Genomic DNA, 67,096 nt, shown 5'->3' with positions numbered 1-67,096 from the left:
TCTCTGGTGAATCCTCTCACCACCCCTGCACCTCTGGCCTGTACCCCAGTTCTGTATGCATAAAATAAATCTTTAAAAAAAAATTACTGTACTGAACATCTATGAAAATGTTTATGTAAATCTGTGATTCTCTTTAGTGATAGATTTGAGAAGTGGAATTATTGGGTAACAGAATATAACTGATCTAAATTTCTGATTCATAATGCCAGTTTGCTTTCTGGAGACATGATACAAATTTATGCTCACTACAGGATGAGATGAGATAAGCTTTCTTATTTCGGTGTAACCTTGCCATATTAGCCATTATTATTTCAAAATTACTATTTTTAATTTAATAGGTAATATAATATTATCTTTTGAATTAATTTATTTACTGGTAGGACTAAATTCTAATGTTTGTTGAGTATTCCTAATTCTTATTAAAATTCTGTATCTATTGCTTTTCCTTTTCTTTGTTCTTTTTCCCCATCTTAATCCTTTATTCATGCAGCAGAAATTTATTGAATGCTTACTCTGTGTTAGTGTTGGTTAGGCATTGTGTTAGTATTGGTATTTGTTTTTTTCCTTTATTCTTAGGGGTGGTAGTCTGGGTGTGAACAGAATTGACAAAAATATTTTCCTTGAAGGACTTTTCTTTCTTTTTAAAAAATATTTATTTATTTATACATACAGAATTAGGGTATGGGCCAAAGGCACAGGGTGGTGAGAAACAGAGTGGGGAGAAGAACAGACAGATAGACGAAGTACACTGTTGAGCAGAGCAGTGGGCGAGACAGGAGAGGTCTGCTGCGCCATGTGGATCACCTCTGGGGATAGGGATCGAACCCGCACGGGCCACGGCCACCTTGCAGTACTGTGCTTTAACCCGTTGTGCCAGCAAGGAGGGCCAAAGGAATTTTCTTTCTAATGTCAGCGTATACATTATATAAAGTGAGCATCTAAATTGTAATGTGATAATTATTTTAGAGAAAAATAAAGAGGGGGAGATGGAGAGAACATGTATGTATGTGTAGTTTAAATAGTTTGGTTAGGGAAAATCTGACAACAAATGTGCCCAGATTTTTCCCTGGGGAATACCTTTTCTCAAAAAAATGTTATCAGATGTGAGTCAGGTAGATCTGTGGGAAGTGAATTTCAGGCTAAGAACAAAGTGTAAAGGCAGTGATGTAGAATAATACTATGGTCGTTTGAGGCAAACAAGAGGGTGCGTAGCAGATAATAGCTAGTGAGTTATTAGGTAATCAGACTCATTAAGATCTTAACTAGGCCATTTTAAGATGCAGACCTATAGGAGGTTTTAAAGTATAGGAGTAATCTGATTTGATTCATGATCAATGGATTAAACATAATCCTTGTCAACATTTCTTCTCACATCTTTGCAGAGAATAACAAGCCAATTTAAATATTCACATGGACATGCAAGAGGCCTAGAATAGTCAAAATAATCTTGGAAAAAAATAGCAAAGTAGGAAGACTCATATTTCCTGATTTTAAAACATACTACAAAGCAATAGTAGTTGAGACAATATGCTACTGTGTAAAACTGAGAATCTAGCAATAAATTCTTAACACCTATGATGTTGATTTTTAAAAATGATTTATTTATTTGTGCATACAGAAATGGGGTACAGGCCAGAGGCTTAGGGGCGGTGAGAGGCTTCACCAGAGACAGAGTGGGGTGCAGAACAGGCAGATCCACGAAGTACACTGCTGAGGGGAGCAGCGAGCGGGTCAGGAGAGGTCTGCCACGCCATGTGGTCACCTCTGGGGCAGGCGGGGATTGAACTCACATGGAAGTGGCTTTAGCTTCTCAGTGCTGTACTTTAACCTGCTGCGCCACCAGGGAGGGCCGATGTTGATTTTTTTGACAAGGATGTCAAAACCATTTTAACAAATTGTACTGAGATAACTGGATATCCATGTGAAAAAGAATTAATTTAGACCATTATCTTATACTGTGTGAAAAAATTAACTCAAATTGATCAAAGACCTACTTAATGTAAGAGTTCAACATTTATACTTTCAGAAGAAAACATAGGCATAAATCTCTGTGATTTCTGTTTCTTAAATAGGATACTAAAAGAAAAAAATAAAATCATAAACATAAAAAAGTGCTTCATAGACACCAATAAGAAAGTGAAAGACTAATCTACAGAATAGGAGACAGTATTTGATAGGGACTCTCAGATTGTAAAAAGAACATTTATAGCTTGCTAATATAGATAAGTAACCCTTAAATTCAAAAATGGGTACAGGATCTGAATAAATATTCAGAGAGATAATACAACTGCCAATAAACACATGGAAGGAAGGTCAGCAACATTTGTTACTAGAGAAATGAAAGTCAAAACTGCAGTGAGGAACCTCTCTCTGGTAGCCTAGAGGTTAAGTATCAGTGCTGTCACTGTGGTCTGAGTTCGATTCCCAGTTAGGGAGCTGACCCACATATTGTGCAACAGACCTCTTCTGTCTCACCCGCTTCTCCCCTTAGCAGTGTGTTTCAGTAAACCCACCTGTTCTGTTCCCCATTCTGTTTCTAGTGAATCCTCTCACCCCCACTTTCTCCCACATCTCTGGCCTACACCCTTGTTCTGTGCATACATTTTAAAAAATGCAGTGAGACGCCACTAGTATGGTGGTAAAAAACCAGCTGGACTGTAATTGGTATTGGAGAGGATATAGAGAAGTTGGAGCTCTAATATGTTGCTGGTAAAAATCGAAAATGGTACAGCCACTTTGGAAAACAATGGGAATTCTTCAGAAAGTTAAACATAGTTATTATAAGAATTGATATATTTTGAATTTAGAACTGGTAAGATTTGCTGAGTGATCAGACATGAAGTGTGAGGAAAAGAGGAAGCAACAATGATTCTTACTTTTTTGATCTTAACAGCTGGAAATTTCTTTCAGCTAAGTATGTTGTGCCAAATCTGATTATTTTAGACTTGCCTTTGGGATGTCTTGTCAAATATACAAAATAGAGATATTCAGTAGTAGTTGATGGGTGTGGGTCAGGGAAGAGTTACAGGTTGGGCATGTCGGTTTGTGAGTGTTTTGATAGTATTTAAAGCTATGAGATTGTGTGAGATTAATAATACCAGAAGAATAGTAAATTAGGGAAAAGAAAAGATACTTGGGCTAGGCCCTCAATCACACCATTATCTCCAGGATCAGAGAAGAGAAAATTCTGAGTGTCACTGTTCTTAGGAGAAAAATGTGTGTCATTTGGAGGAGAGCGCAATTATGTAAATGCTGTTGTTAGGTTAAGGAGATAGATTTAATTTTGTATTTTGATTGTGCTGGTATAGAAAAAAATTATCCAGCAACTTTGCTAACTTATCTGGGTGATCTAATCAATGTATAGATTACTTTAGATTTTATATGTACTCAATCTATTGTCTGTGAATAAAACTATTTATTTCTTTTTTCCAATCCTTATAACTTTTCAAGTCTTAATGTGCTGGCTATCACCTGCGGTGGTGAAGGAATGTGGAACAGAAATAGTAGTGATAGTAATCACCCTTTACGCATTCTAATTTCTTTCTTTCTTTTTTTTTTTTTTTAAGCTTCTTAATGTGCCTATTGAACCAGCATGACCACTTGATTATGGTGTATAGTTCTTTTTTTAAAAAAATGTATTGCTGAATTCCACTTGTCAGTGTTTGTTAAATAAAATTAATTGAAAAGCGTTCTATTTTTGCAGGAGAGATTGTTCAGAGTAAGTGTTATTTTTTTTAAAAATATTTGGTAGAATTCTCCACTGAAACCATTTAATCCTGAAATTTTTAATTTAAAAATTGTGAATTAAATTTTATTAAAAATGATGATTTATCTATTTCCTGAGGGGAATTATGGTAATTTCTGAGAAATTGGTTCATTTCATGTAAGTTGTCAAACTTAAGTGTGTACCTAATTAGCTTTTTGAAATATATAGAGTTTGTAGTAACATGCCATATGTCATTATAGATATTGGTAATTATTATCTTCTTTTTTTTTTGTCCTTCTTGCTAAATCTGTCTCCTTAATCTAACAACAGCATTTACACAATTGCGCTGTCCTCCAAATGACACACATTTTTCTTCTAAGAACAGTGACACTTAGGATTTCACTCTTGCTAGAGGTTTGTCAGTTTTATTGCTCTTTTTAAAAGATCCATCAGTTTGTTTCATTGATAAAAATTGTCTTTTCAATTTTATTGATTTCTGCTCTTTATTATTCCCTTCCTTCTGCCAGAGTTTTCTTTTACTCACTATTTTCTAGATTCTTGTGTAGGAGCTTCGATCATTGATGTAAGACTTTTTTTTTTTTTAAGATTTATTTATTTATTTATGCATACAGAACTGAGGTATAAGCCTGAGGTGCAGGGGTGGTGAGAGGACCAGAGACCGAGTGGGGAGCAGAACAGGCAGATAGACGAAGTACAGTGGTGCGGGGAGCAGCGGGCGGGTCAGGAGAGGTATGCCACACCATATGGGTCACCTCTGGGGCTGGGATCGAACTTGCACTGAAGTGGCTGCACCATCTTGCAGTGTTGCTGTCCTAACCCATTGCACCACCAGGGAGGTCCCCATATAAGATTTTAAAATCTTATTTAGTGCTATAAATTTCCATTGCTGCTCTAGCAGTGTCCTACACATTTTGATATATTTTCACTCTTTTAAAATTTTTCAATTCTTCTAAATTTTATAGTCTATTATATGAGCTGTGAATGGTATAGCGGCTGGCTGCTTGAAAAGAATGTGTATTGTGCTGTTGTTGTGTGGACTGTTCTATAAATGTTCATTAGTTTCTTAATTGATAATTATGCTGAGTTTTGTGTTCTTGCTGACTATATAGTTATGTCACTTGTTGCGAGAAGAGTATTGATGTTTTTAACTAGAATTGCTGATGTGTCCTTGTGTCTTTTCAATTCTTACTTATTTAGAAGCTTCACTTATTTAGTAACTCCATTGTTTGGTGCATACACATTTAGGGTTGCTCTCTGTTGTTGGTGTTCTTTTTAAATTCTATAATGTCTTTTTCTGTCTCTGGTTATTTGCTTTGAGCTCTACTTTAGCTGGTATTGATAATGTTTTATTTAATTTAAAATTTTGTTTAATTTTATTTAATTTAAATTTAAATAGGCATATTTGTCTGGTGGCTGCCATATTGAGAATTTCTGGAAGATGGAGAGAACTATGACACAATAAGTTTAATTAAAAGGTAAATTTTATAGTATGCTAGAAACTGTTAAGGGCAATGGGTGGTTAGCAGGAAAGGGTAACTGGGAAAGAAGAAGAGGGGCATAGGACTTCAACTTGGGTAATGAAGGAAGAATTTGATTGTGATACTTGAACAAATATTTGAAAGAATAAAAATTTAGCAGTGTTACAAGTATCTTGGGAAAGAGTATATCAAGAGCTAAGCATGAACATGGACGATAGCAAGAACTTTAGCTTTTATTGTCAATGACATGGAGAGCTATTTGAGCATTGAGAGCAGATTCTGATTCATTCTTATGTAATGATTATTCTTGTTGGTGTATTGGAAATAGACTGTAGGGACAAAGGTTGGAAGTGGGGAGACCATTCAGGAGATAGGAATATAAACAAAAGATGGTAATTGGCTACCATCTAACCAAATGGTTAGAGTAAATTTTGGAAAAAATATCAGACATTTACTTTTTGATATGTATGTTTGAAATAATTTTTAGATACATTATCTCATTTACCCAGGTGTTTGAGTCCCTGCCCTTGTGGAGCTTACACTTGCCTAGAATATGAGTAGTAACAATAAGTAAGTGAAATAAATACGATGTTAAAAAATGATAAATTTTATGGAAACAATTCAAGTAAGGGAAGAGTGATAAGTGGGGTTGACTTCCTGACAAGTTAGAGTTTGAATAATGATAGGAAGTTGGTGAAGGAATAAATCCTACAGTTACCTGGGAGAATGGTAACTCAGGGACACAAGGTGTACAGGTTCTTAGGTGGAAGCATAGCTGATGTGTTTGAAGAAGAGGAAAAAGTGAAGTGTAACTGGAGTTGTGTGAGACAAGAGAAAGGATTAGGGATGATAGTACTGAGTAATAAGTGTCTGGATTATAGCCCATTTTTAAAAAAAGATTTATTTATTTATGCACACAGAACTGGTGCATAGGCCAGAGGTGCAGGGGTGGTGTTCGTTAAGAGGATTCACCAAAGACCGTATGCTGCAGTGGCTGGCGGTAGCTTACTAATAAAGCTGTGTCTTTAACCCCAGCACCATCAGGGAGGCCCCCAGTTAGAGTCCATTCTAAGGGCTCTGGCTTTTATTTTGAGTGAGATGGGAAGCTAGTGATAGTTTGGCAGACGAGAGGGATGACCCAACCTATGGTTTCACTGAGTCACTTGCTTGCTGTGCTAAATGGGCTAAAAGGGTGAGAGTAGAAGCTGAGAGGTTAAGACTGTTAGAATAATCCAGACAAGAGGCTGTAACAGAGGTGGAGCTGGTAGGGAATGATTATTATGTTCTGGACACATTTTGAAGGTTGTGTTGTCAAAATTTGCTTTCTGATTGATGTAGGATTGAAAGGAACCAAGAGTTAACTCTGATATTTTTGACTTGAGCAGCTGGCATTAATTGAGATGGAGAAGACTGGGGAAGAGCAGGTTTGAAGAAAGTGATCAGGAGCTCTGTTTGGACATGTTAAGTTTATGATGCCTGCCTACTAGACAACCAAATGTAGGTGTTCAGTAGGCAGTCTGATTATAAATATGTTTTTTTTTCTTTTAAATAAACAGTGTACTCACTGTTCTGAAAAATATAGTGCATTTGTTAATATCTTAATTTTTAACATGTTCAATCCTGGCAAAACTTGCATACTTTAGAGAAAGGAATTCTTTGACTACTTTTTGGTTTTGCTGACAGAGTTGATGGTACTTTCTTAGAGTTAAATAAAGATTTCATTCCGGTTTTAGAAATAGAAATGTAACTATGTAGTCTCAGTGTTTCTACTTGCTTTCTATTTTAGGTCCTATTACTGCTGGATTGTGCAAGATAATTAACCCTGTTTTCTTTGAGGTATGACTTAAATATCAAACATCCTAAATAAAAACAGGGAAACATTTTAGTTTTGAAAGTCAGAATGCCAAGGAAAAGGAAAAATCTTGGGGGAAATCCTTTTCGGAAGACTTCAAACTCTAAGCAAGTTGTATCCAGTGTTGCTAGTCGCGAGGAGGCAACCACCACTCTCCCTTCCGTGTCTGAGACAGAAATTAAGCAGGAAGAACTCTTCACCAGTATGTCAGAGATGTTTTCTGATCTGGATCCTGATGTAGTGTATTTGATGCTTTCTGAATGTGATTTCAAAGGTGAGAAAAAGTTTAGTTTGAACTCTTTACATTTTATAAGAAGACGTAATATACTAAGCCACGTCCAGTAGTGATACAGAAAAATGACTCATTTCTGCTTTCATTATTTATTGGGTATCTGCTGTGGTCAAGGGACTGAGTTTGGTGTTAAGAGAGATATGGAGAGGAAATATAGTTTCTTCCTTTAAGAAGTTTATAGTTCGAGATGTAAGGTGTATGTATAGATGTCATGTTTTGTTTTGTTTCTTTTTCTTCCCTCTAGAAACAGGTTGGCACTGTTAACATTGGGACCGGATGATTCTTTGTTGTGAGTGGCTCAGCGCCATGGTAGGATTTTTAGCAGCATCTCTACCTGTTCTCATTAGATGGTAATGGCACTCCTCTGTCCCTGTTGTGACAATTAAAAGTGCTTCCATCTATTGTCACGTGTCCCCTGGGAGACAAAATCTTCCCGAGTTGAAAACCACTGTCTTAAGAATGTAAGCTCCATAAAGACAGAGATTTTGAAAACTTGGTTTATTTTACACAGTATTCCCAGCTCTTAATATAGCAAATGACTCATAGTAGGGTCTCAGTAAATACTTATTGAGTGAAAAGGTAATTATAAATTGTGGGAATGGGAACTTATTAAGAGTTGAGGTTAGTAGAATAGTGTCATTTCAGAATATTGCCTTGAGGTCAAGAAACTGGTCGGACTTCTAATTCTGCTACCTGACCTCACTAGGGCTCTTTTTCTTAATTAAGTAGGTATTTAATAGTACATTTTAAGTAGGGATTGAGGGTTTTTTTTTTTTTTTTTGGTGAAATCTTCATTAAGTTACTTATAATACTACATAGTTTATAAGAATGATCACAGATAGTGGGGGAACTCTCAAAGTTGGTTCTTAGTATTACTCTTATTGTGGATTTGGGAAGTTTTATTAGTGGTTGATAAACTTCCATTTTTACTCATTTCATGGTCTGTGATATGAGCATTTCTTAACCTGTTAGGATATGCAGTCCACATGGTACTTAGAAATAAAAGTGTGATTTCAATATTTATTTACTAATTTTGATGTTTTGAAAGTTGGTTGCATATACAGTAACATAGCAATGGGAAATTACAAGAGGAATATATTATCCTCACATCTTTACAAACAACATATTGTTCTTTTATAGGTTCTTTGTTATACCTTACTCATAAATACTAATATTGTGGGTAGTTTGAGTAATGGCATTGATGAAATGTATTCTGCAGTTGAAACTTGAACATTCTTTCAATGTTGCCGTAATCCTATTTTTAATAATAATTTGATATTCCGCTGAGTGAATTGTAATATAGGTCTATCTCAGTTTTTCACAAGTAATTGGCATTACTGAGAATGTCTTGGTACAAACAGCCTTTTCCTTCTTTTGAGGTTTTTTTCTTAGTCTCAAGTTTAATTTTGGTGTCACAGAATAAGAGCAGTTTGTGACGCTTTAGAAACATGTTGCTAAAATATCTCCTGAAGCAGTATGCTGATTTATACACTGTATAAGTGTGGTATTTTCATCTTCGCTGCAGTTTTCTCACCATTACGTAGTAGTATTTTAATGGGGATACAGTTGCACCTTAATTTATGTTGTTCTTTGAAATAAAGAGGAACGTTCAGCTTTTTTGGTATATGATTGTTCATTAATTCTTATATTCTTGTTTGAATTGTTTATATATTTTTTGTTTTATACTATTTGTTTTTTTTTGAACACTGTAAGGACTTGTGGAGTATAGTTACATCTAAATCTTTTACTTTCACTCACTACTGGTTTTATTCTACACACTTAAAGTTTTCTGGTTGATGCTTTCTTTTACAGGTTTTCTGTTATGTAGATTTTTTTTCATAGAAATATTTCATATTTGCCTTCTTTTCTTTTTCCTTCTTCTAGCCTTTCTATTATTGCTGTAATCTCCTAACTGGTCTCTTTACCAGGTTTACTCCCTCCAATCCCTCTTTGTTTTTCTTCTTAAGGGAACATTAATTGGGTGCTTACTAGGTGCCAGTCCTGTGCACAGCACTTTTTCATGGATAATCTCATTTAATCCTCACAACAACCCTATGAGGTAGGTACTTTCATTACCCCCATACTGTAAATGAGAAAATCAAGATGTAGAAAAGTTAAGTAACTTGCTTAGAGCGTCAGAACCAACAGTAGGGATTTTACTGCCAGTGTTCTGACTGCAGGCCACAGTTGTTAACTACGGTACTGTACTGTTTCATATTTACTTTCCTTAAAAGAACACACAAATTAAACAAAAAAGCTCCGAATTCCAAATGCTTAACAGTTCTTGTAGCCAAGTATTTAAAACAGAAGGAGTTCAGCACTGGAGTCAGACATACTAGACCTGGCACTATCACTTGTTTGTGTGACTTGAGCCAAATTAATGTACTCTTTGAACTTCTTTTTCTTCATCAATTTTTGGGCATGTTATACCTCATAGTATTATTTGAGGATTCAGTGAGGTGATGTTTATAAAGCTTCTAACCAAATGCTATGACAGGAGATTTCATGTCAAGTTCCCTTAGAAAACAAAATTATATTTCTTACATGACAGACAGAACCCTTACTAATGTCACTTCCCGTTCTTGTTTTAACTCGTTTAATCCATTGTACTATTCTGTATCTGCACTCTAACGAGCTTAACACTTTAAAGATGCTTTATGTGTTCAAGACTGGCTTGCATTTCCTTTTGTATCTGATACTTTTCTTTTTAATCTTCAAATCCCAGCTCACAGGGGATCTTGGCCCTGAAATGCCTGATCTCCCCAATTTGTATCTCATTTCACTGTTTCCTTAACCCCTAACAAATAAAGTTGGTGTAGTAAATGAAAAAAAGTTGAAAGCTTTCTTTTCTTTTCTGTAAGACTGCTTATAAATATTTGTATATTATTAAATGTGTTGATTACTTAATCTCTTATATTATAATGTAGTTACTTTTAATTATTTCCATTAGACTGCAAAAATCCTTTAAGTGTAGTAAAACTGTCTTTGAACAAAGTATGTCTACTATGGCATATATGCTCACACATAATCTTTATATTATGTGAAATTCATAGCATGGACCATACAGAAAAATAAGGTTTATTAAAAGAAAATTAAGTTTAATACTTAAAAGGGTGTGCATAGGTAAGTATTTCTTTATAAAACAACTTGTTTTAAGCTCTTTATAAATTAATTGAAATAATTACAGATATTTTACATTTACTCAAAAATTTGTCAGGTAATATCTACTTGATGGTGGTTTTAACCTAATTTATCATTCTTGTCTGAGAGTACCAACAGTTATTTTTCATCATTCATCACTCAGCTCTTTAATTGTAAAATGTTACTGAAAACAACTGCAATTTTTTCTGTGCTCCATTCAGTACAGAATCCTGTAAAATTTTAATTAAATTACATTTTACTCTCTTTAATACATACATTTATTAATACATATATGTATATATATTTGTTGTTGTTATTGTTGTTCTGTTGTTGCATAGTTGAAAATGCCATGGATTGTCTGTTAGAACTATCTGCTGCTGATCCCAAGATAGAAGATTCTCCTTTGAACAGCTGCGTTGCTTCTGGGAACCAAGCAAGTGCAGTCAGAAGTGAAATAATGGAAAAGTGTCCTCCAGAAGAGATTGATTCAAAAATGGATTCATTTCTGGACATGCAGTTAACTGAAGATTTGGATTCCTTAATACAGAATGCTTTTGAGAAGTTGAACACTTCTGATGACCAGGCATACTCATTTTTGCCTTTGCAAGATGTTAATAGTTTTAGTAGTACGAATGCATTTATCAATTTGGATTCAAATAGTATGACTTCCACTCTTTGTACGCAAAATACGGATTTAAACAATGAAAATTTAGAGAATTCTGCATCTGTATTGAATTCAGCTCCCTTAACTACACATTCAGCTTCTAATGAGTCTGAAAGTTTTGCAAAGGAAAACATACTGGCATTGGAAGATTCTCTTCTTAGTAATTCTCTAGATGTAGTAAGTGAGACCACAGTGGACTGCAGTAATTTTATTCATTCACAGCACGACCTATTAGAATCTGAGGGTTTTGAGACTCAGTTTTCTCAAGATCCTGTAGATTTGGATGCCAACAAACCTCAGGCTCCCTTAAATCTTACTTTGCAAAATCCAGGGCTTGGTTTACCAGGTATAGGTGGGGATCAGAAATCTACTTCTGTTCCTGATGTGTTTGTACAGTCTGAAGAATTCAGCTTCAAGCCACACAAACACACCGACTTGGTACCGACGGGGAAGGATGTGAAGTACTGCCCAGTACTTACCCCTCTCCCTCTTCTGCTGCCTCCTCCTCCGCCACCTCCGCCAATGTGGAATCCGATGATTCCTACCTTTGACCTCTTCCAAGGAAACCATGGCTTTGTAGCTCCTGTGGTAACCTCAGCCGCACACTGGAGACCTGTCAACTACACATTTCCATCACCAGTTATTTCCCCAACAAAGATTTGGAGGAATAAAGAGGGAACAAGTGCTTATCAAATACAAGAACCTCCAGTTTCTCAGGTTGTAAGAAAGAAGTCATCTTATGTTGGACTAGTTCTTGTTCTTCTCAGAGGGCTTCCAGGATCAGGAAAATCTTTTTTGGCAAGGTATGAAGTTTGATTGAATTTGAAAAAAGTAATGCATAAATCTTATCTCAGAAATTTATAACAGGGTACATGACTATGTGAAATTACTTTCTAGAGATGCTTAGTGACCCCTAAACTTTTCTAATTACTCTTCCCCACCCCCCAACTTTGTAGCTTATAATACCACTTTCTTCCAGAGGTTTTTATTGAATTCTTTCAAGATGTCATTTTGAGAGTCAGAATAGATGAAGAAATTATACATGATTCTGAGGTTGTGACTTTGTAAAATCAACCGAAATAACCCTATGTCAAGAAAAAAATAGCTTGAGTGGAAAGATGAGTTCAATTCTGATTATAAAGAGCCATAATTGCTATTGAATTCAAGGAAGTCTTAACTACAAAATTTTCTACTGGTAGTTGGGAATTTGGATTGTAGCATGTTGTTAAATAGTGCTTTCAGAAATATGTGATTTGAAAGAAGATAGCATAGGATGTATCACTGGCTGTCAGAGAACTTTACATTTTCAAAGATTTTTGTTTTGTTGTTGTTAAACATGATACCTTTAATTATTTTAACTTTCATATACATCTATGTCATTTTAGCGGTTCAAGTTGGCTATGGGTCCCAGGGTATAGGAGACTTGAGTCAAGGGTTAGAGACAGCTTTATTGTGTTTACATTGGTGTTTGTTAAAGAAGTACTGTTCTTAAAAGTCTTTCTCACCTTCCCTTACCCTTTAAAGTCCAGAAGATTTATATCTAATATATTTACTTATCTTTGCATATAAGAACTGGGGTGGAGGCCAGAAGTATGGGAGGGGTGGGGGTGAGAATATTTCCTGGAGACAGAGTGGGGAGCAGAATAAGCGTATTTACTGAAATACATTGCTGACGGGAAGAGTAAGTAGACAGGAGAGGTCGCTGTGCCATGCAGGTCAGCTCCCTGGTTGGGGATTGAACTCATGCCACAGTGGCTGGTGATAGCATCACAAAGCTGAGACTTTAGCCCCTGTGCCACTAGTTTTTGATGGCCCTCCACTTGTTTTTGATAAGCTTTTTTGCTCCAGATTTATCTTCCAGTAAATATTCACATTGTGCTCACACACTTATAAGCATATTCTTTTGTAGACATAGCATAGGTTTTCTTACTATTATTGATTTAGCAATAGAACAATAATAAATTATTTGAATTTAACGTTAGGTTACTATAGTTAGTCGTGATACTACGTGAAAGAGATTGGAATGAAAGTAATCCGTAAAAGGTAATAGAGCTGTAACACAGGTTTGAAACACTAGGTTTCAAAGCCTTTGGAACTGGGAAGAACTAAAGTTAGAAGAGAAGAAAGAAGTGTTTGTCACAGAACAGACACTTAATGCTTTTTGAATGAGTAGAAATAACTGGTATATGCAGAGGTCTGGAAACTTGGTTTTCTGAGCCTGGTCGATAGTATTAAGCTTGTATGCATGTTCCAGGAAAAATGAGAGGTAAAAAGGCTCCTGGGTTTATTAGAGAAAAGATCATGAATGCATATCTTAATTAAACCTGACTTTCTCGTGTTGTGAAGGAAGAAGACATAGGGGTAAGGAATGTTGGCAATGTTGAAGTTAAGGGAAGGAGAAAAGGTGGGTAGTAGCTGAAGGGGACCCTTGAATGGTTACTGTTTTTTAGTCAAGATAGGTGTATGTTAAAGTGTAAAGAGGAAGTGTCAGAGTTGGGAAGACTTAACAGAAAGGAGAGGATTGAAGTAGGAGCTTTACAAAGAAAGCCCGGAGAATGATAAATACTGGACTGTGTCACTTCTTTGTGGAATATAGAGAAACCAAACAAAGGGTCAGACAAAGACAAACTACAAAACCAACACCTGAAGCTGACCAGCAATGTGAGACACCCAGCAGCGGGGTGCGGTTGGGGAGCACAGTGCATGCTCATGCAGGACTTGGGGGGCTTCTGTGGTGGGAGTGCAGTGTTGTACACCGGAGGGAGGAAGCCCGAGGGTCTTAAGTCATTAGCAAGGATACAAAATAATGGTACTTCAAAGAAAAAGGCAGAGCTTTAAAAATAGTGACTAAAAGTAGGAATCTTAGAAAGATGAGGTGAGGTGTAAACTCCGCAAGTGTAAGACTTTCTGTGTTTTTGTTCATTGATGTCTCCTCAAAGCTTTTAACAGTTCCTGGCACCTAGTAGATACTAATGAAAATTAAATTCACAAGGATTATATCTCTAGATATAATGTACACATTTTAGCAAGAGAGGATAGCGGTATTTTACAAGTGATCAAGAATGATAGCATTTGTAATGTCTCCATGTATTCTGTCTGCCTAATTTTTGCATGTGTCTCAATTATATGAAAGATAAAAGTCCAAAATCAGGAAAGGGAGATATGTATATATTAAAAAAACCAAGCCCACAAAGTTATTTTAATTTTGTATAATTTAACAGATTAAATTACTAGATTGTAAACATTTTTATTTGTTTTTAATTTACTGGATTTATAGCAATAGACTGTTTTATCATCAACTTTTGAGTATGTTGAATATCAAGATGCTTACCTACCTTGAAGTGATCTTGTACTTACTGTGGGTGAAATAAATTAGTGTCTATTAATTGACTAAATGAGGGGGATATCAAGATCAACATGAGTTCTGAAGCATTTTCAGTTACTACTTTTCCTCCATAATTAACCATTTTTCAATCTTGAAATTTTTATAGTTAAGGGTAGGATACTTAGTTTCTAAAATGAAAATTTACATAAAGTAAAACAGACTTGCTTTACATAAGTTTTCTTGGGAGTCAAACTTTAAAGGTGTTTCTAATAGGACTAGCTTAAATATTGCAGTATTCTCATGCTCATACTTGAATATTTTATCTGGGTTATGACCTTTTAAAAATTGGGAGAGAGAATTTACAAAAAAGTAATAAAAATTATTTCATTTATCATTCATAGGACTTTGCAAGAGGATAATCCAAGTGGCATCATTCTTAGTACTGATGATTATTTTTACATAAATGGACAATATCAGTTTGATGTAAAGTACTTAGGAGAAGCGCATGAGTGGAATCAGAATCGTGGTAAGGATAGATATAAGATTCTGGGTAATAAAATTGAATTTGCATTGTTAACCATTAGTCTCCTTAGGTTGGTTTCATTTTTTTATAGATGACAGTATGAGAGTAGTTGACTTTTTCTCAAAGTGAATCTGTAGGGAGATCATAGGTAAAAACTTACTTTCTTTATTAGTATAGCTATTTATTCACCGAAGATGTTTTTATCATGAAATGTTTAGTTATCTGAATAGTTTGAATTTTATATGGGAAATTCTTAAGATATGTAGACAGTGTTTTACTTAACCTCTATGATAAATGCATTTAGAAGGTGATTCTTCAGACACTTCTATTTTTCTCTCTATATATTTTGTATTAATTACTAGTGAGAACTCAAGAATATAAAAATACCAATACAACTAAAATCAAAGGAAGTGTAAAATGTGAAGAGCAATCTTGGATTTGCCAGTTTCTAGTTTTATTACCTTGTGCCAGTTTTTTATACTCTCAGGTGTCTTTATAATAATGTTAACCCCCAGGAATATTATAAAGGTTGCATGAGAATAGAAACTGCTTAGCAATATCTTAACATACCCTTAGCATGGTGACAACCAAAGTAATAATATTAAATGAATAGGCAAAACTTTTAAAAATAGATCCTGAGATATAACTCACATGCTTGTTAGTGTATTCAGAGTCATACAACCATTTCCACAACCAATTTTGGAAGTTTGTTTTATCACCCCCCCAGAAAGTTCATACACCCATTAGAATTGACTCCTCATTTCTTCCCACGCTCTCGCACCTGTAGGCTACCATTTTAGTATTGTTCAACATTTCCTTACATTTTTAATTTTTCATACGCTAAATGTGTTATTTAGGACTAGACTCATTACAACAACATGGAAACAAATATCCATTAATGGATGAGTAGCTAAATGAAGTGTAATAGGCACACACACAGTGAAATATTCAGCTTTAAAAAGAATGAAATCTTGCCATTTGTAACTACATTGAGGGTATTGTGCTAAGAGAAAATCAAACAGAAAGACAAATAACTATATAATCTGACTTATATGTAGTATCTTAAAAACAAAAAACAAAAAACACAGCCAAACTCATAGATAGTTTTCTACGAGGTTTTAGTGGGTCCCAGAGGTCGGGGTCGGAGGAGATGGAGGAAGGGATCAAGAGATACAACCTTTCAGTGATGTGATAAATCATGGTGACATATTGTACAGCTTGTTGACTACAGTTAATAATACTGTATTGTATAGTTGAAAGTTGCTAAAAAGGCAGTTATTAAAAGTTTTAGCACAAGAAAAGACATTCTGTAATTATGCATGATAATAGATGTTAACTGAACTTATTGTGGTGATTATTTTGTCATATATAGAAGTATTGAATCATGTTATACACCTGAAAGTAATGCTCTAGATTAATTATATCTAAATTTAAAAAAATTCAAAAAGTAGAATAGTAAAATCAGTGTATAGCTGTGATTTTAAAATTATGAAAACAAGATCAGGTAATTTTATATCAAGGTAATACTTAGAATTGTTGCTTAAAATACTTTTGCCATGTCCTGTTTGTGTTTTCCAGCCAAAGAGGCATTTGAGAAGAAAATATCTCCTATAATAATAGATAATACAAACCTACAAGCATGGGAAATGAAGCCATATGTTGCATTGGTTTGTACCATAAGTTGTCATAGTTTGTAATAGTGGGTTTGAAGTTATTGGGAGGTGTTAATTCCAGAAGTGAACCTCAAGCACTGTCCTTGGATTATTTGTAACTGAACTGTCTCTGGACTTGCAAAATGAATTTTTCTATAACATTAAATTTATTTAATTTTCAAATTTTGGGATTCAGTACTTAAATTCTGATATTTTATTTTTGATGTCTTCTGATTTTTGATACCTTTGGATGAAAAGCTAACAATGGCATTTTGTGTTTACTTGTGTGTCTATGTGCATGTATATGTAATTGTTTTTACTTAATGCTCTTGGCAGAATAAAAACTTAGTGGTCCCTTGTTATCCCTAAATTTCTTTTAAAATTTTGCTGTTTTAAAAATCTAGAATTCAGTAAACTCAGCTATTTTCATTTCTCCAAATTTGCTAACTTCTTTTTTCCAGATTTGAAATCACTTGTTTTCAGGAAATTAGCACTCAAGTTACTAAAAAGCTGAATTGGGTCTTTTCTGCTTTTATGGCATTCTGGCTTACTACTACTATATAGCATTATGTACACTGCTTTTAGTCAGCAGCTGTGGGAGCCCCCCTGGTGGCACTAGGGGTTAAGTCTCAGCACTATGAAGCTACCAGCAGCCACTGCAGCTCAAGTTGGATCCCCGGCCAGGGAGCTGACCCACATGGCACAGCAGACCTCTCCTGTCTCACTCACTGTTCTTCTCAGCATTGTACTTCAGTCACTGTCTCTGATGGATCCTCTCACCCCCCTGTACCTCTGGCCTGTACCCCAGCTCTTAATATGCCTTAATAAATAAATTAAAAAACAATCAGTAGGTCATGGATTTGCCAACTTTTTTTTTAATAAGACTTCAGAATGTATTTTAGGCTTCACAGACCACATGTAGTCTCTGTTACACACACACACATATGTATTTTTTCCTTCTTTTTCAAACAACTCTTGAAAAATAAACATCATCCGTAGTCCGTGCTACACAGATGCTGCTGGTGGGGCCGAATTTGACTCTAAGCTATCAATAGGTTCACGTGAATAGAGCTATATGATCCGACTAATAATAGAAGTGAGGTTTTGAGAATTGACAATGGTGGGAGTGTGGAAAGACCAGGAAGACTAGTTAGAGGGCTACAGCAGTAATTAAAGTAAGACTGTGACTCAGACTAACATTATAGTAGTGAAGTTGATGGTAACTATGATACGATTCTGCACGTGTAGTGAGAATACAGCTAACTGGATTTCTTGTTGAGTTGATGCAGATGTGAAAGAAAGGAATCAAGTATGATGCAGGGCTGGCTTTGGCTTAGGTAATTGAAGGTTATTATGAGTTGAAATAGAGAAGGATTCAGATAGAATAATTTTAGAGCAAGTGGGGCATGGATTTCAGAATTTAGGTTTGAATATGTTTGTTGAGTAAATAGTTGGAACTTTGTGTTTGGAGTTCAGGAGTGAATTCTGGCCTAAGATATATTTGAATCTACCATATGTGTAATATTTTAAGTCAAGAAATGGAGTTTTTTTTGTTTTTTTTTTTTTTTTTCCTTTCTTTTCAGCCACAGAAGTGAGTATAGCTCAAGATTGCACAACCAAGGACTAACTCAGGGCATTCACTTGTGAGAAGAGGTTTGGGTTTAAAGGAAGGACTAGCAAAAAAAGACTGAGCATATCCACCTGGTAGAGAGGAGGAAAAGCATGAATATATAAGAGAGTGATGAACTGTGACAGATGTTGCTAAGGGTCAAGTAAGAGAGGACTTGAGATTTTCTTTTAAGATTTATTTTTTTATGCATATGGAACTGGGGTATAGGTTAGAGGTGGAGGATCCACCAGAGACAGAGTGGGGAGCAGAAAAGGCAGATCGACAGAGTACATTGCTGAGGGGAGCTCAGGACAGGCGAGGCAGGAGAGGTCTGCTGTGCCATGTGGGTCACCTCTGGTCCGGATAGCTAACTAGCTGAAGCAGCTGCGGTTAGCTTGCAGTGCTGCGCTTTAACCCGTTGCACCACTAGGAATGGCCTGTACTTGAGATTTAACCTCAGCATTTTTCAATGTAAAAGAATTTGTGGTTTCTGTTTATGGTATTCTAGTGGACTAGCTTATGAGAGTAGGTTTGAAAAAGGTAAGAAGAGAAATTGGAGGTAGACTATATTAATTATTTTGAGACCTTTTCTTGCAAATGGGTGCAGGGAAATGGTAAAATAGTTGATAGGGTAAGTAGGGTTAAGAATAAAATAGAAATAGCTGAATATGATGGAAATCAGTTTAGAAGAGAGGGAAAACTAATGATATTTCAGAGACTTGGGAGATTTGCCGAACTCAACTATTCTAGAGATGGAGAGAGGAGGTAGATATAATGTACAAGTATAGGACTGGCTTTTAGATTATAGCCTTATTAGAGTTTAGAAAAATAGAAAAGCAGTTATTTAAAATCTTAAAATTTATAAAACTATAAAAATGCTTACTTTTATTTAAAAAAAATTATTTATACATACAGGAACTGGGATGGAGGCCAGAGGCCAGAGGTGTGGGAGGTGAGCAGATTCATCAGAGACAAAGTGGGACTCAGAACAGGTGGTTCCATTGAAATTCACTGCTTATGGGAACACGGTGGGGAGACAGAAGAGGTCATTTGAGTCATGTGGGCCAGCTCCCTGATGGGGGAATAGAACTCTAGAACTCATGCTGCAGTGGCTGGTGATAGCTTCATAGTGTTGAGACTTTAACCCCTGTGCTGCCAGAGTGGCCCTATAAAAAATTTTAAATTAGAAGATAATTTTGAAACTATGCATATGATGAATATTAAGATCATAAAAAATGTCTAAAGTCATACTCTCTAGAGACAGATAAGTGCTTTTAATAGTATTATTGAGAATATAGCAGCTTCTATATATGTACAAATATATGACCAATCTTTTTTTGCCCATGTGAAAATTCTGTATGTTACTTTCTTAACAATTTATGTTAAGGACTTTCTTTCATTAACACACACAGAATTTAAAAATGATTGGTATTTTCATTACATGGTTGCACCTTCATTTATTTAGCCAGTTTCATATTAATAACTAATTATGTTGTTTGTATTCTTTTGTTATTACATATACTGGCAAACTGGATATCCTGGCTGTATATGTATATCTATATGTGTGTGTGTGTGTATACCTTTTTACTCGTACACAAATGTCAGCATACATTTATGGAAGTTAATTGCTGAGTCAAAGAGATTGTGCATTTATCAGTTAAATGCATTCACGATTATCAGAAAATCTTTCATTTTTAATATGCCATGAGTTTGGAAACAATGACTTTAATTTCATAGAAGTAATTATCTTTAAATGCTTTTGTCTTTTTCTGTATGTAGTCTCAAAAACATAAATATAAAGTCCTTTTTCGGGAACCAGACACATGGTGGAGGTTCAAACCAAAGGAACTTGCAAGGTAAAAGTTGAAGGCTGTGGAGCACGTTTTTTATTTCATGAGTCATAGAAAGAACATCTAGATGTTTCACTTTATAAATAATGAATGAAACAAAATGGATTATATGCACCTTTGCCACCTAAAAATTGGTGGCAATTCTGTATTGCCTGTAGGGTTCCCCCATTTTATAAAGCTGTTATATCTTTTTATCCCTAAAGTTGAGTTAATTAAGAGAAAAATTCCAGTTGTCTATTTTAGTGCTTTTTATTGCTTGTTTAAAATAATAATGTCAGTATCTGAAACTAGAACAGGCCCTGCAATTGGCGTAGCTTGACCATGTGCTTTTGAGAGGAATAAATTATTGTACCTGCCAAGTCACTTTAGAATGCTGGAAGGATGAGGAGGTATAGCTAGCTATAAGAGGTTGCAAATAGCCGGTTGTTCAGGTATTTCACCTCCTCCTTCCAGCCCCCCACACATCCCCATAGTACATTTTAAAAATTTGATTGTTTGAATAAAAAATGCTTCAGGGCATAGACAATAGACATACAGTGTTTTTGCTTTGTGCTAATTATTCCCTTGGAGTTTGCCCTAACTTAATTTTGCTCAGGCTATTTTCTTCTTCATTATTTTAACTAATTTCAGTATTAGTTAAAGGACAATCTAATTTTAGTGTATTGTTGTGCAACCATTATCACTATCTAGTTAGAGAACCTTTCATCACCTCAGAAAAAATTCCATACCTGATGTCAGCCACTTCTACTTCCCCCTGCCTTGGCAGCCAGTGACACGCTTTCCTCTCTTATGGATTTGCTTATGCTGCATGTCACATATAGATGGGGTAGTGCAACGTGGCCTTTGTGTATGACATCGTTCACTTAGCATAATGCTTAAAGCACATATGTGTACATCATTCCATTTTGTTATCTTTTTGATATATTACTAGACTTGATTTTCTAATATTTTGTTAATGGTTTTAGCATCTGTATAAATGATTGAGATGGAAATTTTCCTCCCTTGTTCTGTGTGACTTTGGTATCATTGTTTTAGGTTCATAAAATTAGTTAAGAAGTATTTTTTCTCTCTTCTGAGTTTACATAACAATGTTTGACAGATTTACTTATGAAACTGTCTTATTAAGACTTTATTGAAATGATCATAATATTTTCTTACTATTTATATTTTTGCTGCATCTGTATAAGTTTCCCATCTCAATCCCAGCTAATTTATGTGTATCTTCCTTTTTTCTTTGATTATTCTAAAGAGATCAGACTTTTTTATTAGCGTTTTCAAATAAACAGTTCCTTACTTGTTTGATATTTCTAGTAAAAGTTTGTTTTATGTTTAATTCAATTTTCCTTCTCTTTTATTCTACTCTGTGCTTTTTAAAAAGTTTGTTTTTCTTATTTATTCTATTACTTGAAAAATCATTACCTGAAAGTTTCAGGTCATTTTTTTAATATGAGCATTTGATACTGTAAATTTCTTTGTGGAGTACATAAACTGTTCCCATGCCTTAAGTATGCAAAACTGTCCTTTTGTTAGCTTTTATCTTTTTTAATAAAATAAAATTATAAAAATAAATAATTAATTTTATTTCTTAAGTCTTTGGATTCTTTGGTACTGTGTTTATAAATTACTAAACAGAGGTTTTTAAATTTATCCTTAAAAAATTTTCATTTTAACTGCAATAGGTAAGATTTTGCATTTTGATATTAATTGTCTGATATTTTTAAAGATGATTTTACGTCCAAATTCATTGTCAGTTTTTTAAAATAACAATTTCATTCTGGTTTTCATGTATTGGCATATCATTAAATCATTAAATCGTGTTTATTTTGTTGTTGCTCACATCACCTATAACTTGGCTCAAAATATTTTTGCTTCATGGATTAATGATTAAGAAAGGGAAAAGCAAATCTGTGAGAGAGGGGTGTTGAAATCTTACTCTATATGTTGAAATATATCTGTTTCTCCTTTTAATTCTTCCTATTTTTACTTGATATATTCTCAAGATATGTTTTTGAAGAACATAATAAGTTTACTATTTTTTATCTCACAATGATTTTCTTTTATCATTATATTAATTTTTGTTATATAGTCTAATTTATCTACTATTAATAGGGCTAAACCAATTTCCTTTTAGTATTTGAGTATAACATCTTTTTCCATACTTTTACTTTCAACCTTTTCTATCTTTATGTTTAGGTACATCTCTTGAAACCACTGTGGCTGGGTTTTAGAAACATCTACTCTGTTATCTTTGGCTTTTAACTGATAAACTTGTTCTTTTATGGTTATTTTATTCAAATAATTAGTCTTATTCCTTTTTTGTCTTATTGTGTGCTTTCTGTTTAGCTCACCCTTTCTGCGATTGATTTTTCTTCGATCACAGAAAATTATATATTAGAACTTTTCCTCTTCTATTATGCCTTCCTGTAGATTTTTTGATTGAATGCAACTTACCTTTTTTTCTTCTCTAGTAACTTGGAAATCATATACACCATTTATATTCTGTTAGTGGTTATATTAAAAAATTTTATCGTGTGAGCTTTATAAATTTCAGCCATTTTTTTGACCTTCTCACAAACACATGAGCTTTCAAACATTTAAACTTTTACACATCTTACACACTATAATATCCAGAATATGTTAAACTTTTTTTCCCCTACTCATGTTGTTAATTGCTTTGTGCCTAATTTTTGATTCATACAGTCCTTTCATCTGGGAACTTAACTTCTGCCTGATGTTCAGATCTTAGGATTTCCTTAGCTGTGTAGGCCTGCTGCATATCTTTTTTTTTAAATTTGAAAATCCCTTCATTGCCCCCATTCATATAAAATATTTTTGTTGAGTGTATATATTCTAGATTGATACTTTCTGTATTGAAGATAGCATTTAATTTTTTTCTGACTTCCATTATTGTTAAGTATACTGTGATTGTAGAAAACTTTCTTTTAAAATTCTGGGTTTTTTAAATGTCATCTCTTTATCTTTGATAAATGGCAACTTCAGTATTATGTTTCTGGTTGTGAATTTCTTATTTATTTTGTTTGAGATTTGGTTGGTTTTTGAGATCAGGGGATTGATGTCTTTCATTGGTTCTGAAGAATTCTCAGACATTTTTCTTTAAATTTGTTCTGTCCCATGTACTCTTTTCTCTTTCTGGGACATGCAGTAGGTGTATAGTAGACCACTTTGCTCTGTCTTCTGTGTCTATGTTCTTAACCTCGCTTTCATATTTTCTATCTCTTTGCTTCTCTGTGATCCGAAACCAGACAAGATTGAGGTAGATAAATATGAAAGCCAGATTTGCCCACACAGCAAATGCTAATATTAGCTCGTGGATCCAACTTCATACAGGAAAATTGCAACAGATGTTTTGGTTAAGACAGGACGCTTTAGAAATTAAAGCATACTGTCTGGCCTCTGGCAAGTGCGAATCCAGATGCTCTATGACTAAAAGGACTCCTCGTTTGGGACCTAAGGGCCCCATAGATTCAGCTTAAATATTAGCTCATAAACAGAAACACAAAGAAACAAGCCTCTATGAGTGAGAGCACTAATATAACACACTTCATTTTTGACTATCCAGAATTTCAAGTACTGGGATTTTTTTTTTCTTTGCTTGAATTTAAAAGGAATTAAAATGTTTGCTTTAATTCACTTAAGATCTAGTTTTATTATGCTAAGAGGGCTATTCCGTGCATCTAGTCTGTCATACTGGCATAGGTAGAAGCCTCTGTAGTTATTTTTTTTCACTCAGTAGTTTTTAATTAAAATCTTGACGTAATCATATTCATAGGAGGTTTTTTTTTTTTTTTTCTTACAGAGTTTGAGAATGACCTCTTTTAAAATTATTAGGATCATTTAGCTTTTTTTTTTTTTTTTAAAGATTTATTTATTCATTCAGAACTGGGGCACAGGCCAGAGATGTGGAGGGTGAGAGGATTTACCAGAGACAGAGTGGGGAGCAGAACAGGCAGATCGACGAAGTACACTGCTGAGGGGAGCAGCAGGCGGGTCAGGAGAGGTCTGCCACGCCATGTGGTCACCTCCAGGGCAGGCGGGGATCGAACTCATGTGGAATTGGTTCAAGCTTCTCAGTGCAGTGCTTCAACCTGCTGCGCCACCAGGGAGGGCCAGGATCAGATAGCTTTTTCCAAGTTGATAAAAAGATGTTTGGACTTTTAGTCTTTTTGTATAGAATGATAAAGAAAATGTTAATTCAAAACATTCTGAATAAAGTGACAATTAGAATTAAATACTATGTATCATGTCATAATAAATCACCTTTGATATTTTTGCTGATTAGAAATGTATCATTTTTTGGACTATATTTTTATTTAACTTAATTACCAATTTTCCTTTCTTTGTAATTTTCAGGCGGAATATTCATGGGGTAAGCAAAGAAAAAATAACAAGAATGTTGGAGCACTATCAACGTTTTGTTTCAGTGCCAATAATCATGAGTTCTTCAGTTCCAGAGAAAACTGAGCGTATTGAGTTGTGTGCATATTCTTCTGAGGACAGAAGTATGAGGTATGTTGACATTTCTGTGTATGAAACTTCAGTTTGAAACATAATTTTAAAAGATAGGAAATTTTGAGCTTTTGAAATCATTGACAAACAATCTTAAAAATAAGGTAGATGTTTATATGTAGGGTTTAGATGTAGTGTTCCCTGGAGCAGGATGTAAATGGTTAGCAAGAAAAGTAAATCTTTTTATTTTATTTTTTATATATTCTACAGCACTCTTCCTTTTTGTACAATGCATGCTTTCTCCTCTCAGATGTAGTTCCCTCAAAATACCCACCAACAGTTTACCATGCGCCATCACCATAGTCCCTTGTGTGCTTTCACACTTACCTGTTTTGATTTTGATTCACGCCCTCCCAACCTCCTCTCAGTGTCCCTGATTAGTAGTTGCCTGTTAATTTTGCTTTTAAATTTATTACAATTTTTTCCCCTGGCTCCTTATTTGGTTCCCCTATATTTCTCCTGTAAAAGTAAATGTTTATATGGGCGATGACAAGTGAGTTTTTTCATGTCCTCAAGGTTTTTGTGAGTCCTTGAATAGCCTAGGACCATTCCTTCCTGCCTTCTTTCTTTAGCTTCTTACCATTTTAGTACCTAATCTGCTACTTTTCTTCTCTTTGTTATTATTTTGTATATAGTCACACTACTTAATTTTCTTAGTAAGAATACATTTTTAACTATCATAAAATTTGACTTTAAAAAAAATAGATTTATTTATCTATGCATATAGAACTGGGGTACAGGCCAGAGGTGCAGGGGTGGTGAGAGGATTCACCAGAGACAGAGTGGGGAGCAGAACAGGCAGAGTGACTGAAATACACTGCTGAGGGGAATAGCCGGGGGGTCAGGAGAGATCTGCCATACTATGTGGGTTGCCTACCTGGCTGGGGATCGAACTCATGCTGTAGTGGCTTTGGATAGCTTCATAGTGCTGTGCTTTAACCCATTGCACAACCAGGGAGGGCCCATAAAATTTAACTATTAATGACATATTCTTACTAGGTACTGTAAGAATAACCTTTTGAAAGTTTGCAATATGGGATAGTACTGATTCTTTTATACTTAGGACATTACAAACAATTGAATAAATGAATAAAGAACTTAAGTATACACAGAGGAGTGTGAATCACACACATATGCACACACACACATATTGATAGTATGGAATGGAGTGGTTCTATTAAGATGGATTTAGGAGCCTGGAAAAGAAAACTAATAAATGCTCTTTTATTGAGGTACAGTGCTGTAAAGTAGTTAAGAGTAAGGGCTTTTGAGCTGTATTTCCTGTCTCTCAAGTCTCAAAGCTCTGCAACCTTTGATAAGTTCTAAAATCTCTTTATACTTTAGCTCCTCATTCCTAAAATGTCTGTATTAACAGTTTGTTCATAAGGACCTGAGAAGAATTATGAGTGAGTACTTGGTAGAGGATTTAGGATAGCATCTGCAACATAGAAAATTCAATTTTAGATCTGACTTTACTTAGGAGGCTTCATGGGAAAGTTGGGACTTTGAGAGCTCCTGGAATAAAGAAGAAACGATGACCTGAAAAACTGAATTTGAAAAAACACTGAAATTGAAGTGTAATGGTTAGGTTAGGGTCCAGTGTACAAAGGTAGAAGATTAGTAGGGCTCTGATGATGGGCATGGTGTGGTAATATATAACTGAAGAGGTATGAATCCATATCCCTAGTTATAATACAGTTTTGTAAATCAGTGTTACCTCATTAAAATGTGATAATATAAAAACTTGCTATTTAGCATAAATACTAGGAATATGTCAAAACTAAGAGATTGAAGGAAGAGAGAATGTTTTTTAATATTTAAATTAGAAATGATGTTCTAATATTGGGAACTCACAGAAATATGGATAAACCATTTATTTTTTAAAAAGATACTAGTAATTGAGTGGATATCTGGGTTTAAAAGGAATAGGATTAGACTTCTAGTGATGAGCTTAATGCAGTCTATATATGTTGGTTTTCAGTGATGCACACATCAGAATTATGTAATGTTAAAATGCAGTGTTATTTAAAATAAAAATAAAAATAAAAAACAATTTTAATGATTAGGTAAAGTGTTCTGAATATGAAATAAACCACTGAGGATGGTTTTAAAGCAAATGACTTCTCAAAATGACAGCTTTCCTACCTTTCTCTCATTTCTCTAATTGTCTAAATCCTATCAGTTGACTTAAGTGAGGTTTTAGCATTTTCTTTGGTAATAAATAGGTAATATAGAGGCAGACCTAGATATTGACTAATAATCTCATGTTTATTATTGAAGTAAAAAAAATTTGAGTGCTTCCTATGTGCCAAACATTGTGCTGGTGGTTGGGACACAGTAAAAGGATGTTTTAGTGTATTAAAGGAAGATCGGGATTCACTTTTATAATATTTATGTAGCTTATTTATAGTATTTTTGGAAGGAATAAGAGTTAAATGCTTTCTCTTTCAGTTGAAATTTCATTAGTTTAAATCATAATATTAATGACAACATTAAGAAAGTTGATTGTAATATTTGTAAAAACTCTTACAGCCCAAGGGACAGTGAAGATATTTCCTCTGAGAAAGAAAATGTTTTGTCCTCGCCTTTGAAGCACCTAGAGTTAATTGATGAGAAGAAGCCTGAAGTGACTGAAGAAGTTCTGCTATCTGAGAATGTTATATATATTTCAAATGCAGATTTAAACAAAGGCAGTAAAGAAATCAGTGATATGAATCCTAACATTCAGGAAGTTTCAGACATACGTTTTTCTGAGTTTCATTGTAAAGTACAAGTAACAGACAAAAGTGAAAAAGAGGAGCAAGTAGAAATGACTGCTGAAAAAGATTATAGTAAAACCAATGCAGATGGTTTTGTTGAGAATGTATCACCAAGTATCTGCTATGGTGAAAATAATCTAGAAGACTGTGACCTTTCAAATATTGTACCACATGAGAATGAAAAATCATCTAGTGAAATATTGGAAGACAGAGTAATGGTAAAGAAAAAAGCCTTTGGAAAACAAAAAAGCAAATCAACTTTGGAAAAACTCCCAAGACATGAGCTGTCAAGTTTTGTTGGTGACTGGCCAGTTGATAAGAGCATTGGTCAGAGGATAAAAAGGAACCGAAAAACTGAAAAAGGTTCACCTGTGCAAAGTGACAAAAAGTATAATCGACCTCAGTCACACAAAGTATTAGATAACAGTCTGTCTGTGAATTTAGATCATGTTCAGCAACAAGTATCGCCACATGATACTGTAGAGAATGACAGGACATCCCAGTGTGATGATGCTTCAGATTCTTTCAGTAGTAAATGTGATACTTATAAGAACACTGAAAAAACCTCATTTGGCATTGTGGGTGATTGGCCTTTACCCGATTCTTTAGCCCAGAGAGAGCGTAGATTAAGAATGCCAAAAGCTGGTGCAAGTGAACCTGACTTAAAATTTGGAAATAATGACGATACAAATGAAATATCTTTATATACAGCACATGAGGCCTATTGGGGCACAAGCACTGAAGAAATAAAAATACTGGGTGATTCCACTCTAGGAAGTTCTGAAAGACTTTCCAATGAAATGACCCAGGGCTGTCAAACTCATCTAAGTGAAAAGATTCATGGGCAGTGCTCTTTGTCTCTTACTTTAACCAGTAATGGGCCAACTATTACTGGAGTAGTAGGATCACAAAATTTAGGTGATTTTCCAGAAGGGAATCCTAAAGATTCTGGAGTGGAAGTACATATGTGTACACAGACTGAACCACAGGATTTTGCTCTTTTATGGAAAATAGAAAAGAATAAAATTAGTGCTTCAGATTCTGTTAGAGTATTAACAGGAAGATTAGATGGATTTAAACCAAAAGCTTTCAATATTAACACAAAGTTACATGCTCAAGAAACAATCCCATATAGGGTGATGTATGATAAAAGCACTTATGTTGAAGAAAGTGAGCTTACCAGTGCTGATGAATCTGAAAATCTTAACATTCTTTGTAAACTATTTGGGTCCTTTTCATTAGAAGCCTTAAAAGACTTATATGAGAGGTGTAACAAAGATATTATTTGGGCCACAAGCCTTTTATTAGATTCGGAAACTAAATTATGTGAAGATATAGAAGTTGAGAATAACCAAAAATCATATGATGAAGCACAAATTGGACCATTTTCTCTGGGATTGAATTTGAAGGAAATTATTAGCCAAAGAGAAAGTGGGGAGGATTCTAATTCTTCTATGCTAGAATTTAGCTATGGAGTTGGTATCAGTAATACTAATGTACAGTCTATCAGTGATTCAGAAAAGGGAAACTCAGGACAGGCAGAAACAAGAGTTATAACCACTGAAAATCCTGGATTAATAGCAAATATATTTCCTAATGTCACTGTAGATTTAAAGAATACAAATGACACACTTCCTAATAGTCAGGTAGAACTTTCAGGTTTATATAATGCTGAGCAGCCTTTTCCAGGTACTCTTAAAGCTACCACTTCTAAAGATATAAGTGAAATGGAAAAGAATCTACAAGTCACAGAGATTGGCGATAACATACATTCTTTGGGTTTGGCAGATATTTTAAATTCTGTATCGAGCACTTTAGATCTTGAATTAAACAAAAATAGTTTTACTGACTCTTTTGAAATAAAGAAAAGTGCAAATCTTCCAAAGGACTATGTGAAATTTTCAAACACAGAAGAATTTATGAATGAAGAGGAACAGGATGTAGAAAAAATTCTTACTGGGAGTACTTTGTTAGCTGGAGTTAGTGAAGACGATAAAACTGAAATGTCGAATCCCACACCTGTGATGGCCAAGTCTCTAACCATAGACTGTCTGGAACTGGCATTGCCTCCTGAGCTGGCTTTTCAGCTTAATGAATTATTTGGCCCCGTTGGTATTGATTCAGGTAAGGAACAGTAACTACTTCTATGTGTGTCTTTGAGGGTCCTGTTTCAGCTTAAAGATAATTTTATGTTAACTGAAATGTAAAGGTAATTTTGAGTTGTTTACCTTATTTTTGATGTAGTGTATTTGTAAATTTTTTTTTAAAAAAGTGATTTGAAAAAATAGAGTGTTTGTGTGGAGTTTGTATTCATCCCTTACATATTTTGAAGGTTTTTGCTGATATTTACCTCCTATTTATTTGTACAGATGAACCTTTTTGAATTCAGATACATTTAAAGCAAGATTGACTTTTTAGAATAGAATTATTAAAAAAGTCTTGACTAATGGAAAAAAATAAGTAGATTAATAGACATAAATAAATAGATGAAACTTTGTATGTAATTGCGTCAGGTAAGAACTCTAAAAACAGTAACATATAAATAAAACTTTCCAAAGATTTAATTACTAGAAATATAATTTAGTAATTAATAATAATATGGATTATTATTCTGATGCATAAGGTGCCTGAGTACATTTTCAGCGAATGCATAATAAATAGTAATTATATATCTATTCTTTTCTTCTTCCAAGGTTCTCTAACAGTTGAAGATTGTGTTGTACATATAGATCTGAATCTGGCGAAAGTAATTCATGAGAAATGGAAAGAGTCTGTAATGGTTGGTAGGCTTCTGTTTCTATAAACTGTTCCTTTTGTGTCCATTTTGTCACCTTTGCTTTTGAATAAAATCTATATTATGTGACGACAATCTGTTGAATTTTGACTTGGAGAAAGAACAAACTTTTACCAGTTAACAGATTGCTGATATTTTTTCTTTCCATTATTTTAAATTATTTATAGACTGGCCAAATTATATGATTAATGATGGAGATCAGTGTGATTACAGATTTTAAAAAAAGTACATTAAAAATTTTAAAAAAGATTAAAAAAATAATTTATGCATATAAGAACCAGGGTACAGGCCAGAGATGTGGGGTACGCCAGAGACAGAGTTGGGAGCAGAACAGGCAGATTGATGAAGATTGGGGGAGCAGTGGTAGGTCAGGAGAGGTCTGCCACACCATGTGGATCACCTTCCTGGTAGGGAATTGAACTTGTGTTAAAGGGACTTTAGCTTCGTAGTGCTGTGCTTTAACCTGCTGCACTACCAGAGAGGGCCCGCAGATTTTTTTAAGGGAAAACCATAAGCAGTGACTTTTTTTACTCTCCAAAATTAAAAACTTGCAATGCTGATTGATTAAATTTCAAAAGTTTTTTTTTGAATTTTAATGCATCGTAAGAGTTCTATCAGTGGAAAAACTATTTAGATGTACTTATATTTTATAACTTTATTGTTTTACTTAGATTTAACAATAGTGACTGGTAGCTATACAAGGAGAAATGATTTCTAGAGACAAATAATATAACCGTTTCCTACTGACCAAGTTTCCTCCTTTGCTAACCCCCTGCTCTGTCCGCATTTAGGAGCGACAAAGACAAGAAGAGGTATCCTCTGGCAAGTTTGTACAAGGTAAAGCATATATTTTTACTTCAGATGTTCTCTCTTGATATTCAAACAGGTATATATGTATGAGTTTTAAATAGACTTCCATAAAGTAGGTCATTTAAGACTCTTGACTTGCAAACAAAAGTTTAAAAAATATTTTGATATAAAATAAAACCTAAACAGTAAAAAAGTCTAATGTAATTTAACTTTCATGAATGCTGTGGAACACCTAAGGTGGGCTGTAATCTGTATAACCAGAGGTTTTGGTTAAGGGCTTGTTCTCAGTGACAGAAAGCAGTTCTCAGTTGGGAGCAATAAGGTATTAACTTGTTTGATTCAAAGCATCATTGAAATAATGCTTGGTTATTCAATATTTTTATTGATGTTAATATTATTGGAATGCAAAAGGCAGTCTGCTTTTGAGTCCATCTGCTAAGTTGAAAATAATTGATCCCAGAAGATTTCTTAGTGGCATAGACTGCAGTGATTCATACAGGGTAAAAGATATGTTACAGAATCCTTTTGTGCATGAGTCCCTCCAGATGTCTCTTTTGTCCATTCCACACTTATTCCAAATTGAAGATTTTTAAGGACCTGTTTTAGTTTAGACCTGTATTTGTGGCATAACTTCAAAGATGTTTGAAAGCTAGAGGTGCCCAAGGGGTATCAGATTGAACAAATGGCAGTACATCTACTATTTCTTCTGCTCTCCAGGAAAACAAAGGAATATATTGGAATATGTTGCTGTCTCTTAGATATGCTGAGAGATGTTGCACATCAAATCCTGTTATTGTGAACTTAGAATGTTCATTTCCTTACTTTTGTTGAATATTATTCCCTTGGCATTTATTTTGTGTCTGTTACCCATTACATTGATCATTTCATCCCTTGGTGTGACTGGGGTCAGTAGGTCACTTCCAGATGACTGCATCCTGCAGTGCTTGCTAGTGCACATACTGGTCACTATTTTCTGTGTGTTGATATGATATGAAAAAGACTAGGAAGTCGTTTGTTAGTCTGTTTGAGTGACACTTTGATCATTGTTCATTTGAAATAGTCTCATGTTTACACATACCATTTCTTGTTTGCAATAATGGGAAGATGTATTTTGAACCTTCACAGTTGCATTATATTTATAAACTAAAAGTGGAAGACATTTGCTGGGTCTTCATGAAATAGATATAATGAAGAATGCTAGGTTTGTACATTTATTATTGGGGTCTGATACTATTTACACTGCTTTTGTAGATTCTCTCCAGATTGGGCATATTGGATTTGATAATCCTGAACAAAGGTCATCTCAGAAAACAGGCAAAAAATTACTGAAGACTTTAGCAGCACCTGAAATGCTATCTTTATCGGATCATTGGAATACTCAAACTAAGAAAGTATCACTCAGAGAAATAATGTCAGAAGAAATTGCCTTACAGGAAAAGCATGATTTGGTATGAATTATTCTAAATATTAAACCTGAGCTAATTGTGCATTACTTTGTAATTTTCATTTAATCTATACTTTCTAGCCTGAACTCTGTATTTGACCTGATTGAAGTTAATGATAGAATTGAAAAAGGTTTAAAATATAGTTTAAAAGGAAGAATTTCTTTTGGGAAGCAAGTTCAGATTTTCCAACAATAAGGTAACCTACGGTAAATCTCTGTTGTTTTAGATTTGATTTTATAACTGATTGAGCTGCATATTTCTAAACATTTAACATTTACCTCTAATTTTTAAAAAAGATTTATTTATTTATGCATACAGAACTGGGGTACAGTCCAGAGGTGCAGGGGGTGAGAGGATTCACCAAAGATGGAGTGGGGAGCAGAACAGACAGATCAAAGAAGTACAATGAAGGGAACAGCAGGAGGGTTGGGAGAGGTCTGGAGCACCATGTGGTTTACCTCTGGGGCTGGGGATCAACTGGGCTGCAGTGGCTACAATAGCTTCATAGTGCTGTGCTTTAACCCCTTGCACCACCAGGGAGGGCCCTAATTTTTTCAACTATATGATAGAAATCTATCATATAAAGGTATTTCCATATTCATTATTCAAAGATAGAAATGCCTATCTTTGAAACAAAGTATATTAAAAAAAGCTTTAGATAACTTAAGAATTTAAATATTCTGCCTTTTCTCTTTAACTCATGTCCCTTTTATGAGGACCCGTGGGAGAAATTTCCCTCAGGTCTCACTATAAGAAAAGCTGTACTTCTGAGCAAGTGGCTTGTTTTATTTTATGGACACTGAGAATCTTTGTTTTTAGCTTTGGCCACTGAGAAGCTTAGAGCTGAGTCTGTGGCCCACCTTCAGCACTTGTGCAGGATTTTGTGACATGAATTTATATACTAATTTTACTTGCTAGCTTTCTTCTATATTCCTGCCTTTATTTTCTCTACCCTCTTAACTTCACTTATTTATATTCTCTTTATTCACATTATATATATACTTATATATAATAAGATTGTTTATATACATATATATATAATATACACATATGTATCTATTTTTTTAATATGTGATTGTGTTGGGATTGTTTATATGAGAGTATGTGTGTATATATTTAAATGTATATGTATGCATGTGTATGTGTGTGCATATTTATGAGCAGCTTCAAGTTCTTTTCCAAAAATGAGAAATAAATAGTGAAATAAATAAAGAATAAATAAATAAATAAAGAACACTACTTTACTAATTTCAACCTTTAATCAGTGAAGAAAGTCTGATTGCTTTTAAATGATAAATTTTTTGCAACTAAATAACTGTGCTTTGGATCACCATAATTTGTATTATAAATTTCATCTTAAGGATGATTTTGTTTTGTCTTGTTTTAGAAAAGGGAACCACTTACGTTCGAAAAAGATTGTGCCACTAAGCTAAAAGAGAAGGAGCTCTTTAAGATATTTCCGGCCATTAACCAAAATTTTCTAGCGGACATTTTCAAGGACCACAAGTAAGTGGTGGAATGATTGTAATTTCTACTCTTTTGTTACTGAAATCACATATTGTATGTTTTAAGTTCCTAATTTTATTTTTTGATGTCAGAAATAATATATGTCTAAACCATCCCAATTTAATATATACATAGAGAGAATGTCGAGAGCGAGCAATATTCTGATAGTTGATTCCTAGTCACCTTCAGGTTTTGCTCATATTTATGCTAATGTGTGTATGCATATGTGTATGCTATTTGTTTTGGTGAAATACGTCACCAAAAAATTGTGTTTTATGTACTACTTTATAGTATAGTATAGTATCTGCTCATTTCTTTTTTAAAGTCTATAGTGTTCAATAGTATTCTTAAAGTGGTTGTTAAAGTACTGTTATTTACTTGTTCATTTATTTTAAATACTCAATTTTATTTTCTATCGTAGGCCAGTACAAAACAAATTATAATTTGTTTTGAAATGGACCATCTCTTTAGCCAAACAAAACTATATAATACATCTTATTTGTCACAGATATGGCCATTTTCTGTTTGCTAAGAAAAAGCTGCTTAATACTGTAAGTTTCTTTGCCACAGAGGAAAGCTGCAACTGCTACCGTAAGAATGTTGCACGCCAGTAGCTGTGGAATGAACACACTGTAATTTATTTAAACATGCTCTTACTGACTTTTTGACTGCAAGAAACATATCCAACCATGTTGTTTCAAGCGTCCGTGAGCTTGAATCTTTGTGTGCATTAGTGAATGCTACTGTAGGTTGGTGTCTAAAGTGAAGTTGCTGGCTCAGTGTGTTCATTTAAAGATTTTATAGCCACTGCTAAATTTCTTTTGCTACTGGTGTTCCGAAGTATGGAAAGTGTAACTCACCCTTGGTTTAAAAAAAGCTTAAAAAATTTTGACATTCTGACAGGAAAAATATTTTTTAAACTATTTAAAAAATCAAAAATTAAAATGTTTTTATCTTCCTGATTCATAGTAAGGTTGAACTTTTTCTTTCTTTATTATTTTTTTCCTGTTGTTTATTTTTTCCTCTCTTTCCCCTTTGGTTGTTTTTATTTCTGAATTTGTGACAACTCTTTATATATTATGCTTGGTAATCCTTATTAATATATACTACATTTGTTTTTCCTGTTTCTTTGGTGATGTGCATGGCTCTAGTACCAGGGTAATACTGGCATTAAAAAGTGTTTGAGGAAGCATTCCCTCTTGGAGTTTTAGAAAGAATTTGAATGAGATGGGTGTAAGGTCTATAAAGCTTTGTACCATTTACTTATAAAGCCATCTGACACTGGGCTTTTGCTTGGGGGAGATATTTGATTACCGTTTCAATTTCTATGATTGTGATTGCTTATTCAACTTTTTTTTTCTAGTTCAGTCTTAGTAAACTATATTGTAGAAATTTGGCCATTTCTTAAATGTTATTGTATTTTTTGAATAATAATATCTTACAATCTTTGTATTTTTCTTCCACTTCTAATTCCATTTGTTCATGAGTTCACCTTTGTTAGCCCACTTAGATAGAGGCTTATTGATTTTATCTTTTTAAATTAAGAACAGATTCTGAGTTTTACTGATGTTTTGTATAGTCTTTTTGATTTGGTTCATTAATTTCTGTTCTTTTAATTTCCTCCTTCTAATCTTGGGTCAAATTGTTCTCCTTTTCAAATTGTTTTTGGTAATATTAAGTTGTTTATTAGAGATTTTTCATATATATGGGCCTGCATTGCACTTACCTTCCCTCGTAAGACCGTTTTGTGGAGTCCATAAGTTCTGATAGCTTATATTTTTATTTTCAGTAGTCTTGAGGTATTTTATGATTTCTGCTATTAAGCAGCCTATTATTTAGACTCCACATATTTAAGATTTTTTCCAGCTTTTTCAGTAGTTGATTTCTATTGTAACATTATGATCTCCAAGTACTTAGTATATCAATCTTCATAGTTCTATTGATGATTGACTTGTGTTCCAACATATGGCATGGAGCACAGATGGGTTATATGTAGACTGAGTAGTATAGAGAATCCTCTGTCTTTCCAAATCAACCTAGTCACACCTAGAATTAATTAATCTGACATTGGATAACAGTTTCACAAAGGAAGAACCCCTTCCCATAGAAAGATCATATCAGAATAAACCTGCCCAGCCCAGGCAACTTTCTGTCGGCTTGTGTCTGCATAATCATCATCTCCCTCCCTTTGCTCTAACAAACTTGTCTTTCTGGGCTATAACCGAGTATTTTCCTCTGGGTAAACTTGTGTGCTATTGAAAGGGGAACTTTGCTGAAGAGGTAAAGAGGTAACCAAAGGAGCCCTACTTCTGGAACCCAGCACCTCATCATTACTATCAGGAAAGCATGCCTGAATAATGTAATGGTGAGAAGTAGGGTGGTGTTTTCCTTCCTGTTTCCCGCCTTAGAATTTCTTTTATAATAGCTCTGTGGTATTGGTAAAAAGTGGTATTTGACACAATAAAGTGTCAGTTTAAAGATCTATTATATGCTGTTTGAAGGAAACTGAAACCATTTGTGAATCTATCAAGGGACTTAAGTATAGGTGATAAGATGAAAGAAAGAGAATCTTTACTGGAATAAAAGATCAGCAGATGAATTATCAGTGTTATCTTTTGGTATTTATTGTTGAGAATGAGTTTCTGAGAGCCTGTTTCTTGAAGTTTCCTTCTGGTCATTCTAAAATCTTTGGGATACACAATGAACATTTGGTTTTCTGTCTATACTTAAAAGTGAGGTAATTTTTTATATTATAAAATGTTTCAAGGAATGTATATGTTAAGGTTTCCACATCGCTTATTACATTTGTACTTAAATCCTCTACAGCTATTCATTAGAACAAACAGTGCAGTTTCTAAACTGTGTTCTTGAAGGAGATCCTGTAAAAACAGTTGTAGCACAAGAGTTTGTTCATCAAAATGAGAATACTACTTCTCATATGGCACAGAAATCTAAGGAGAGAAAGGTATGGAGTTACCTATTTTTATTATAATGATTAATAATTGCATATGAAAATAAAATTGGTTTGTTGAGTAATTTAATGATTTTTTTTCTCACCAGTTTAACTAGTATGGAAATTTAACCACCAATAATGTATTTGATTTAGAGTATTTGTTTAGTCAAAATAATGTATTTTCCCTACAGTGTCATTCATTGTGTAGTGGTGGGTTGTTAATATGATAGATCTTAGGATATAAATCTGTAGGAAGAAATATGTAACCATTTGAAAAACTGCCTTTCTTTCTTTAAAAAGATTTATTTATGTATCAAGACCTGGGGTTATAGGCCGGTGATGTGGGAGGTGAGAGAATTCATCAGAGACAATGTAGGGAACAGAACAGGGAGCAGTGGGCGAGGCAGGAGAGGTCTGCTGCTCCATGTGGGTCACCTCCCTGACCAGGGATCAAAGTGGAGCTGCAGTGGCTTTGTATGGCTTCATAGTGCTGCATTTTAACCCCTTGTGCCACCAGGAAGGTCCCTGCCTACCTTTCCCCCCAATGTATGAGAGTTGTTTGTTCACATCCTCTCTCTCTTTCAATTATTTGATTTTTGATTGTAGCAATTCTGGTGGGTATAAAGTTGTTTTAAGGGTATTTGGGACTTGTTTTAATCAGGTATAGTATTAAGATCTACAGACCTGGGGATGTTAAAAGAAAGTTTAACAGTAACCTAGAAACTAGAAGTATCACCTACCACCTTACCACATCAGGCAGCACCAGTGTTGATCAGGAAGCAAGAGTAAAGCACAAACATGGGCAAGAGCTTTTAACATGATAGCTATGAGAGGATCGTGCAATACAGGGAAGCTGGTTTAGCATTGACTTGTTTGAATAATATCAACATGCTCGGGGTGCATCAGGACTAGTTTTCTGGTACCGGTCCTGGGTGATGAGGGTATTTAGATGTTGGTCTGAAAACTTCATAAAAGTTTAATTGTATACCGGCTTAATTGTATAGTGGTGGGTTGTTAATATGATGGATCTTAGAATATAAATCTGTAGGAAGAAATATTTAACCATTTGAAAAACTGCCTAATTTCTTCCTTTAAAAAGATTTATTTACTTATTTATGTATCAAGAACTGGTATACAGGTTGGGGGTATGGACTCTAGATTGGCTGGTTTGCATATGTAAGTTATATTAGCAGATGGATTGTCTACTTTCTTTAGTAATTAGTTAACCCATAGGGTGGAGGGATGGGGGAAGAATGGGGCTGATGGAACTCTATAGGGGCCAACAAGCCCCAGATGCCAAAGAAAGCCTCAGAACACAGGATATAAAAGACATGATTAATGTAGAAGTGTTATCTCACTGTGATTTGATTAGCAGTTCCCTGATGACTGATGATGTTAAGGAGCTTTTTATATGCTGGTTGACTTTTTGTATATTTTTTTGAAAAATATGTATTTATAACTTTTGCTTATTAAATTTTTTTCATCCTTATATTTTTCCAAGTATTTTATAGATGGAAGACACCCCTAAGTGCCTTATCAGATATGATACATTGCAAATGTTCTAAAGATTTTCTTTTCCTATTTTTGATGGTGTCCTTAGGAACACAAAGTTTTGAAGTTTGATGGTTTGCAGTTTCTCCTAGCTAAGAAATGTTTGCCTTCTTCAAGGTCATAAAGATTTGTACCTATGTTTTCTTCTAAGAGTTTTGCAGTTTTAGTGCTTATGTTTAGATCTTTGACCCATTTTGAATTAGTTTTGTGTGTGGTGTGTGATGGGGTAAGAAGGGGTCCAGGTTCGGAACCTGCACAGCACTTGGCGCAGTACCACTGTCTGCAAAGACTGTTCCTTCATGGTATTTTCTTAGCTTCCTTGTTGAAAATGAAGTGATTGTAAGTTTACTGTCAGACTAGTATGTCTGTCATTGTACAGATACACATTGTCTTAATTACTGTAACTTGCAGTTTAGTTTTGAAATCAAGAAGTGTGTTTTCAGTTATGTTCTTTTTCAAGATCGTTGCCCCTTGCATTTCCTTGTGAGTTTCTGGATTGGTTTGTCAATTCTGCAAAGATAGCAACTGGAATTTTCATGGGGATTGTGTTGAATTTGTAGATAATTTGAGGATTGTTATTATCTTAAAAATATAAATCTGTGAACGGGGTATTTTTCAATTTATTTAGGTCTTTGTAATTCAAGAGTGCAGTGTAATGTTATTACACTTTTATACCTTTGATTTCTAAATATTTGTTCTTTCTGATGCTATTATAAATGGACTTATTTTCTTTATTTTTGGACTGTACATTGCAAATACATAGAAATATAATTGGTTTGTATGTTAATTGTACATTAGCTGTAGGCTTTTTAAACAGACCCTTATCATCTTACTATTCTTATTAATAAAAACACTCATGAATAACTGTGTCTTTCTTTTTTTCTTTATTTTACTATCACTTAGTGGATAGATAGAACTTAGGTAATTCTGGTATTCATGTGACTTCTGTACTCTACATGGGGCAGGGCTCAAGCGATGCCACTGGTATCTGTGTTCTTCATGGATGGTAGGTACAGTATATTTTAAGATGCAAAGAGTGTACAAGATGATGATGAAATCTTCAAGATGAAACCGGAAGTGAAGACTACTTCTCTGTCCTGGTGACAGCAGAGCATTGTGGGTCATTATGGTGACAGAGGAAGTGATGAGGGAAAAGTGTGCTTGCTCACAGTTGGAGATGATTGGAAAATGTTGCAGTCAGAAAAGGAAATTTTGAGGCATTGTCCAAAATAATAACTTCAAGTTATACTGGAGATTTTTCTTGGGCTTTCACACAAATGTGTCAGAGCACTAACAAAAGTCTTTTTAAAATCGGTGAGCAGAATATTGTCTGTCTTTGATATTCTGAAACCGTAAGGTCCCATAGATATTAAAGGGATGTATCTTGGTACTAGAAACACTCATTTGTTTTCAAGGAGTAAACACTTCAGACTATGTTTTATTGCTACTACCAGGAAACTCCTTGACATTTAATAAATTTAAAAGTCTATTTTGACATTTAATAAATTTAAAAGTCTTTTTGCCATAGGGAAATTTTTGGTATTATAGAGAATAAGTGGCACTAATTAGGTGAATTCTTAGGAAGTCACTGTTTCACTTTGCCCTTGTAAATGAAGTTGTAATAAACCCCATCACTGTGAGATGGATATAAAAATGATCTTACTTTAAAAGAGAATGGACAATTGAGAAAGCATCTCTCATTATATACTCTCACCTACCCTCCTTCTTAAAGGAAAGAAATGGAGGGTTTCTCTTCATACAACCGGACTTAATTTGCATGTCTTAGTATGAATACAAACAGAAAGTTTAATGCTATAGAATATTTATATTCCAGTGTTAGGCACTATGGGTTTTTCAGAAGTCGTAGAAAGTAACTTTATTCTCCCTTTCACCCAAAGTCTTGATTTTATCAGGAATATAATTCATACACTCATAGACTATTTAAACACTAGTATGAAACAAGCTTGTGATTACATAACAAAGAAAATGACACAGGATATAAGTTCTATGAATATTCTTAAATGTAAGGTTGACTGCCTTGTGTTCATTCATAAAACAAGCTAGGTGTTTGCTGCAAAAATAAATCAACTATTCTCTCATTTACAGATTTTTTACTTTGCTGATAAGTTAGTAGTATAGTGATACCTTGATTCTTTCATTTTAAAATTCTAGAGTTTTAGGCAAGAAATTTTACCCCCAACTACTGTTAGTCTAGTTTTTTCCAACCTGTATTGGCTTGTGAATTCCATTCATAAGTAGGAAATTTTTAAAAACGTACTTTTATTCAATTGTAATATATAGTATATAACGCATACATGTAATTGTAGTGTAATTTATACAAATGCTTTTACATAAAAAATTAAATCAGTATTAAAGGTTGTATCATGGAATGCATTATAATTATAGTCTTTGACAATTTTTTTTTAAAAAGATTTATTTATTTATTCGTACAGAACTGGGGTACAGGCCAGAGATGTGGAGGGTGAAGAGGATTCACCAGAGACAGAGTGGGGAGCAGAATAGGCAGATCGACAAAGTACACTGCTGAGGGGAGCAGTGGGCGGGTCAGGAGAGTTCTGCTGAGCCATGTGGGTCACTTCCAGGGCAGGGAATCAAACTCATGGTGAAGTGGCTTTAGCTTCTTAGTGCTGTGCTTTAACCTGCTGCAGGGTTAAAGTAGAGAGGGCCTACTTTTACTTCTTGAAGGTTTATTTTGGATAGCAGTTACCTGATGGATGATTTTTCATAATGTTCATTGAAATTGTTTAATACTCTACACTACCCTCTGGCTAGTTGGTAGTTGGCCGATTGAAAAACACTTCTATGAATATTTATGATGTTTACTAACTACCAGATGTAGTCATTCCACATGCCTTTTCTGTTTTAAAAACAATATAGATTGCCTTTTTAAATGGAAATATTATTTCCTTCAATAACTGGGCCCACCCAATAGGTTTACAAACTAAAACTTGGAAAATGTTGCATAAATGAGTTTTGTATTTTCTCTTTTGGCATGATTTTGTGACTGGAATATATTTTGAGAATTTTAGATAACTTTTTAACATTTAAGATAAGACTAGTTAAAGAAGGGAAATCGTTTATGCCATAAAGAAGTTACTGACTGTTACTAAGTGCCTGGCTTACTAGGTAGACATTGGGGAGCATCTGTTTTGTGAGAAGGAAAATGAAAAATAGTATAACTTAGTTTTCATCTGTATTTTTGGAAGGTAAACCTGTGATTTTGACTTTCTTCGTATGTTATCTATTGTGTAATTAATATCTTACAGACAAAGAAATCCAAAGAGACTGAGGATATACTAAATGAGCCATCTTTCCAGGATTTTGAGTACCCAGAGTATGATGACTATAGGGCAGAGGCTTTCCTGCACCAGCAGAAGAGGATGGAATGCTACAGCAAGGCAAAAGAAGCTTATCGGATGGGGAAAAAAAATGTCGCTACATTTTATGCGCAGCAGGTAAAGTAGAAAACTGATGATGATAATTTTTTTTTTGTCATTTACGATCTGTGACCAATCTTGAAATAATTCATACTTGTGTTCTTTTTTGGGGAGGGGAATGTATAGATGAAATAGGTGATATAAATAAGGTGTCCTAATTTTCATAAGAAATATATGGTTCTGAGAATTTCATCTCCCTTTAAAATACTCCATTTCTGTGGTTCCTGCCATGAATTGCAGTCCATGAGTTCTGCCAATCCATGTTTTCCTTTTGGTTAGATTTACTTAGAGGTTTTCTGTACAAAAAACAGCAGGATGTTAATATAGACCTTATAGGGGCCTTGTTTGAAATTTTAGAAACATATCAGTCATTTTTATAGTTTTGTTATTTTGAAAGAATTATTCTTTTATTTTAAGATTTTTATTTTATTTATTTTTGCATAGAAGAATTGAGGTGTAGGATAGAGGTGACGGAGGTGGGGTGAGAGCATTCACCAGAGACAAAGTTGAGAGCAGAACAGGCAGAGCTACTAGAAGTACACTGCTGAGGGCAGCACCAGGCAACACAGGAGAGGTCTGCTGTGCCATGTGAGTTAGCTCCCTATCTGGGGATTGAACTCAGGCCACTTTGCCATGGGAGCCTCTCATGGTGGTAGATCTGACTGAGCCTTAACCTTTAGGTCACCAGGGAGGACCCCTCACTTTTATAGTTTGAAAAAGAAAATTATGTTACTATATTTCAGGGAAGTAAAATTTCTATTGGCTCATTTGGCATGGTATTACAAGAAACATGCCTGATACACTTTTTAATTTTTGTGGTTCCATATGGCTTATTTTTCATGATAGGCCAAGGAGAGGTATCAAAATGGTATAACCTTATCATGCACGCTAGTTGCAAACCATGAGAAATGACTGCAAAGCATTGAAAGAGACGAGACCCAGAATTACCAAAAGGGTAAACTAACGTGTTCCTTTCTGAAACAGGAGGTATTTAAGTTTGCCTAATGATTTTCAGTCTAGAAGATATTTTAGAAATGTGATTAGTAGTTTAAGAATTTTATTATTGATTTACTGAAATTCAACTAAATTTTGATTCATTCTTGCCTGTTAACCCATTGCATATTATATTAAAATTTTAGATTAAATGTTCTCTCTCTCTCGGCTCTACCAAAGATGACTCCATCAGAAATGAGGCATTTTTTGTTCCTCATCGACTGAGTAACAAATATCAAAAGCATTTACTGGTGGTGTGTTTATAATTCCAGGGTAGTCTCCATGAACAGAAGATGAAAGAAGCCAATCACCTTGCTGCTGTGGAGATCTTTGAGAAAGTCAATGCCTCCCTGCTGCCACAGAATGTTTTAGACCTCCATGGGTTGCATGTAGATGAGGCTATCGAACATTTGATGACAGTTTTACAGCAGAAAACTGAAGGTAGGACTGTAATGGTGACAAACTGTCAACAGAAAATATGTCGTTGACTATTGGTATGCCTCTCAAATTCTGGGGAGAAATCTTCCATTTATGTGTACTTCACATACATTAAAGTATCTTGTTGGCTTAACATTTGTTTCCTTGTATGTTATTAGCAGACATTCTTTGATACAGAGGATCCTGCTTCCCCAGTTGTTTTTTAAAGTGGAATTTTGGGGGAAAAAATCTATAAAACATAATACAGATTAAAAAATAATTTAAGAGTATCTAAAATTTATTGCTTAGTATGTAGAAAAGGAAAACATGGGAGCATTATAAGAGAATATGCCTTCTATAAATTAATAATTTACTCAATGAAAATTGGATTCGCTTCTGTATTCTGGGCATCAAAGAGTTAAAGACAAAGTCCCTGATCTAGGAGAATAGATAAAATAGTTACATAAATACTCAATTCTCATCTTGTGTTTTGGACTTCTCTTTCTGTATGTTGACTTCCAGACTAAGACAAGCTTCCTGTAAGTAGCCCTCTTAGCCTTTTTCTATATTATCATCTCTGTAAAAAGCTTATTGTGTAAACTTACTGTTAAATATGTGTCTCTCTGGCCAAGAATTAAGTCAATGATGATTAATCAGTTTATATATTGTCTTTCATTTAGTAGTCAATAAACCTTGAATGAAAGACTGAATTAAGGGGTAATTGATAATTTTAAAAGTATATTAAAATGAAAAATAGTAAGTGTTGTTAAAGATGTAGATAATCGGAACTTTCATATGTTGCTGGTGTAAATGTTAAGTAGTCAGGTTAAGGATAGATATCCTGTGACTCACAGTTCCGCTTCTGGATATGTACACAAGAGAATTCAAAGCATAATTCATAAAAAAAGTGGAAACAACCAAAATGTCCATCAACTGATGATTGAACAGATGGAATGTGGTCTGTCCATCCAATGAAATACTATTCAGCAATTAAAATAAACGAAATTGGGCCCTCCCTAGTGGCGCAGCGGGTTAAAGCACAGCACTGAGTGCTGAGAATCTAAAGCCACTTCCACATGAGTTCGATCCCCGCCTGCCCCGGAGGTGACCACATGGCGTGGCAGACCTCTCCTGACCCGCCCGCTGCTCCCCTCAGCAGTGTACTTCGTCGATCTGCCTGTTCTGCTCCCCACTCCTGTCTATGGTGAAGCCTCTCACCGCCCCTGAGCCTCTGGCCTGTACCCCAGTTCTGTATGCACAAGTAAATAAATCTTTAAAAAAATAAAAAATAAAATAAAATAAAAAAGATGAAATTACTGACAAATGCTACTGCATGGGTCTACCTTGTGAACTTTATGCTATATGTAAGAAGGTTGATACAAAGGTCACATGTTGTATAATTTCTCTTTGTACAAAATGTCCAGGATAGATAAATCCAGTGCAACAGAAAGTGCAGTGGTGATTGCTGAGGCTGGGAAGCAGGAAGAGGAATGACTGCTAGAATTTCTTTTTGAGATGATGGACTATTCTGGAATTAGGTAGTGGTGATGATTGCACAATGTTATTGTAATATACTAAAAACCACTGAATTGTCCATTTTAAAATCATGAACCTAGTTATATGACTGTCATCTCAGTTAAAAATAATTACAGGAAAAAAGGAGTTGAAACAACTGTGTAAAGTGATCAGTGGTCAGAACCAAGAACAAACTCTGGAAGACAAGCCCATTTGTACGCAGTCACCTATGGTAGCTTGTAGTTACTGTAAATCCCCACCAGATGGTAGTATTGTTGACTAGAAATGTGTATGGGAAAAATTTGTGGTTCTACCCTGCCTTGCTCTTTAGGTATAAGATGAAAGGATTGCCAAAATTGGAAGTAAAAAATAATATTAAAACAGTTAGCCGAACCTTATACCTTCTAACTGAAATATACACCACCACCACCTGTGAAGTCTTTTTGCCTCCAAAGAAACTAGAAGCAGATATATCAGGCCTTTAGTTCTAACTATACTTCGATAGAGACTTACAGGGAACAGAGGAACATGTTGAATGGCACCATGAAGATACAATACAAGCAGAATTCAGACTGCAAATTTAGTGTAAATAATGTTTCCAAACAAATTGTAAAGAGAAAGATGGGGGGAGTGAGCCTTCAGATTAAAAGTTACTTAAATGATTGGCCAAAAGCAGTGTGTATTTGCATGAGTCAAAATGTGTGAACCAGTTTTAATCCTGATTCATACAAACCACTGTAAAGACATTTTCTGAGACTGTTGGTGGAAATATTTAGCCATTTTTGAAAACTGATATTAAAGAATCATTAAAAATTTTGTAAGACATAATGGCAGTTATCTATATATTTTAGAGCCCTTATGTTTTTGAAGTAAATATTGACTAATAGTTTAAATGGTAAGAAATCTGAGATATGGTTTGAATAGTTTTGTTAAGGTGAGGAACAGTGGAAAGAGCCTAAAATTTGAGTGCCTAGACAGATACATTAATTCCTTCTACAAATATCCTTTGTTTGAGGCTTGTGAATTAACTAGAGAACCTTTTCAGAACAGTAAGTAAACTATTAAAAGGTGAGATGGCTTAAATAAATGACCTAGCAATGAGGGGAGTAGTTGTGAAGGAATAATGAGAATGAGTTATGGTTAATTCAAAGTATTATTATGGGTTTAGAATATTTAATTATTAGGATTGTGTTGAAGATAATTAATAAATATACATCAGTAAAGCATATAATAATTCTTAGGTGTCACTAGTATTATTAGTCATTATCGTTACTTCAGAGAGAACTAAAAATTTCCCTACCCTACAGGGGAAGAAGTCCCACTGTAGTCTTTAGGGAGATGAGTTGCTATGAATTTTCCTTACTTACACCATAGGTAAAATACACATTTTGAAATAATAATTTGGGTTTCTTTGAAGCATTAAATCTCTAGATCTCTGTGAAATGTTTATATGTGTTTGAGTAGTTAAGGTCTGTTTTCTGTTGAGAATGTAAAATGAATTTTAACTGGTCCAACTTCTGTTGTACAGAATGTAAGCAGAGTGGAGGTAAGCCCTATCTTTCTGTGATTACGGGAAGAGGAAACCACAGCCAGGGAGGAGTTGCTCGCATCAAACCAGCCGTCATTAAATACCTCACAAGCCATAGCTTCAGGTGAGTATAGATTTCTGTTATTGATAATGTCAGTTACCCATATGTAGCTAGTGAACACTGAAATATGCTTATAGTGAAATGTTAAAATAGTTAACTAAAGTTAACTATCTGATTTTAGAAATCCATGCTTAAATTATAGTGTAATAGTCTTTGCTGGATTTATGATTTCCATTAAACCAGAAATGATGGGGAGGAGGTGTTTGCTGTTGACATATCATCTGACAAATTTCTATCATAAATTTAAAATCCTTAAAGAAAGTAAAATATATTTGGGTTTCTTTGACAATGTATTATCCAGCATAATCAAATTATCCATATCATAATTTAAGGTTTATTTCTTTGAAAGAAAAAATTGTATTTGTGGGTTTGTAAGGAACAGGGGGCTTCTGCTGAAATATAGTTACAATTTGGTTGTGGTTAAACTTTCGCAGGAATGCTCCAGACAATATAAATTTATGCATTGTCCTAAATATAAGTTAAATGTCATTAATGATCTCAGCCGACAATTATGAAATGTGCTTTTCATTAGTTGATGAAAATAATAGATTCAGTAATAGAAAATTACAAGAAATGTCCAAGAATAAATATCTGCTGCTAAATATATTCTCTGAGGTTTATCCTTACTGTTTTCCCCTAGTTCTAGCTTCATTAGTGTACTATGTTTTGTTTATGCTATGCATTAAAGTGTTGCTAAACTGGTAGCATTAATTCTGAGCCTAAAAACATGACGTTTCTGTTAGTAGTTAGACCAAAGGAGCAGTAAGAGCAAAGGAGTAGTTAGATCAAAACCATATCACGTCAGGAGTAGTTATCTATTTTTGAGACAAGTGTTTTCCTTAAATAAATTTCACACTGAGGAAACTGAAATAATTTCATGGCCTGATGAATCAGTTACCTATTATATTGGAGATAATCTCCTTGGCACTGACTTAATGCACAAAAATAATGTAATGTAGACATCATCTTATACAGCATGTTCTTTTTCATGAAGGCCAAATTCAGGCTTGACAGTTTTAGAAAATATCAAATTATGATAATTGCTAATTTAGGAGTAAACCTTAGCTTTAGGATTGTATTTATTTTTACAATGGATTGAAAGGAACATAAGCATAAATACTGGTCCTGAATACTGACTTTTTATTGACTTAATAAAGGAGAGTACTTTGATGGTATATTTAGCATTGGTCCTTGGAATTGATTATAGGATGTATTTCTATACCACTGTGAAATTTTATCTTCAAAATAATTCTCTTCTCATTTCTGCAGGTTCTCTGAAATTAAACCAGGGTGCTTGAAAGTCATGCTAAAGTAAAATAAATGTCCTTGACTTAGAAGTGTTAAAGGTTTGTAGGTTAAAATTAGTTTTATTTGCTGTGATTTAGTCAGTTTTACAGTAAACGAGTTTTATTAGAAATAATGTCGTTATAAAATAGAAAAACATGATGTTTTTCAAAATGCAAGTTTTATTTTTTACTAAATTGAATGCTAAATATGTTGTCTGTTAAAAATAGTAGGAGATTTTCATTGATTATAAAATGTCTAAAAATTATCTGCTACAGTTTTAAAGCTTGAAGTGCTCTGATTCTCTCTCAGAGAGAAAATGTTACCTTTGTAGACGGACCTTTACTAAAATTCTAGTGACTTCTATGAAAGGTATTTAAAATGCTATGAGACCTGGTTAGTAACCTTCAAAGATTTGTGAAGAAAGAAGAAGAAATAGTAGGAGTAATGTTTGAAAGGAGATAAAATAAAAACTCTTGAATCCTTCTTGATTTCAAAACTAAATACATAAAAATCACTTCATTTTACTACATCCTACAAAAGGAAAACACGGTACACACTTTTTCCTGTTTCGTAAATGACCTTTTATTCCTTTCTTTTGTGTGTTTGCATTTTCTGGGAGGAAAGTTGGGATCTGAGACTGTCCTGCAGTTTTGTACCAATCACTGACTTAAAAGATTCCAGAGGAGAAATGGCTAGATATCTACCAAGTGTGCTGTTTTATAGAACTGCTTCTAGAACTGTGTCTGTGGTATTCAGATCAGTACGGAAGAGCTATATTTTGTATTTAAAGCATGTAATTTCTAAACCGCAGTTAAGTGAGAATCCTATTAACTTAAATGTGGAAAACATTTTTTATATACTTATAAAAGGAATACCAACAACTTAAAAGTTTTTTTAACCGTTGTTTTTAGAGTCAACTTTCTGAAAGGAAACTTTCATTAACTTTTGTTTGTTGGTGAGCTTAAGAAGTCCTATTATGTTAATTATATTTTCATTTACACAGGTTTAAATTTGTAAAGTATACTTTTCCAACATGAGAGAGTAAAATAAATTTGACTTCAGATTGGAGACTTTCAACATATATTACTTCAGCATACAATTGTGCTGATTTTTGATATGCTTAAAAAATCATTTCAATCAGAATTGGTAGAATTGGGCTGAGAGAATCCTGAATTACTGAATGGTTTCCCAAAAGAACAAACATCTAATTGAAGAAAAAATTCACAATAATGTTTTCTTTATATCACAAAAGCATGGTTTTAAATGATTGCTGTATTGTTGAATTTTATTTCCACACACAACGAAGTGCTTTTTATTTAGAAATCGTTAGTCACTGGCATTGAAGTATTATTCATATCTTTTTTTTGAACTATTAAAAGAAAAAAGCCATCACTTTGGCATGTTTTTGTAATATCTAGAAGAGCTGTATATATTAAAAATAAAGTAATTCTTTTCAAAAAGTTATTACAAAATGATAATTGTTATAATGCAAGGAAGTTTTATGTATAAATTAATGTGATTTAAGAGACCTTAGTAACAACACTAAAACCTGGAGTGTGTGCAGCCACATACTCTGCTTTTGTATTTCCTCACTCGGTTTAAAAAGATCATCACTTTGTGGTCATTTCAGCTGGACTTACTTCAATATTATAATTAATGTGGAACAGTGAAAAAGGACAAGTGTGAGGTATTTCATGAGCAGAAATCAAATGTAAAAAGCTATGCTTTGTACTTTATCAACTTTAATTTTATATCTTATTTTGGTAAATCTAGTGGTATTTCCTCTTAATCATTATTTATAAATACATAGACAAATTTTGAACATCAAAAGTGTTTTATGAAGTTGTTTAATCCTAAACTGCCTCCCACCCCACTATCTGACATAATTTAAGTGACACATAATTATGGAAGAAAATTTTATAATCTCTTTTTTTGTTTTGCCTATTTCTAAATTACATATACCAAATGTAAAGATAGTGTAGGGATAATCAAATTCTTCTCCTTGCCCATTCTAAATATTCTGTGTGTCAAAATAAAGATAGTGTAGGGGTTATCTAAGTTTTCATGTACGAGTACATTTGTGCCAACATGTGACTTGTTCGATGGTTCTTCTGAAGAATCTTAATATTTTAAAAGTACAACATTTCTGTATTTTGAAAAGTTTTAGTAACAATTATATCCTCTCAGTGGTCTCTTATCAACATCTACAAGGGAATTAAGAGAACTAATGTGAACTAGTGTGGAATTGGACTGAGGGGATTCTTAGCAGTATTTTATATCCATTCACTTCCTTAATTCAAATGAGAAATGGAAATGGGTGGTCTTATATTTATTGGCTATTCATATATCTCTGTTATTTTTAGGTTGATATATTTTCAATTTGTCGGTGTTTTTATATACTTGTAATTCTGTAGCCTTTAAGTATAGTATGTATTGTAGAAATCCTAACATTTTTTAAAGTGTCTCATGTTACCCTAACATCTTTTGAGAAAAAAAGCTGAACAGTACTGTTGGATTGTTTCCAGCCCTTTATTTTGGTCTTTTTCTTTTTTCTTGTTTTTAGTATTTTAGAAAAAGGACACATGTAACAATAAGACTGAATTAATTCTGAGCTGGAAATTGGAAACCTTTGAAACTCAGGAAATTGCTTTGACAATGTTTTAACTGCTCTCAATTAAAAAAAAAAAGTGACAACATGTATATAAAAAAGACAAAACTAATGTGTGCTGTTTTTTCCAAGTGCTTTTTCTAAGTGCTTTTCCATTGTGCAATGAGGTGAAGTTTGATAATTTTTCTGTGTGGTGGTTAAATATTGCTTATTTTTGTTTACATGGTAAAGAAGAAAACATTTAAAGTTTGTGTGGCCAGAGGTGCCACTTAAAAGGTAAAAGTAAGTTTTGTAGAATGTATGTTAATGGTGCTTATTTTTAAAGTGTAATTCAAGTTTACAGTATTGCTTAATGCCTCTTTACAGAATTTAATAGAGAAATAAGGCTAGAAACGCATCTACATTTTGAAGAGCCTTTTATAACTTCACATTATATGATAACAAATTATATTATTTTCCTTAAAGTTGAGCAATTGACTTTAATGGTCCAAATGATGAACATGTTATTAACAAGTGATTGAATTAGCCATGAAACTTCTCATTACAATACAATATTGCAGCTATCCTGGAGAATATATTGTAAAAATTTCAGGCAGTATACCAGAAACAAAATGTTTTTATTTGTACTATAAAGAAAATGTAATTTTGCTGTTAACTGTACTTTTTTATTAAAAATGTTTTATAACTTTGCTTTTCAAATTTCTTATGAAACCATTTGCAAATTACATACTTAATTTAATAAAATACTTTAGCCACAGTCCAGTGTGAGGAAATCTTTCATTTGATGTGGTAGGATTAGTGGTTTAAGTAATAAAATATATTTTTATGCATGACTTTGTAATTGGAGGGTAAAGGGTCACAAACATGTCCTTTCTGTGCTGCAGCTTTTCTTATTGTTTAACTTACCTTGTTGTAGTAGTGAGGAGTCCACCTGTGAGCAAGCTAAATGGGTTATTAGGTTCATCTCTTCACATTCTTCTATCATACGACTGATGTCAAAGCACAGTGTCTCTAAGGGACTCAAGTAATACTTTAATAGTGAGAACGTGGAATTTTATTCAACTTCAAAACAAATTATTCAATAAATATTTATTAAGCACTTGTTACAGGGATACTATGTGGGTCACAGCTTTTATGCATAGTTATTCTCCTTGGCTATTTATGTTTCCCGACTTATGCAACTCTTTTCATTTTCCTTATATATTTAATTCTCAAACTCCTTGCATAGGATAAAGACACAAGGGCTTTGAAAAATTGACTAATTTGCTAATTAGTGGCAGAGCTAGCTGCCAATCTAGGTTCTCTGATTCCCAGCATAGAGCAAATACATCTGTCAAAAGATTAAGAATATTTAGAGATAATCTGTCATCTCCATTTTGGAGGTGTGGCTCCACAGAATATGTCTGCAGACCTCCTGTTTGTAAAGCTGTCTTTCTTTTTTAGCCAAAGGAAACCAGTACTAATAGTTTCCCCCTATCCTATTAATAGGATAAAAATTTATTTGTTAATATTTAATTACAGAGATAGAATCAGGGTTAATGGATGTGCTCTTTTTCATGAATTTTTTTTGGAATTTAGGATCATTTAATCTCAGCACTCTGATCATTCCATCTACATTATATTAGAAAAAGGACAGAGACAATGAGAGCTATGGGAAAGTACCAACACTTTTACAGATTTTTGGAAGCTGCCATGGGACACTTTCCCTACATCGTACTGGCTAGAAATTAGTCGCGTGATCACATCTAGCAGCAAGAGTGCTGAGAAATTGCCTTTATCCAGACTGCCATATATTCAGCTAATTGTCTTTGGGGATAGGAAATTGATACTAACGTAACGAATGGTAGTCACTGCCCTATTTTTCATCACTGAGTACAAATAATAGGAAAATTATTTCTTGATGTAGTCCAACATATGCTAGGAACGCTAGAAAGGAAGTCCTAGTTGTCTGCACGTGTTTTTGCTAAAATATTCAAGTGATATTAGGAAATTAGATGCTGAAGGCTTTCAGTTGATGATTTAACTGTTAATGGAATCACTTTTGGTCTGGTAACTCAGTTGCAGCAACTGCAATAGGTGTGGAAGTTATTTCTAGTGATAGTGTTTAGTAGCTAATGGCTGCATCCTGACTTTAGTACTTTCTCAAACATGGATATATAGTAATCATATCCATGTGTAAAGGCTCAGTATTTAATGCAAGTGGCTTAAAACTAAGCACACTGGGATAGGGAGATGTAAAAATGTCTGTCTTTTAAGAATTAGCAACTTAAAAAAAAAAACGAAACACTGGTGAACTGGTAATTATTTTTGAAAGTGGTAAATTGATCTTTGCTCCACTGCTTCGAACCTTTAAATGACTTCATATGAGAAAGGTTAAACACTTCAAACTGTACTTTGTAACTGTACAGTTAATGTCATAGATTTTGGAACACTTCCTGGTAATCTCGATTTACTTAAATTTAACTTGTTACATGTTTATTTAATTTTAATAGCTAATTAAACATTAGCATTTTGATATTAAAGGCATTTCAAAATGTAAACAAATACCCTCACACAAGTAATGACTATTTTAGGGTAGAGAAATAGCAAAGACTGGAACATTCAATTAACTATTCCATTTCTGGCCAACTATAGAAGTAGCTATAGTTATCAACACAAGGTGAAGAAATGGGGTGATAAATTATCACTTGTCACCGCTCTCTAGCTTTGTTGAGATATAATTGACTTGTCAATAATGTGATTGACAGTGTGATGATTTGGCACATGTATACCAAAAGAAGGTTAGTAAACATCCTTCACCTTACATTTTGATATGGGGGGAACTTTAAAGCTGTACTCATAGCAACTTTTGAAAAGTATATAATACAGTGGGTGAGGGCACACTGGAACCTACTGTATCATTTATTTATAAAATAGTACAAACCAGTAAATATGGAACATACTTTCTCTGGGTTTAAAAAGGTACCAAATGAAAATATTCTTGTAAGTGGAAAACTATGAAAGCATGTGTAAGTAACTTTCATTTGATTTCACCATCTTTCATTATGTAGATTGTCTTATTATTACAGTGATGTAATAAATGAGGTTCTATTAAACATGAGGTTCCAGAATGTTTTCCTGACTGAAATTTTGAGAAATCTGGGGTGTCTTCTAAGGGAAAATAAAGCAGTATAATTTCCAGGTTGAAGATCAGTCATATTTGCAGCATGTTGTACAGGAGGAGATTGAGAAGATATCTTAATTAGGAAAAAAATTACATGGAATAACTCAATCAGTGTTTATTGAAAGAATATTAGTTAAAGCTTATTTTTGGCATAGCTACATTAGCCCGTTCTACTTAATAGATGGGTGTGTGTGTGTGTGTGTGTGTTAGATACTCAGAAAAGCGTGTGTGTGTGTATGTGTGTGTGTGTGTGTGTGTGTGTGTGTGAGAGAGAGAGAGAGAAAGAGAGATAGAGACCTAGTGGGTAAACTGAAAATTCTGGATGAAAATATTAGAATGTTCTAAAAGCACTGTGGAGTTGATAAGTTAGTAATGGCTTAGGTTGAGAATTTAAGTAAAAGTACTTAGGTGCGTTTTTATAAAAGCTGCGTTTGACCTTGGCTTTGGTTTTCAAAGTCTGCAGGGAGGAGTGAAAGAAGATACTGGAGATTCTAAGTGATAGCCATAAAGATGGCACCCTTTAAGTGGTTCTCCTTGAGTGGTGAGGAATCAGATGTTAGTTTGTTTTTTTAACTTCAAGTTCTATGGCCTTCTTATCCATAAGTTTTTAAACTATTAACACAGGTTAGCAGCTCAAAATCTTATTACCTAGGTAGTCTGAAAAATTCCAAGCTATGAATTGAAAGCGGTCAAAGCCTGATAATATCATTAGCTATTTGCAGATGAAATGCAAATGTCAAAATACACCATCCTCAAAGATTAAAACATCACAAATTATTTCCAAGGAAGAAAGCAATTTGAAACAGAAAAAGAACCAAATATATGAAGAATCAATTCATTTGAAGTGATAATAGAGACAAAAGAGCAAAACCAGATCAATTAAAGACTATTAAAAGTGGTCAAAACAACCATATGAAGATAAATTCTATCTTCCTAATGACAATATGTGCAAAAATCCTAAAATAATGTTACTAAAACATCCAGTGATATATAACAAGGGTAATATATCACAACTAGTAGGTTTATTCCAGGAATAGAATTTACCACATTAACAAGAGGGGAGAAAAATCATGATTCACTTCACAGATCAAGAAACATGGGGCCCCCTGGTGACTCAGGGGTTAATCTCAGTGCTATCAAGCTATCACCAGCCACTGCTGCATGAGTTCGATTCTGGGCCAGGGAAGTGACCCACGAGACACAGCAGACCTCTCTTGACCTGCCCGCTGCTCCCCTCAGTGGTGTACTTTGTCAGTCTGCCTGTTATACTCCCCACTCTGTCTCTGGTGAATCCTCTCACCCCCACACCTCTGGCCTGTACCCCAGTTCTGTTTGCATAACTGTGTGATTAAAGCATAAGGTCCTGCCATAGTTACTGGGAGGAAATAGGAGACAGATGGGGACCACAGTTAGGCCACAGGATTGTGACATGTCTGTTTTCACAGAGTTAACTTTAATTCCTCAAACTGCCTTGCAATTAGAATTCTCAGTTAAAGCAGATAACACCACATCGTGTTTGTGCAGCAAGAGCAGGGGAAAACCAGCTTTCTTCCTCTACCTTCCAGAATATTCAAATACCAGCCTGAAGGAGTAGAGGAAGTTTAGGTCAGTGCCTAATTAAAGATCCACTTTAAAAACAGAATTTCACATAGTGTTTTGGGTTAATTATGAAAGGAACAGGTCACTAGGTCCTGTGTGGGGTTATCAGGAATTTGGTATCAGGCAGAAAAAGGGTGGGGGAGGAAAGAGATAGTTTGTTCTTTACTTTTTTTTTTAAAAATTTATTTATATATACAGAACTGGGGTACAGGCCAGAGGTGCAGGGGGTGAGAGGATTCACCAGAAACTGAGTGGGGAGCAGAACAGGCAGATCGTTGAAGTACACTGCTGAGGGGAGCAGCAGGCGGGTCAGGAGAGGTCTGCCGCACCATGTGGGTCACCTCCAGGGCGGGGATCAAACTCATGCTGAAGTGGCTTTAGCTTCTTAGTGCTGTGCTTTAACCCACAGGGCCACCAGGGAGGGCTCATATTTGACTTTAATATCAAGTGATCTCTGTTAACACGGAGTGCAGGAGGTGGTCTAGTGTGATAACAACCCATGCCTTCCCACATTCATCTAGCTCACAGGTCTGGTTTGAGAGAGCAGTTCTGCTTTTATATATTCTATGCAGCCTCGATGTCATCTGGAGTCACCCTGTGATTTGAAACTCAGAATTCCTACAGCCAAAGGCTTTTATTATGAAATGATGATCATTGAAAAGAACAGATTTAACTGTGCAACCGAAAAACAAGTAAATAATTTGGAAAAAGTCACAAGATGATGAAGTGTTTGCTCAGAAATGAGCATAATCTAAAAGTAGTCTTTACCTTTCTGTGGCCTGTCAGAAATGGATAAATTAGAAAATAAGCTATAACAAAGGTCGGTAAGTAAAACTAAAAACTCATCCTCAAGATATAGAAATGTCTGGCAATATTTTTGCCAGAAGATTCTGGCGAGACTTAGAGAAGAAAAGGAAAGAGAAAAGAAAAAAGGAGAAAGAACATTTAGCTTTGGGACAAACAAAGGACACAGATATAGAAGAAACGAAAGAATTATAAAAATAACTATTTATTTAGTGACTTCAGGGAGTCTTTGGGGTGGATTTTAGTGATGATTACTCAAAATGGGTGCATCTTCATCATTTTGAAAGCAACAATTTCAGCAAGTGCTTGATAACAAGGACAGTTACCAAACTTCAGAAAACAACATAAAGATGTCGAGGACCAAAACACATGTTTGAAGAGTTTTTGAGCACAAGGTCATCCATGACGCTGGCCAAGTGACTAGGAAAAAAGTACCCTCTAAATATAAATGACACATTTGCTTCAGATGGGATAAGACAGGTTTATGCAGCTGCTGTTTGAGAGCCTGCTGGGTGAGACTCACAGTTGAAACACATAATTCCTATCTTACGCTCTTCTGTTTGCTTATAACTCTTGGCGTTTTTGCAGCTGGCTCTGCTATTTGATTCACTGTGCAGCACTTTGCCCTCTGCATTGCAATCTTCAGTTTTCTGTCTGTCTTCAATTGTAGAGTTTCACTTTTACTGACACAGGTGGGTGGCAACAAGGCTAAGCCCAGGATAAGGACTGAGTACATTTCTGGAACAGTTATTTATGGGTCCTATCAGATATTAAAACATTTTGGAAAATTGTTATTAAGTCACAGGGACAACAATAGCAGCTAATGTTTACTGAAACTTTCTGAGCTGGAAGGAGTGTTTTAAGCTCCTGGTACATACTAACGTGTTTAATCCTCACTACCCCATTTAAGAGTTGAGGCACATAGAAGTGAAATAATGTGCTGAACAAAATCAAGATTTGAATGCTGCCAGGTTGGTGCAAGAGATTAAATTAGTTTTAACTACTTTATTGTTGTATAACAAGTTTTGAAAGGATGATCAATCACAAAGCATAAAAAAACTATTTTGCATTTTGAAATGGTAACATTTTTCTTAGAAATCTCTAAAATTAAAAACACAGACCTGGCAAAAGTCACCATAAACAAAATTAAAAGACAGAACAACAGACCGATGTTTTTGTAAAAAATATATAAATTCTTTATTATATAAGCAATTTCCTAAATATCCATGTAAGTAATCTACAATTCGTTAGAAAAAAAATGAGCACAGAACATACATATTATTTTCAGAGGAGAAATACAAGTGACCAGTGAGTTTGTGAAAAGATTTTTAATTTCTAATAATTGGCAAGATCATACTTTTCACTGACAAAAATGAAAAGGATTTATAATACCTGGTGTGGTCAAAATTAAGGCAAATAGGCACTCATACATCATGTGTGGTCTTCTCTGGAATGTAATTTGGTAATATCTACATAAAAATATATTCTGAAACTCTGCAAAGCCAGTTTCTGTCACTTGTTGACATTTATATTTAATTGCTTCTGCATAATGCTATTCTAGCATACATTGTCTCTTGTGCAAATAGAGCACTGTTTGCAATAGCAAAAAAGATGGATTTACATCAATATAGACTATTTAAATGAATTATGGTACCTCAACATGGTGGAATACAATAAATACAATGCAAAGTAGTCTATTTTTCAGACTTGGAAAATGTCCATGGCATAATAATTGGTGAAAACAAAACAAACAAAAAGTTAAATTGCAAAACAAAATGCTTAGCATGATTCTATTTCTGGTATAAAGGAAAACAACATGCATATAAGTAGATATTTTATCAAGACATACAAATATATGCACACTGTTGACTCTGAAAATCATTCCATACTGAGTGGGTAAACTTCATTTCTACCAAATTTTGGGCTGATTTGAGAAAGCTTGTGCTTGTGTAAACTACGGTTTTCAGCTTCCATGGACTATGCATCCTTGGTGTTTCACTTCTGTTGTTTTGCTCTGTCTTGACATTTTTTTTCTTGATTTTCTGCTTTTTAAAAATAGATGTATTAAATTGAGGTAGCGTTGGCTGACAATACTGAATCTGATCAGAGGTTCATGATTTCCCCCTCCAGGTATTGTCACTACAGTACACTACTACTCGGCACCTCCGGTCCTCTACCATAGTCTGGGGTGCTTGCTCCCCACTTTTTCTTTTCCTTTCTCCCCCCTTCCTAGTCTACACAGCTTTCTAGGATCTGTGTTGGTTTGGCTTTATCTGATTTTGTTTCATTCTATATTCCACATGTAAGTGAAACCCCAAGCCTGCTCATGCCAGGCTATTGGATGTATTAGATTTGTACTGGGAATTTGGTGGTTTCATTAAGGACTTTCACTATAGCAGAGTATTATTAATAGGTAAATTATTTAATAATAGTCATCTTTGTTCTTAAAACTCCTCTGGCCAAATCTTTGCCTCTTCTTCTCTCCCATATTGTTACTTGTTTTCTTATCTTCTCAGCTGTTGCTAGGCTCCTCTGTCTTCTTTAGCCTTCTATTTCTCATTGCATCCTTGGCCTCAAAACTCAGACCTTCATTTCTTCTGCATGGCAATTCACTGAAACTGTCATCCTTCTAAAAACATTTTTTCCTGCTATCTTATCTAATAAGCCAATGAATCAGTTCGGGTTCGGTTAGGTTGTGTGTGTGTGTGACAGAAAGCTCCAACCCAGTGGTGGCCTGGCACAGTACTTGATTTCTCTGTTCTTGCAATTGCGTGTCAGAACCCGTGTGGCAGCACCATGATTCCCAAAGACCCAGTCTTTTATCTCGTTCCTTCCAACTCAAATCATGGCTTTCACTTCATGGGCCAAGTTAGCTACTCAAACTTAGGAATCTAAAAGGAAGGATAAAGAAGAAGACACAGGACCTCCCTGATGGCGTAGGGGTTAAATCTCAGTGCTAGCAAGCTGTCTGCAGCCACTTTAGCATAAGTTCACTTGAGTTTGATCCCCAGCCAGGGAGCTGACCCACATGGTGCAGCAGGCCTCTCCTGACCCACCTGCTGCTCCCCTCAGCAATGTATTTCAGTACATCTGCCTCTTCTGCTCCCCACTCTGCTCTGGTGAACCCTCTCACCCCCTGCACCCCTGGTCTGTACCCTAGTTCTATATGTGTAAATTGTTAAAAAAAAAAAAAAAGAACGAAGGAAGAACAAAGAATAGTGAATGTCCCTATTAAGGCCATTCTGAAGGTTGTACAAACCTGAGAGGCCAGAACAAAGTCACATGACTACATCTGTATGAAAGGGAGACTGGAACATGCAGCCTTTATTCTGAGCTTGGTGTACTCAGTTGAAAAATAGCCCCAAAGCCTAGTACAAAAGGAAGGCAGGTGCTGTCTGAGTCTGTTTCTCCAATTTGGTGAGGAATACCTTACCTGCCAGCTAAATATTTCATTGACTAGAAGGTTCTGGAATGTTTCATTCACTAAAACTGGGTTACCCTTAGCTTAGAATCAAAAGATTCTCTTTCACTATCTTAGACTAGACATTAGGCAGCAGCTCCTGGTTTAAAATACCTTGCCCACCCCATAGTAAATTTCCTTTTAGTAAGGAAGAAGAAATGATTATTGGGCCGGTAGTCATTCAAATCAATAGTTAAACATTGGGATTTATTGTGGAGTCAAAACAAAACCACAGAAATGGTTTCTTAGGTAAATTCTTAAAGCCTGCCCCGTACTTATGCATGGGCTAGAATGGAGAACCAAACCCTCAAAATATAGCACTGCAATTTCACACTACTTTAAAATTTTTTTTTTACATTGAAACCACATCTGTCTGTCTCTTAAATAAAAAATTCCCAGCAAACCAAAAAACTGAAGTGAAACTAAGTACATTAGAAAATCACTGACGAGAACAAACCATGTTTATAGTACTTTATTAAAAACAGCTTGAAATCTTTATTTTTATGATTATAGAGATAATACTTATTGTTAAAAAATTTGCAGAGCACAAAATTTCAAGGAAAAAGTAATGAAAAAACGATCTCTAATTTTCCCATTGAGAGATAATCGCTATTATTGTTTGATATAGTTCTAGTCTTTCAGACATATGAATATATATTTCTATAAAATTAGAATTTTATTGTATAGATACTCTAATTATATAGCTTACCTTTTATACTGATAAATCTATGGTCCTTTAAAATAACAGGTTTTCTCTTTTCCTCTGTTGGTATGTCTCTCTTCAACTCAGTGTGTACTTATTATTGGGCTTCAATAAATCAATTAGGAAAAATAATTTGTTTTCTGTGAGGTGAGGGAAAATGATGTAGAAATAAGTTTATCTCTTACTAGTGATGTAACCTTATACTAAGTTTCTATCTGAGCTTCAGTTTTCTCATTTGTAAAATGAGACAGCTGAAAATAATTTTTTGTTATTTTACAGTGATCTTGTGAGGGTTAGATATGATAATATACACAAAAGTATACTTTATAAGATGTAAATTGAATATGAAAGAAAAAAATTAAAAGTTAAAAGAAAATCTAGTCATTCAATATATTCATTTCAAAACATTTTTAAAAATCTCATTTTATATTTAAAAGATTAAAGGGGGCAAAACCAAACTTTTCTTTTGAATAATAAATATAGGAAGAGGTTTGCTCAAAATTATGAAAACCATTTTTTTGGTTAAAGATTTATTTATTTATGCATACAGAACAGAGGCATAGGCCAGAGGTGTGGGGCATGAGAGGGTTCACCAGAGACAGAGTGGGAGCCGAACAGGCAGCTGTACTGAAATACACCGGTGAGGGGAGCAGTGGGCCAGACAGGAGAGGCCTGCCGTGCCAGTGGGTCAGTTCTCTGGCTGGGGACAGAACGTGCGTTGCAGTAGCTGTGGATTGCTTCATAGTGCTGTGCTTTAACCCATTTGTTGTGCCAACAGGGTGGACCCTCATTTTGTTTTCAATAAACATTTGACAACTTAAAATTTTATTTGAAAATATTTTTTGTGGTAGAAATTGCTTTTTAAAAAAGACTTTCATGGTTTTAAAAAGCAAAAGGAACATTTTAGTATGACTAATCTTAAAATATTATGTATAATTTTAAATGTTATTTAAATGGAAAGTGTTCATAAAGGAGGATTTGTGAAAATACTCCATTTTCTCTTAACTGGTTCTTTTAAATGCACAGCTATCATAACAATATAAGGAAAACCCAGCAAATTTAGTGTGAAACCAGATCTTGCAATCGTTGACTGCACTTGTAACAAACATGTTTTCAAACTCTAATAAGCATCAAGCATTTCCCACTACCTCTTTCTTTTTGAGCTCAGACACTAAGTAAGTTTTCCGGAAAACTCATTAATATTTCTGAGTACTCCCTTATCTTCCCCAAGAGAAGATAAGGTTACTTGGAAGCCCAGGATACTTTTACTAGTTAGGATATTTATTGTAAGGGAACTTAAAGTCAGGACTTCTAAGGTTTGATGCAAAATCCTGTGGCATCCTTTGTTTTGGGGCTATATAGAAGTGGAGTTTGCATCTGGTTGGAACTCTCTAAATGTGACCCTTCACAGGCTGAGTGACCAGAAAGATGACTTTGCAAGATTCAGTTGTGGCTCAGTGACTCTCCTCTGAGAATCTGGTGCTATGAACCCCCAACTTTTTATACAGAATGTACCATAACTGCAGCAGTGACATGAATGTGTGGAGAAGGCTGAGATAGATTTGTTCAATGCAGCTACTAAAAAACAATTTTTCATCTGGTTCATATTAATATTAGGTGCTTATTATAGAAAATTTGGGAAATACAGAAAAAAAAAAGGAAAACAAATCCCACATGTCCTGTCACCAAAGGTCATGCTATTAAAATTTGCCTATGTGTATATAATAGCAGATTGAATTCAAATTCAAATTTTGTTTCCTGAGTTTTTCACTTAACTGTACATTGTGAAAACATTTCCAGGTCATTAAAGATTTTTGATTTATTGTGAGCTGAAATTGCCTGTTAAGACGAAGTCATGAGCAGCAAAGAAGAGAAATCAGTGCCTTCCAGAAGAAAGTGGTTGCTTCTACAGTCCACACCTGTCTCGCTCTCTCTCTGAGCCTGTGACTATTTCTGCCATTAAGCTGCCTAAGGCTGTCAAGTTTCAAATGGATGGCTTGATGTTTTGTTCTGGCTTTTTATTATGGGCCTAATTCTAGCTTATAAAAAAGCACAAACTTTCACACAACTGTTTAAAGTGAGTCTCTTCCATGAATATTGCATCAGTAATAAAGCAAATGAGATTCACAATTTTATTCAGTTGTCTCAACATTTATCATTTGATCAGTGGCTATTTCTAAGAAGTCAGTTGCTAAGGAGGAAGGATATATTAATCTGAGTCTGACTTCCCGATACGCTGACCAAAATACTGCCGGTTTGCCAATAGGTCAAATATAAATTTTCTATTAATGTAAATACCAGCTTTGGGACTGTGCTGCTTTTTTTTTTTTTTTTAAAGATTTATTTATTTGTGCGTACAGAACTGGGGTACAGACCAGAGATGTGGAGGGTGAGAGGATTCACCAGAGACAGAGTGGGGAGCAGAACAGTTAGATCTACGAAGTATACTGCTGAGGGGAGCAGGGGGCGGGTCAGGAGAGGTCTGCCTTGCCATGTGGATCTCCTCCGGGGCAGGCGGGCATCGAACTCATGCGGAAGTGGCTTTAGCTTCTCAGTGCTGTGCTTGAACCCGCTGCGCCAGGGAGGGACGGGACTGTGCTGCTTTTGGTGATATTTTTCAACCGTTTTGATTCCATGAATGAAAATCTTAGGGGGGAAAATACATTTCACCAAATTCAAAAATCTACATACAGTCTGAGATTTTGTGTAAATTTTAAAAAACACTGTATACAATTAGAATACCACCGAGCATCTCACTTTGGACTTAGAATACACTCTAACTTCTTGTGTTGGTTTTATGTCCCTATAAGATGCATTTTAGTCCTGAAGAGACCCACCTGTTCATGTCAGGCACTTACGGGTCACGATCAATGCTAATTTTCAGAAAACAATGTCATGCCACTTCTGTAAGTCAGCATCCACCTGTAGCAGTTTCTAGAAGTTAATTCAGGAAAGCACAGGAAAGCCAGGTTTACATATGTCCTTCACACCATCCACACAACTATGTTAAGTCACTGGCGACTTTCCTCTCAACTAATTTCACTGTGGCAATAGATAGCATCTGGAAATGAATATGTGTAAAATGCAGGCCCAGACACTAAAGCAGGAAATGAAAGACACTTCAGGGGGAAGAAAAAAACAAAACCAAAAAGGGGCAAAGAACAGTTCTTCAAATGTGCAAGGAACATATTTAAACGAAAAAGGGGAGAATAAGGGCAGTTTTTGGGTTTAAAGTCAATCTTCATCAACAAGCCATGCAAAATTCAAGATCAGACAAACAGGCTTGGGAAATTGGGATACCTCTCTGGTGTGAGAGCCCTATAATAAAAGAAATCATATTTTCTTTATTTTCCCCTCCCCCATAACCATAAATAATATTTTAATATCATAACTTATAATAGTATAATAGTATACTCTGATAATTAAGAGTACCAAAGATATTGGCAAAATTGAGCTGCTATTACAATCACAAAGCAACATGGAGATAAACTATGTTGTCAGCTGTGCTGTTGCCTATGTGATTTTGAGTCAGATCATAAACTCTCTGTGCCTTAGTTTCCTCCTCTGTAAACGATAACAACGGCCACTGCCTCTTATTTTGGGGGATGAGTAAGAAAATGGCCCATGCTTAACAATGGTAGGCACATATGATTATTTTCATTGTTGGTTTAAAAGCATTATATTCATTATATTCATCCTTGATTTAAAATATCAAAGGAACAAAGAAAAGCAAATCAAAGGACAAGACATTTTGACACTATCTTAAAAGGTTCTTACTACCCTGGAAATTTCCACTAGTACTGAGCTTTGGTCCTGTTTCTCTCTAGATGTCAGCAGTTCAGCATGATAATAACTCGAAAGGATTCAGAGAAGAGTCTCAGAAAGGTGGAGGAGTTAGCAGTTAAAGTGGGGCTGGGGCTGACAGGCGAGCATGCAAGATCCGCTTCCTTCTGCATAGAGCAGGCGATCAGCTCTCTCCTAGGGGTGCCCCCCAAAAGTAGCCAAGGGGTCTCTGTCACTGAGGCAAAGGTAAATGGCCATCCAGCTAGGAGAGTGTGCTGGATGTACAGTGAGCACACTCATAGTTAGGGACTATTCAATATTAAAATAGCTATTAGAATTTTTTACACAAAATCAACCTTACCTCCCTCATCTTTTCAAAGGAAGGCTTTCTTGATCACCCTATTTAAACATGCACTCCACGCAAGCTTCCTATTCCTCTTTTCTGTCTCTGTAGTCAGCATACTGCAAGATACTTTATTACTAAATTCCTTCATGTTCTTTGTACATCTCCAAAAGATGTGAAGTCATGAGAGCAGTCTATTTTTTCTATTTTTGTTTTTTAGCTTTTAATTAAGGTCATATTTAATGAAGGTAATAATTGGCTTATAATGGTACAGAAGTTTCAGGTTATAAGTCAAAATCTATATACACTGTATCACAGGCACCACCAAAAATCTAGTTTCTATCGACTACCGTCTAGACAACTGACCCCCTTATCTATTTTACTCAAGTCCCAACTCCCTTCCCTTCAGTAACCACCAGTCTGTTCTCTGTATTTATGAGTTCATTTGTTAAGGCTACTTATTTTTGCTGTTGTAACTGGTTCACTGTATTGCCCTAGCATCCAGCATAGTGCTCAATAAATATTTGTAGGATGGGAAAAAATGAAGAGTTATTTATCTTAAGACGTTGGAACTGTGGTGTGACTCACTGACCCTCAAAAGTTATTTACGAAGATTTGTGACTGTTCAGTTTATGCGTAAGGAATAAAGTTAGCTACTTAATTTGAAAATTTCTAGACCCTTTAAAAAATGGTTGAAAGGGTAAACACATGGCATTGGAATTTAGTGCATGGCTTGACTATTCAACTGGAATTGGGGCACTGGTAAAGCTCCACAAATTCAGGAATTAAATGGTTGTTATTTGAAGATGGGGAAGGGATGGAGGGGAAAAAAACTCCAGCTGACGAAACTCCAAACACTGCCCCGTAATCACCACCATGTATTGAGTATGGGCTTTATTCCAAGCACTGAACGCATTTTTTCAATAAAATCCTTCTAAGAGATAATATATCTGTTTTCCAGGTGGGAAGATCAGAGCCTCATGCTTGCTGATAAGAGAAGTTGGAATTTGAATCTTGCCTGGTCTGATCCCAATTTACACTTTCTTAAAATTTCAGCTTGTTGGGCCCTCCCTGATGGTGCAGCGAGTTAAAGCACAGCACTAAGAAGCTAAACCACTTCATCATAAGTTCGATTTCCCGTCCCAGAGGTGACCCACGTGGTGCTGCAGACCTCTCCTGACCCGCCCGCTGCTCCCCTCAGCAGTGTACTTCATCGATCTGCCTGTTCTGCTCCCCACTCTGTCTGGTGAATTCTCTCACTGCCCCTGCACCTCTGGCCTGTACCCTAGTTTTGTATGCATAAACCAATAAATCTTAAAAAAAAATTTTCAGTTTGCCTTTAGTATAGCTGCGACTGTCCCCCCAGCACTGTGAGCGAGCTCTGGTATTTTGGAAAAATGGGCCCTGCCTTCTAACTGAAATGTCTGCAGTGCCGGTGGCGAGCAGGTGTGCAGAGCTGCAGTTATCCTGTGAGGTTTTTGCCCAAAGTGAAGATCCCTATCAAGGCAAGGAGGAAAGCACCAGTGCAAGAAAAAGCAGTGATGGCCTTTTTCTCTGTTGACAAAACAGAATTTCTAAAGCTGAGCAAATGCTGTGCGTGGTGGCACTGACCCAAAGATGCTCTTCCTCACACCACGTTTCAAATTCTGGATCTGCACTCAGAGCTTGGGCCACCTTCTTTTACCTTTCTTCAATGAGCATAGATCTTTGCCCTTTTTAAGAGTTCACTTTGGGAGACAGCCTTTTGGAACCATATCCAGTGAATCAGGTGGGTGATCATATTTTGAGTAAAAAACCAGTTGTGAATAGAATGCAGTGATACTGGGTTTCTTTCATAGTTTATGCAATGTTCTCTGAGGGAGATTGTAAAATGTCTCTAAAAGTGTTTTGACTAATATCTGCTATGTGGGAAAATTACATTAACCACCATGAAACTGCTTTGAAGGGAAATGGTCATTTGACTAAATTAGCTCTGCTCTGACAGTGAACAACAACAAAAAACCCCAGAAAAACTGTACTGTAACGTTAGCTCATGGCTCGAATGATTACCCTGTATGCTATCATCTTCGGCAACGTTATGAATTATGGCTCTGCAATAAAAAGAAGGGGCGTAAATGCTTGCTAGATAAACACAGTTCTACAGGGCAAACGAACCAGAATCAAAATGGTAGCTGAGAATCCCGAGAACCTAATATTCATTGAAACAAAAAGCAATGTGTTATGTTGCATTAAAATGGTTAAAGAGAAAATAGATGATGAAAATAACAGCGGGTGAAATGATGTTTTTATGGTTATGGCTATCAAAGGGAAGTCAGAAGATGTTTAAATGATATTCTTATCTGTTAAGGATGCTGTCATTTATAATGAATTAGAATGCACAAGGAGGAAATTATTCATGTGATTTCTAGCCTCTGGCATTTCTAAGATATTTTAATATTGAGAATTTTAAAGGGCACTTTATATGAATGTATTTTTACACAGAAAGTGATCTATCAGAATTAACCTCTTTCTCTTAGGAAGAGCTAACATTTTATAATTTCTGTATGAAAGCTCTTGATCAGAAGGAATGCATGGATTGGTTTCATACAGCTGTTTACCACTTAGTGAGGAGCGGGGTAGGAATAGTTACAGTATTACTGTTCATGCCTTCGGTTTGAAACTCAAAATATTCAAACAAGGTTTTAGTGGGTATTTGCCATCTTCAGAATCTCTGGAATATTTTATATTCTCAGGTGGCCCACCACAAATGAAGATCTATATCAACATTAAGATCTAGCCATTAAACTGAAATAATTTCACCCAATAAGCTAATAGTTAGAACAAGAGGAGGCATCTTATTAACCCAGAGTAGAAAAA

The 67,096-nt window shown here is 34.9% G+C and overlaps 1 protein-coding gene across 1 annotated transcript; it reads left to right on the top strand.

Annotated features, from left to right (window-relative positions):
* The first annotated feature begins 7,105 nt into the window (after window positions 1-7,105).
* Window positions 7,106-47,998, top strand: N4BP2 (NEDD4 binding protein 2). Its single transcript, XM_004681336.2, has 16 exons — window positions 7,106-7,331; window positions 10,829-11,957; window positions 14,881-15,005; window positions 16,581-16,669; window positions 20,043-20,119; window positions 24,485-24,640; window positions 27,173-29,523; window positions 30,093-30,178; window positions 30,985-31,030; window positions 32,255-32,451; window positions 33,836-33,954; window positions 36,781-36,919; window positions 41,746-41,934; window positions 43,182-43,350; window positions 46,370-46,493; window positions 47,760-47,998. The coding sequence occupies exons 1-16, from the start codon at window positions 7,106-7,108 to the stop codon at window positions 47,803-47,805; spliced, it is 5,268 nt and encodes a 1,755-aa protein (XP_004681393.1). The 3' UTR covers window positions 47,806-47,998.
* Window positions 47,999-67,096: the final 19,098 nt, after the last annotated feature.

Source organism: Condylura cristata, unplaced genomic scaffold (assembly GCF_000260355.1).
Source record: "Condylura cristata isolate star-nosed mole 26May11 unplaced genomic scaffold, ConCri1.0 scaffold00012, whole genome shotgun sequence".
NCBI lineage: Eukaryota > Metazoa > Chordata > Mammalia > Eulipotyphla > Talpidae > Condylura > Condylura cristata.
The sequence above is the reverse complement of the archived record's forward strand: the minus strand, read 5'-3'. Positions and strand labels throughout refer to the sequence as shown.

Excerpts from the sequence above, each read along its gene's own strand:
- N4BP2 (XM_004681336.2), top strand. The coding sequence starts at position 7,106 with ATGCCAAGGAAAAGGAAAAATCTTGGGGGAAATCCTTTTCGGAAGACT. Across the intron at positions 7,332-10,828 it reads TTCTGAATGTGATTTCAAAG|TTGAAAATGCCATGGATTGT; the intron begins GTGAGAAAAAGT and ends GTTGTTGCATAG. Across the intron at positions 41,935-43,181 it reads CTACATTTTATGCGCAGCAG|GGTAGTCTCCATGAACAGAA; the intron begins GTAAAGTAGAAA and ends TTATAATTCCAG.